Source organism: Hyalella azteca, unplaced genomic scaffold (genome assembly GCF_000764305.2).
Source record: "Hyalella azteca isolate HAZT.00-mixed unplaced genomic scaffold, Hazt_2.0.2 contig11075, whole genome shotgun sequence".
NCBI lineage: Eukaryota > Metazoa > Arthropoda > Malacostraca > Amphipoda > Hyalellidae > Hyalella > Hyalella azteca.
This window is the reverse complement of record NW_025941087.1, coordinates 74993-147081: the sequence shown is the minus strand read 5'-3', so window position 1 is coordinate 147081 and position 72089 is coordinate 74993. Positions and strand designations below refer to the sequence as shown.

The window sequence follows — 72089 nt, the reverse complement described above, 5'->3', positions numbered from 1 at the left end:
TGGTCTGAAACTGGATCTTGCGTACGTGGTGCTTTGACATTACCCACAATGAATTTGTGCGAATGAATTTCAGTTTGCCTTTGTCACTTGTTTGAAAATGGCCACTGAATAAAAAAATCAATATATAAATAGGTTTAAGTGGAGCAGAATTTTTAACATTTTAAAATCCATCCTAACCTACACCGTGCAATTTCGACAAACCTTTCCGTTTTCCAGGAGCGGATTTCTCCATTTAACTCCATAAAAATGCACACTGCGTCACGTAATTTATATGAGATTTCCTCCAACAAAATACTTAAGAACGAGTAATCTGAACCACGGGCGCTCGTCAGGGCATCGGCAGACTTCAGGCACGCTACATCTCGCCAATGTCGGGCACCGCATTTCCAGCCTTTATTCGAAGAGATCGCTACGATCGCTCGCTGCAGGACGAAAAATCCAGCGAAAGTCGCCGCGTCAAGGAAGATCTTATCAGCCGAAGCTACGACGTCTTAACTCGAGGCGCTTCCAGGCCGGCAACTACTAAGATAGCCTCCCGTGCTCCGGACAATTTGTACCATCTGACACTTGAAACAATAAGTAGCGTCCATTGCGCCTTATTGCCCCATGCTGCAGAGCACTTTCCGAGCCCTGCATTGTTATCACGTACAAGTTATGATATGGGAATTTTAATCAGATTGAAAGTTTACAGATCGCCGGTCAGCGTATATAGCGCAGGGCAAGATTACGCCATAAGTAGCAGCTCTGGGAAACAATGTACATCGTTTTCTCGCGCTTATCTAGTTTCGGTTCAAGATGACAGTGGATGAGAGAGATTTACCACCAAAATAATTGTATTACAACTTCTATTATGAACATTGCAGTTTGTTTTGATACAATAATGTTAATAATAAGTGTGAAAGGAAATCGATAAATTATGGAATAGAAAAATAATTGGAAAAAATTATTGGTTCAGCATTCATACGTGGTCGTTAAATGGCCAATATGCGTCATCTCACATCTAGCCTACGTAAATTAAAATTAATCTCACTAAAAAAATTCGAAACACAAACATTAGTTCTAACATATTTCTACGCTAGTACTAATTTCTAACAAATAGCAAGCATTCTTAACTTAAGTTTTGCAATTTAAGGCAAATTAAGTAAGCAAATCGCTGAGAAATTTTATTAGTTCCAATGATTAAGGCTTTGATTCGAGTAAATTCGAGGTGTACGTGGAAATTTTAATAAGACAATAATTTGCATTCAATTCGTTTACTGCAAGTCATTTACTACATGCCAATGATTATTTTTACAGGAAGAGTGCATTAATTCACGACTACAACAAATTATACTGGAAAACTTTATAAAATTTGAAGAGGGTGTATTTCCGGAAAATCAGTACACTGTGTGCAGTTAGTTATCACTTAACAAGTGTTAACTGACATAAAAATCGCCTAAAAATTGTAAAATAAGGACAAATCAGCCTAACTTGATTTAGATGGCTTATTAAACATTATATTTGAATAAACAAATAGCTTACTGAAATTTTGAAAACACGGGTCAATCATTTCCATGTTAAGGACTTGTGACGAAATCTTATACAGATTTCGTCATTACCTTCCGAATATTACCACGAAAAAAATTCTTGTCAATCGAAGCTCATCAAAAAACAGGACCAATCGAACACATCAAAATCTTCAAACAATGAGCTTGCAAGCATAACATGTCTACACAGGCAAGGTAACACTTGGCGGTATTCCCTGATACCAACACGGCTCAGGTATCTGACCCCAACACCTCCTCGATTACCTAATCCACAGCAGATCATTTAAAAGCCACCAAAAGCCATCACGGGGCCGCCAGCGTCATGCAAGGCAATATTCATCATAATAAATGAGCCATTTGGGGGCGAGGGGAAAAGATGGCTATGGCAGCAATGGCCCGATGGATTGCTGATGGATGATCCTCAAACGCCTGCAGACGAGGTGCTCGTGATGCTCACCAGCGTACGCATGACTACGTTAATTTAGACCTAACATGAATAAAACTTGTAAGCAATTTAAAGCGGCAAATTTAACAATCTTTTAGATTTATATATTAGAAAGGGATATAAATTTACCCTGAAGATCAGGTATAGAAACCTATTACAGGAGGGAGAAACTGATCTCATGATCACAAGTGAAATTACCATCAATAAGTCCATATAGTCGCTGTCACGAACGAGTAATTAAAAAAATTATGGATATTGAGGTTATTTTGCGTCAGGAATATATGAAAATATAATGAACGATCAATCAAGCGTTCGTCGGATCTTGTAATATTGAATTATAGTAAATAATATTGTAAAAATGATCAATGAATCAATAATGAATAATATTACATCGTAAGAATATTTTTGAAACAATAAATTTACTAGAGTTGATTAAAGAAAAGAAATCAGCACAGGAAACCAGCATTTGTGCTTTGTCCATCTACAAGTCACTGTTCACTGGGACGAAATCATTGGCGTTGATCTCGATTATTAATTGCTCAAGTTATTTGATCGAGCGGACGTTAGTATGGCAGAAATATTTTTGATAGATTCTGTGAGATTGACTTCAAGTGGGATTCCTTATCGTTAATAAATTATTTGGTTTTGGTTCCGATGTCGTCATTCGGACGACGATCAAGAAACTGTATGGAGCTGAAATTTCAACTCGCTGAGGAATTAGCCATCGATTGAGGAATAATTTCGAGGCTGAAAGAAAGACTTGTGTTTAAATTCCAAAAATGGATGAACACCAAAACTACTTCTTTGTCAAACAATTCTTCAAACTTGCTAATTTTGAATTTACGTGCAGTTTGCGTGATTTCGAGAATGAACCAGAAGTGAAAGTTTCCGCCTTCATATGAGCGCCTCGGGATGTATGGGTGACTACGTTCACAACTTTCCAAAGGCTTCTGTGCCAACTTTTCAGAGGGAACTACTAACGGGTTCAGGGAAAAATTCCCATTCCCACAAAATTGTGATGACGAACAAACTTAAGGTTTAAAAAGTAACAAACTGACAAACTATTTACAGAAATACGTGACGATTTCGTTTCTCCTACTGTTGGGTACGGATATGTTCATTTGAGATTAGGACTTCAATTCGAGAACCAAGGTCCAGCAAAATTTCTTTGCGTGTACACAAAATCGGTAATGAGAACAGCGGCAGTTCTCATTACCGATCAATCCAGAACAGAGGCAGTTCTGGAGCAAAATTTTGCATTCCCACAAGGGCTTTCATTACCGAAGTTGAGCTCCCATCTTCTTGCCCAGAGTACCTGCGGTAATTGCAACGTGTTTCTAAAGCATATCCGTCCTGGTTGTGACGTATCCTGACATTTTGATGGCAAAGCATTGTCAGCTTGTCAAGATTATAGACGTTGATTGCAAAACATTTCTAACTTTTTAGGACTGTTGGTGTTGATTGCAAAACATTAAGCAAATGAACTGGTCGTTTAATTCAGACCAAACGAACACGCGCAGCCCTTGCCAGAATTTAATGCAGTAAAAATCTAGGAAAATTACATCGTTAAATGTACGTAGGTATGATTTGCATACGTTTTTATAGCTGCAGGCATGGAGAAAGGGGTCCGAGAAGAAGCAATTATTTAATGCACACTTATTGTAGAATGTATATAATACATAATGGGGCTAATATGGTACAATTGCAACTACTTATACCAGGAATAAAAAGTTGATGCGCATCTAATCTAATCATATGTTAAAATAACTTCAGCACTTAACTGATGCGAATGATATATTATCATAGTTAAAATATAACCGTTCCTTTCCCAGTTCATGACAACCACGGTTACGCGAGTATCTATGTGAACATAAATTATGTACTTTAGCATCTCAAAAAAGCTTAAGTATAATTTATAATTCACCAAGATAAAAACATCAGCCATTACTTAATTCTCTGCTTATGTTTCTATTCTGTTGAGCACGCCATCCACATACAAAGGGGGAGTCACGACGCAGACTGCAGGCCAGATTAGATAAGCAGCTTCGGACTAAGACAAATACGGCCAAAAGCCAACATGGCGACTCACAATTATTTTTCGTATGAAATTTTTTAAGAAAACCTTTTTGCATTGACGACTTAGTCAGCATGTAAAATTCAAGTTTTTGCAGCAACATTAGGCATTATTTATTGCAAACATTTAATACATCAGCAGGTGCCGTTTCTGAAGAACTATATGAATGCCAATTAGATGATATTTGAAAAATTGACTGTAGTACGTCATTTCAATTATTTAACATTGAATGTTTAAAAATTTCACCAGCTCAAGATACTTAGTAGCAGCTATATAAATATTTCCAACATTCCAACTCGTGTCTCAAGACGAAGGTCATAAGAACAATTCGCTGTAACCGGTCAACCTTCACAACCTCAACCGACCTCACAACTCACTTCGCTAGAACTCGCGCAATTAAAGCCGTTTTTCCCGTTGGTACGGAGGGACAAAAAAAAAATTAAAAACTTAAAATACTCCAATTTTGCTTAGACGAAAAACTGGCCAATATTGGCACGGACGCGAGCGAGATTGCCGCCGAGTCAACAGAAGAAACAGGAGAGCCTGCTATCCGGCGTTGCTGTCCGGAGCTTTGAACGAAGAGAGACTGTCAGTAGTCTCAGTAAATTTCTGTCATTAAAATTAGAGAATCAACATTGGGGATTTAATGCGGACGCTCTGCTCACTAGACACAAAGGGGTTGGAAAATAGAAGACGCTGATTTAGCACCACCAAGATCATGCGCCGTCCATCATGGGTTGGGCTTACAAGGCTTTAGCTTGAGGAAGGAGTTGATCGAGCTAGGACGGTTTGAGTTACAGCTACTCCAGCACTGCATTTAATGTCATTAGATGTTTTTATTACACGCCATTTACCCTGCGTCTTCATTTGACTATTATTAATCGAGTTTACAGTGCCGTCATTATCCCTGGAAGTCATCAACAAGCTGAACTGTAACCTTCAGAAAGAAACGATAACAAGTTGTCACATCGCAATGCGAATGGCAGGACTGGCAGGAAACTTTGGCCAGTACGATGTAAAAAATGGGTATACCTTAGCGTGATACCTGTAAGCTCCCAGCATGTAAAAACGACATAAATCATGAGTCAACATTAGCGTGCTACGTGTGAAGTCCCAGCATGTAATAACGACGTAAAGCACGAGTCAACATTAGCGTGATACGTGTGAGGTCCCAGCATGTAACAACGGTGTGAAGCACGAGTTAATAAACGTACGAGGTTCCGACATGAACTAAAAACAAGAATATCTAACTCGCCGCCTAGGCAGCTTCGTATCACTTTATATATCGCCCAGCGGCCAACAGCCGCCAGCTCGCGGCTTCATTACTAAGGGAAATTCCTAAGGGAATGCAGTTCATTGCAAGCCTGTGATGGAGAGTATAACATTCGTTATTCATAGCGTCACAACGTTTTAGAGCATCGTAAGTGAGAGCGAAGAGAATTATTCTAAACTATCTTGTGTCAAAAACAAGGATAAGCACAATCTTCTTTCTAATAGTCATTATTATTGCGACCATGATATACATAGTAATCTTCAATTCCAGGGATAAATTTGCGATAAACTGAAAATGTTTGTACAACAAATTATTTGACTCACGGCAAAAACTGTACAAATTATAACTTAGCCTGGCGCTGTCTAAATTAATCCTAAATACAAACAAAGCTTGAGCGAACTCCCGCTTAAGACTACATCAGAATTGCGAAAAGAATTTCCTTACATTTACTCATCTCATAAATAATTCATGAGACTAACGGAACAAACGTATTTTCTGCACGGAGCTATTAAGCCCAAAAACATCAGGCAAGCGCAAGTTCCTGGTCAATAGAAAAAAATTCTCCTGCAAACATGGCGAGGAGTTCTGCCTCCGCAAACGCGCTCCTTCGACGCGAGTGTTGACACAAAACCCTGGCCATTTTTCCTGTTGCCTGAAGCCCAGCGTCGAGCTGCTGGTCCGCAAGCGGTGCACTCTACGTGATATGCGTTCCCCGATATGTCAAGGGATTGATAATATAATTTAACAATTGGCCTCCGACGAGAAATTTCTCATGGATATAAACATTAACATCAATTTTTGTACAATCGGAAGACACTTCGCCTAATTTCGATTGTACAAATATTGAAATCACTTTATTGCTTAAACCGCAAGTTTATTGAAAATTTGAATGGTAATAAAACAGCCAGAATGTTCACCATTTCTTAAGAATGAAAACAATTCGGAATCCAGCTCCGTCGTCAGTAAAGTTCAAAACCTATTAAACAATCCGGATCAAGCAGAAAACTAAAATTCACATTGAAGATAAAAACCAAAGTGGACAGAAGTAAAAACAAATACACATGAGGTGACAGGCCTATCTATTTATCTATTTACAATTTCAAGAGAATAGGAGCTGAAGGCTGCATTTAAATTAGGTTTCTGTTTAAAAATAAACAGTGATTCCAAATTCGTAGGTAATAATAATAAAAATAATATAATCCCACAAAGTTTTGAAATGTTTATGTAAAATCTACGTACGGTTTCTCTGCACGACAGCTCTTATAGATCGCCGTCGGAGTAGCCGCTATTCTGTCCATTCGCGACGACTACCTTACAGTTTACATTCTGATAATCATCTTTGCACGAGTTCTACGATCTTTCCAGAGGTTAAAAGCGGAACAACTGCCGCGAGACAAGAACGCAATGCCAGCGATGGGTTGTCGGGTTTGCATAAAAGCGGAACAACTGCCGCGAGACAAGAACGCAATGCCAGCGATGGGTTGTCGGGTTTGCAGCCTTGAATATGGAAGCAGAGGCGACCACGGAGGTGCGCTGCTATGACCCGTCAGGTACGCGAGCTATGGACAAGCTCGGCAGTCGCGCGCGGACATCTACGAAGACATTGCTTGGCTGGTGCCGACAAGGCGCGAGAAGCGTTACATACCGCAGACTACTTGGCAGAAAAATAACTGCGAAAACGTAAGAATTTCCAGGGCTGTAATTTTTCTACAAAAAAGTATGCATTTTTGGGATATTCAGGCATGGGTTGAAGAATTTTGCGTAATAACAACTTGTACTGAAACTTCAACAGTTATTGTAGACTTTAGAGAGCATGCAAATGCGAGACATAAAATATCTATAATAGCAGTCGTAAATTAATCGCATCGGCAATAGGAAATAGTCGAGGTTACGACGCTAGAATTCTTATAAATCTCTCAAATCAGGAGCTGCTCTGCTAGGCTTGATACAAAAAACAGTAAACAAAATGGAACTTTTATTTCAGAGATGACTGGTCCAAATCTTGAGAAAGCAGACGTATTCACAAAAATTTAGGATTGAACAAAGTCACGAAAAATGACGCTTGGCAGCGGTTTCAATACAGTTTATCGCCGTTATGCCGACGAATAAACCCGGCCCAACATAACTGTAGAAGCAAGAAATATCTCGTAAATTTTACAATTCTTCATTCCAGTAGTCGTATTCCAATATCGCAAGTTTCAAATACATTCATATAAGCAAAGCATTACACGGTTTACACACCATGATAAACGGAAGGCTCTTTCTATCGCAAACAGTGCCGCTGAAAGTCCTCGTAAAAAAGATCGAAGGTTGGTTCTCACCGGATATGCAGTTATTCTATCGAATAGAAGGAATAAATAGCCGTTAGATAGTTGGTAAATAAATCATAAGTTCTATGAACATAAATGTAAAACGCAATAGGTCACTATAACAGCCTCGGACACACCTTAAAATCTTTAGCCACCAAGCGGTTAAGCTGTAACTTTAAGAGGCTTGTGAGGCGATGTAAAGGGAAATAATGAAAGTAGAAGAAAGAGAGGGCAGACTCCAAAATAAACAAGTAATTTAAGCTTAGGAAAGCACCAAGCTTCCCCAATAAGTTAGGAACAAATATTATACTTATCAGAGTAGAAAGTCGAAGCTCAAAGCTAAGGTGGTCGAACCACAAGAACAGGCCAAGCCCAAATTTAGCACTGGAGTCCACCCTTTCCTAATCAAAGAAAGCGCGAACATGCATAATCAACGTAAATAAATAAAACGAAAAACAAAGAGTGATCACTCAAAATAATAAATAGCAATTAGGAAGGAATGGCTTTATACACTCATAACGGAGCCACATTAATGTGATGTTTTCACCACCAAGTCTTACAGCCAACTCTGCTATTTACACACCCATGCCTAACGATAGGCATGGAGAAAAAGAACAAATTTAGATCCTAAGGAATGTGGAAATTTCTAACAGCTCAACAAAACTCATAATGGATAAACATGTTATCAAGAGGACTTAATGGCAATTAGAACTTAAGCCTACGACCATATATCAAAGTAAATACAATGAAAACGGTGGTTCCCATCTCCGAAGAGATCGTCAGCTCGAAGAAGGATCGCTAAAACATATTGCTTGTGAATGATAATTGCTTTTCAAGGAAAATAAGAGATAATTGTTCATCGAAGTCTGTCCCTTCTCGCCTCTTGATCATCATGGATTGGTAACATATCAGGAATGCCGTATCACAACTCACTGCAGTGAGTCACGCCCAACCAACCCCTTGGTGAATAAATTATAATAAGAGGCATTAGCCTCTTAGGTTAAGACCTACGCAAAAGAACATCGAGCCAAGGACTCGTTCCAATTGTCATTTCGCGGCTTATTTGATCTCCTCAAATCCGGTCCAAGGAAATAAAGAGCGACAACCGAGATTTGCGACGCCATTGAACCATAGGAATCTTTGATCAGCGACTCGAGGGCAAATGCAAAAGCACAGCAATCCATACGGAGGCTCGNAATAATGCCTCACTACATGATACCCTAGCCAACATTAATAATGCCTCACTACATGATACCCTTGCAAACATTAATAATGACGTTAAAAATAGGTACGATACATAAATTAAATAACGATATGTGTATGTGCCAAGATAATCAATATTTGAGATCATAAAGACAAATTAAACTAACCCAGTAATAGTGAACAGGCATAACCATCTAGGTATCTTTTATGCAAGTTTGATTGAAGACCAGAGCATGCTTTTTATTAGCAATCTTCTTACTTGTTTTTTCAAACGAGTCGAACAAAATTTCTTGCTGGCGCCGGTAGACCAAAAAGCAGGTAACTAAATGATATTTTAAAGTAATGCAATGTTTCGAATATACAATATTCATTATCAAGCAGGTGAAGGGTTTTAAAACATCCCAAATTTAACTGTCAACCATCCATAATAATTTCAAGAGCACAACGGATAACGGAGAAAAATTCAGATTTACTACAAAAATATTAAAATTAAAAACCTTGTCATGACTAATACTCCCTGTTAAAAATGTGGACTGCTTCATGAAACTAATGTTTACAAATTTTCATGTAATATAGAAGGTTTCAGACTTCTTCAAAACATAAACTACATTGGTCTTACTGGCACGACTCAGAATGAGACCATCACCCGAGCGACATTAATTAATTTATTAATTGGAGGCCTGCACCAGCATAGTTATGCGGTGCCCTGACCCATCGAGACTGGCGATAGCTGAGGCCCTCATTATCAAGAACGAGTCTCCAGCTATCAACCTCCAGGCTACAGGATTCCTTCGGACGCTGAAATTTTTGTAAGAGTGATTTCAAGTTTAGATATCAAATTGAATCCACAATACCCTTGATTTCTCCTACTGTCACTTCCAATGGTTCAATTTCAAGTGTTGCAAAACCTACACCAGCTTGATAATGAATATTGTATATTCGAAGCGTCGCATTCCATTAAAATGTCAATTGGTAACCTGCTTTTTGATCTCCCGGCGCCCGCAAGAAATTTTGTTCGCCTCATTAAAAAGAGGGGAATATTGTAAGTAAAAAGCATGCTCTGGTCTTCAATCAAACTTGCATGAAAGAAAGGCAGCGGTCGAATTACACAATCTAGGCATCTTTGTCCAAATCGTTTGGGGGTAAATATAGAAAAATAACATGCCACCTGTACGTTATCCCAATTTTCTGCCTGCTGGCCCTAAACAAACGAGGATGACGAACAAAGTAAAAAGTGCAAGGAGCTCAAAAATATATTTCACCAGCTGAGAAGTGAAAGTAACGCGAACCATACCAGAGTAGAGGATAATTCGTGACATCGTATCATATGATCACAGTATAACAGACATCAGGTTTGAAACTTAGAAAGGTGAACAGAATTCATTACGGTTTAACTTAACATCAAAAATATACAGCGTTATTGTATTCTATTCAATGAATGAATAATGAAAAAGTAGAGATTGGAGCCCAGCTACTAACAAATGATCCGTACGTCCCAGCCGAGATGCGTTTCTGTACTTTTTATCTTATGTAACACCCGGAGAAGTGCGCGACTTAAAACTAAGAGTGTGGCAAAAAGTTGGCCAGCTACAACATGACTACATCTTTGTCAAGCAACTTCCAGGGTTGTACATATGTAAAAATTATTGTTTATACGAACGGGAGCCAAACTTTAAGATGCTTCCAGCTAAGAAGTACCCAGAGTTTGTTCAGGGACACCAACCCAAAGCCATGCAAAAGGCACCACCTTCGACGGCTACTATAAGCGCCCACCAGCAGCGACACTGAGCAATGAACTGCGTTTCTCTAGCCTCGGACCCGCGGGTAACTCTTTTCGTCTCTGAATTAACCATTCCTTACTCTAGCGCACTCATAAAATCAATTATACTGTATAATCCTTCCTTATTCCAGAATTCATCTCGTTATTTTGCAGTGCTCATGTAAGATTTACACGAAGACGACCTCTCATTCGAAATTAATTAGCGCACAAAATTTAATTCAAGTTCACTCAAAATAATGTCAAATCTACGGATATTGCACCCAAGATGATATTGCAGCCAGTCAAACTTGTGGCCGGTGGACACAAGTTAATGTAGCCCTGCAGCCAACGCTCAACCTGAACATGCACAGATACACTTAGCCTCAGAGCTAAGAATTCGCATACAAATTCCGTTGATTGTTCTAGTATTCTATAGAGCTTTTAAAAGTTATTATGGAGCTCGTTTCCTAAACATTTTCAATGAAGATATGGTGTATTTACGTGGAGTTTTCTATGCTTTTATATTTTTGATAATACTAAAAATAAAATACGATGACAATAAGATAGACAGAAGACAAAAGTTAAAACTGCATGATAAGCGATGGCAGCGGACAATACCCTAGTAATAATAAAAGTTTCCTACTCAAAAATTTGCGTTAAAATCTGTAATGGAAATTAATGAATGAATTTGATTTGGGAAATTTAAATTAATTTTTCTTGGGAGATAGCAATGATTACTAAACTCCCGAAAGAATATTGAATAGAAGAGAGCTGTTTCAACGAAAGTTTGATTAAAATTCTAAATTAGACACGCGTGATGCAAATGTAAATGAGAATAAGGTAAAATGAAATTTAATGGAGATTTTAAGAGAAAGAATTAATAACATTGAGAAAGCATTGGTCCATATACATAGCCTTGCCTGATTTCAGTCAAGCAAGCAGAATTGAAAATGAACGTTAGAAAATGTATTTGCAAATAGAATAGAGACTACAGAAGACCGATGTATATATAATGAAAATACAGAAAACAGATATATATGTGAACATTTTGCACAAGGGAATAGACAAAGAGATTACAGAGGCAGAATAACTGCAAATAGAGGCTCGGGAAGCCCGCCTAGTGCTGATTTGCCGGCCGTAAACCTGCGGCGGCCTAAAATGTCGCTTAGGCTCGCGGCAGCGGAGCTTTAAACCCGAGAAACTACGGCAAGATTAGACGAATGCTCCTTGCAAAAAGTCCCAGCAATTTCCGATATATCAGGCACGCAAAAAACCGGAACTTTGAACAAATCAAAACGCAGCTCTCTAAACTAACTTTAGCTAGATATTGATGGCAACCTCGGTCAAAAAAAATTTGTCCATAAATGATTCCAGTTAATGCAGAATATAGACGTTAATTAAAACAAAACTCTTTATCTAAACACAAACGTCCTCTATATACGCCAAACCCTGAAGCGAGCTGAGAATAAATATAAATCTGGCCAAGAATCAAAATGTGACCGTTGAATGAAAAGCTCACGGGTGACAATGACTTTTCTTCAGAGCAGGTTTTGGGCTGCCAGATGTCGAGCATTTCATTTCCGTCGCAGGAATAAAATCCATAAAAAACATTTCCGGTCGCCATCTCCCTAAAAAAGAAGTAGAATAAAAGACCAAGCGCATACAACGCTCTTATATAAAATAAATGACATGTTTCTGAGTAATTCAACTTAACTGAACTTCTTCATGTTTTGATAACCAATTAGCACTTCGTATTTATACTTCATATTTCAGGCCAGAGCTCTTAATAGAAAAAAAAAATCAACTCCTACATGGTAAATCCAAGCCTTAGTCCAGGTTGTTTTCGGAAATTTTTGTGGGAGCGAGAGAGGGCCGGGAAGTTTATCCGCGACAGCTCCAGCAATGCCGACAAGTAAGCGCCTTCGTCCAACTTCAAAGTCGAGCAAAAGCTTCACAGCAAAAAACCCTGAAAATCTAAGTTATTTTGCACTGTAGCAAAGGATTTTCATTTCACTTTAAAAAATTCGACATCTTCGTCTATTCCCAACACTAAACGCTGCAATTTAAATAAAAACCTGATCTGTTCAGTATTCAGCCGAGGCTCTTCGTTTCATTTGCAAAAAACCACCACAATTGACCTGATCTACGGGACAAGGGGCTTGTCAGCGCAGGACACAAGCAGCAATTTAATTAACTAAAAAGCACATCCATGAAGGGTTAAATAACAGTTACAATTGTGTTCTGCTGAGAGACATTTCTGTTAATGTTGACCGCTAAAAAAGTAAGTTTCTCTGCTGCAGATAAAAATATTGATAACTAAATCACATATTTTAGGTTTCTTCTCATTTCGAGATTTTAAGGAGCGTTTTGTTGAAGAAATGATTCATAAAGAATCGTCTCTAAAGTATGTGTATTAAAAAAACTGAACGGCATATTTAACCCATAAAATAAATATCATCAATAGGCTTCGAATTTAACATTGCACCTTAATATAATTCCCTACTTGAGTCAAACGAGTTGCTACATTACAACAGAAATTACCATGGCAGAGATTTAATTCGAAATATTGAAGAACGCATGTTTACCTAAAGTTTTTTGTAAAGCAAAAATACATGTTGTCTCTAAAACTTTAGGAACTTTTGCGTTCGTAAACAATATGAACACGCAACGAATAAAATGTTATCAAACTATGCAGGATGTGTGGAATTTCCTTTTGAGCTTATATGCGTTGCAACGAACGATTTTCCATACAGAAAAGCTTTCGCAGTTCAAAAGCTTCTTTTTCAAATATTATTCCGACTTTTATAAGTAATATTGCAATCAATGATGCAAGTAGACGAAAAAATCTGCCCGGGAGAGGATATTTCGTGTGGTTATTATCGTCATTATTAATATTACATTTCTTTGCTAAAAATATAAAATATTTATACAAAAAATAATATTAATAATACAGTGGGGGGAAATAAATATTCGTACACTTGAAAAATCGTATTTTAATGTATGTAAGTACACAAACTTCACAGGAAAAGTGATTTAAATTATGTATAGAGACGCATAGTATTCAAAAATACTATCAAAAGAAATTAAATCTCAATGCAACAAAAAACAATGCAACTTGTTCACTTTTCGGGTGAAAAAAGTATTCGTATAACCAAGTATTAAATTAAAATAATGCGGATTTATTGTTTTGTACGAATACTTTTTTCCCCCGAAAAGTGAACATGTTGCATTGTTTTTTGTTGCATTGAGATTTAATTTCTTTTGATAGTATTTTTGAATACTATGCGTCTCTATACATAATTTAAATCACTTTTCCTGTTAAGTTTGTGTACTTACATACATTAAAATACGATTTTTCAAGTGTACGAATATTTATTTCCCCCCACTGTATATAATATACCGGTATGTTAAAATATAATATTTCGTAACTGATGTAATCAAAACTCTTAAGTACACGTAATGGCCCAAGTACAAGTGCCAGTCGATTTGTCATCTGTGATTTTTGGGTTTAACTTGAAAAGTCTTCGGTGATTGGCTGGCGTATAAATGAATTAATCAGTGATTGGCTGACGTAAATATGAACCAATCAGTGATTGGCTGACGTAAATATTAACTAATCAGTGATTGGCTGACGTAGAAATGAACTAATCAATGATTGGCTGACATAAATATTAAGTAAACAGTGATTGGCTGACGTAGATATGAACTGATCAGTGGTTGGTTGACGTAGATATAAACTAATAACTGTGTTTTTTTATAGTACGGCCTTTGACAATTTGTTGATGAGAATAAATGAGGTCGTCAATTACTTGGTAGCTAAAGATGATACAAAAGTACGTACTATTTGAGAGCTTATCAAAATGAAGTGCTTCTCCAAAATGAAATTAAACACAAGATAATAACAGTCCAGCTTGCTTAATTTTCTCAATCAAATAAGATTCAATATTTCAGCATGTCAGCAAAAAAAGCATCTGCTGTGCATGCACGTCTAATGTAGTTTTCAAGTAAATTCGAAACAATGATTAGCGTCAATTTCAACTAAACCCTTTTTTTTGTGGAGGTAAAATGCTCACAGCTAACACCAAACACGGCAAAAGCTTTTTTTCAGTTGAACAAAATAAATGCATCAGACGCGAAATTATTCAAGAATTTCCTATCAAACTGAAACTGGACGGGATATTGAGATCAACAGGGATAATCGCGATGATATTTCATTGCACAAATTTGAAATCAGTTTTGATTTCAACTAAGTTGTCTTGTCACAAGCATTGGCCAGCTAATCGTGACCGATAAGGTTAGGTTCTTAAAATGCTCATACGGCACAGGTCATTAACTTCAGTTCTTCGCTAAACTCTTGTTTTATAGCTGACAGTTATCGGTGATTTGGATGAAGATAATTGGACCTTCTATTGGTTAAAGTAATCAGCTACGACGTTAGTGAGTAGATTGAAGATTACCACTGTAGTAAAATTGTGCCATGATGCAAATTTTCCGATAAAAACTTTAGAAAATGAGCAAACTTTGAGTTTCGTCGTACGCCAGTAGGGAAAAAATCAATTAGAGACGATGAAATTTCAGAAAAAAAGCTCAGGTCGATCAAAAGAACATTAATTTAATGAAAACCGTTCAGACTTCTGCGATTTTCGGCTAACGACATAAAAAGCTGAATTCGAGCTGGCATAGCTTATCTCGATCATAAAACTACTGAACTAAACTAGATCATAAAACTCCAGAGAAAACCAGGACCATGTGAACTTATGGGCTTTATCTGAATCATCATTAGGTTCCTTCAGAGCTGATATGAATCTTGAAGATTAAAGGACAGTCTCCGTCACGAGTTATTTTCAGGACAGTTTTCAGACAATGTAAACATCAATTTTTGCAGTCATGCAAACATCAGGGCAGTCCTAAATTCAAAAACGATCAAGATGGATTTTCTGGATTTACAAGTTCGATTGGAGACCATAAAAATTTTTTAACAGTTTTTTCTTCACTGTTTCCGTGAGGCGAACTAAGTTCTTCGTAAGCATTGATACATAAAAAATATAACTCGATCAGTACTCACTGCAGTGAGTGACAGAGAGCGCATTTTCATTTCGACGAAAACTTGAGGTCACGGAAGACGGACGGACGGACAGACAGACGGACGGACGGACATGGCGAGCACAATAGTGCATTTTTTCCATAAATGAGAAAATGCGCTAAAAGCAGGATTCCTAAAAATAATCCAACTGATTAACGGCACTTTGAATGTAACAAAATTCATTTTCTATTTTAAAAAGCTTTGAATTTGTGGGATTTTGTTCGACATCAGTACACGCTGTAGGTAAATTTGATGATTAGTTTCAAAAACTTGAACTCGAAAAATACTCCGAAAATAATTTCCAAGTCAAATAAATGTTAGGCTTAATACAAAAAAAGTAAACTAATAAACTTTTATTTTGAAGTAAATCCCAAGTCCAGGGTGAAGATTTGGATGGAGACCAAGGACAGAATAATTCGCTTGGCGGTGTAGTAAATTATGGTTAGTCGTATACGAACGACTGAACCCAGACCTACATAACTTTCAATTGATAAAGCAGGAAATTTACACACTATTCAAGAAGGCAATCCGAATAAACAAATTAGGTGCCGGTTGGAATTACGAATAATAGACCGAAGGGCCTACAGGAGTCGCTGTTATTCAATCGAAACGAAACTAATCAGTTTAATAGGAATGAAACAATGAGTTAAATCATATCGCAACCTTAAAAATTTGCTTCAATTTATCAGTGTAGTGACAGATTACTGCCTGGTACCTATACATTGAAATCTTTTGACACCAAGCGATAATGCAGTAATTTCAAGCGGCAATTTAGAAGCCATTAAAGGCGAAACGGAGTATAGAGGGAATGAAGGGCTGACTTCAATATAAAGCAGTAATTTCATTTAGAAAGCACCAGGCCTTTTAATAGGGTTTGGAACATCTATTGTAGTAATAAGCAAAATCTCTATAGAACCAAGGTGGTCAAGCCACGGGTAAAGCAAATCCCAATAAGTTAAACTAGAATAGGCCTCCTAAGTAAAGAAAGCTCGACCTTGCAGTTTAAACGAGAATAAATCTAACTAAAAACAATGAGTGATCGATCACTCAACAAAAAATATAATTCAGTACTCATTGCAGTGAGTGACAGAGAGCGCATTTTCTCGTCGACGAAAACGTGAAGTCACGGACAGACGGACGGACAGACGGACGGACAGACGAACGGACATGACGAGCACAACAGAGCCTTTTTTCCATAAGTGAGAAAATGCGCTAAATATAGGAATTACGGAGTTATGGTTTCACACACTACTGCCAGAGCAACAGTAACATGGAAGCTTACACCCACTAGTCTTACTTACAAACCCATACCTATCAATAGGTGGAAAGAACTTAAAATTTAGAGCCTAAGTAATTGGGAAATTTTCAACATAAATCTGACAGTCATCCAGCACCAAATAACGATGCTGGTACATTCTTCCAGCACCGCATGACGATGCTGGTGCATTCTTCCAGCACCACATGACGATGCTGGTAAAATGGATTTCAGATTCGTAATCTACACCCCAAAAAACATATAATTCAAAAAAAAACACCCTTTTTTTTGATGTAGTTAATCTGCAATAATACCCCTCCTAACCCGGAAAATTCTAAAATTATTCACGGTGTTATAAATTCCTGAAGCAACGACAGTCCCTAATATCATTTGGTAGAGAAGTCAATTCCGTGTGGATGAAGTCGTCGGCGGCGAGAACATGTTTGCCCGTACGGAGTTAATTAACTGGCCAGTTTGGCCTCCCTATAACGAACATGTCAGCATGAGTAAATTTTTGTTAGATAAATCATTAAAATATAATTAATCGGTCTGACGAAACAACATTTAATATTTACTGCTATTTACTTATAGCATTCGTTAAGATTAATGGCAACAATCCGAAAATCTAATAAGAAGGACTGGAAATTGAGAAATTTCCAAACATAAGGAAAATTACGAATCATTCCCCAACCCGATTAAACTCGAAGTCCATGCAGTGAATAATATCATTTCACAGTCCAGAAACAGTAGCATTGCGAAATCTTGGATCAAATTTTCCCGAATGGGCAACTATAGTACTACCATACTTTTTAACCCACAAGGCGTAAAAGAGCATTTATATAATAAATTATATAAACTATTTTCTGCGTCAATGCCGTATGTAAATAATTTGAACGTACGTTACAGAAGGCGTGGCAGCTTCATTCATCACGGGAACGATCAGTGATCGATGCACAGGCATCCGACCAACGAGCACACATGTCAAAGCTCAAATGGACGAATTTGAAGGCAACCGAATAGACCTTTTTTACTTCACGTCCAAAAGTGAATCATACGCCCGAAATATACGCAGGCACAGGCTGCGCTTGGGTCACAGTAATAAATATAATGCAATCATAGAAGAGATAGATCTGTTCATTGCGGTGGTAAGAAGGCTATCAGACAAAATGTTACCCGACAAATGATCGCTTAGTAACGAATGTGCGGTGCAACAAGAAGCAAGTTACGTACTAGCAAAATTTATTTTCTTGTAACGACTCGACTTGTGGAATCCATGGTAACTTTACGATTCCCATAATAAAAAATTGCTGTACCCTCTAAAATTCATGCGCGTCGAAATATTTAAAAGTTATAAGATTGACTTACATTTGCTTCCAGATGAGAAGTTCAACTTCGGCACTCTATTTCTGATCAAATTTGGAATACCATCAGCTCTGACGGGGCACAAAACTGGCCGAGTGATTCACCGAAAAAACATTTCCAGGAAACTTTAGTCAGGTCGTAGTTTACGGAGCACGGCACCGCCAGCGTTACTGACCACCACACGCTACGAAGTCTCAACTGTTACTGCAGGCCGTACGCCAAGGCCACTACTAGCCACTAGGCCCATAATTCGTAAACGCTATAGGTGCTTGTACACGGGTATAGTACTTGCGGCTAGTAGATCAGAAAATTGCCAAATGTCTGCCGCTTGATGTCTATTCCACAAGGAAGCTTAGACACCAAGCGGCAGAAATTTGGCAATTTTCTTATCTACTAGCCGCTAGTACTATCCCCGTGTACAAGCACCTTATTGCAGACTGTCGCTGGCTGTTTACCGGAGCTGAACACGAGTGGATGATCCGGAATTCTTACTGAAATGCGGCAAAAAAAATTAAGTATATGTTAGAAGGAAGTGCAACGATAAAGCACTGAATTTTGTATAATTATAAGCTCGGTAGTTATCTGCAATGCCATTAAAAAGCAGCATTTTAAATAATCATTTCCTAATAAAACCATTTCATTAAGAGGTCAATTAATGGCTTCACCTCATGAACCCAAATACGGGTCTTTTATAAAATACCGAACAATTTTGCATTTGAATACCTAACCTCCCAACGGTATGTTTAGCTCGTAACAATTTTTCGATTTTGCGTACGTTCGCAAGTTGTACGGATAAACGGAGATACGACCGGCATTTCTCAGGCCGATTTTTAAACTTGCATTGACCAAGAGCTGTATACTTAAAGCCGTATAACTCGCAAACGAAGGCAAAATGTAAAAAATTATCACGAGCTAAACTTCACCGTTGGGAGTCTAGGTATTCATATGCGAAGTTTCGTTCAAATCAGTTCCCCAAGTATTTTAGAAGAAATTTCTTCTTCACTGCGAATTTAAGCACGTATTGCTGTTTATATAACGAATGAGGGAAAATGGGGAAAAACCCGCAAACGATGGCAAAATCTAAAGAATTGTCACTGGCTAAACTTCACCGTTGGGAGGTGAGGTTTGTATAATCAAAATTTCGTTCAAATCTGTACAATAGTTTATATGAAATGTCTTGTTCACTGCAAATTTTGGCACGTGTCATCATTTAACTCACGTAAGAAGGTGAAATTCAAGAAATTTTCACAAGCTAAACATCACCGTTAGGTCCTAATGAATACGTGTACAAAGTTTCATAGAGTAGAAATGACGGCACTGGACGAAATAGAGGCCCATGGCCTTTTGCCGATTCTAGTAATTTTCGTGACTTGATACCACAAGAGATCCGGCCTTCTGAACACGATCTTTCCATGAGTGACGAATTGATTGGGGAGCGCAGCCGTGCACCACCAATTTTGTGCACCAATAAGCCCTGAATCGAACGCCTTGGGTCTCTCCGGACATCCACCAATCAGCCGTGAACCACTCGGCTTTCTGCTTCTCCGGCCTTGCATAAACCTGCCGTGCACCACCAGGCCGCGGATCGAATATGACTTCCGGGCATCGTTAAATTACGTAATTTTACGTTTAATTACGAAATGATATAGCTGCTGGACTTGCATGGCTCGTAAGTTGCTTGGTATTTCAAGACTGAACATATGCTCCTGCATAGCATCGTCTAGTCTGTTTTTGAAGGTATTCATACTCGGAGCGTCAACGATGCTATCAGGGAGGCTGTTCCACATGTCGGTGACTCGAAGAGAGACGAGATCTTTTCGCATGTATGTGTTACAACGCAGTTTTTTAGTTTATAGCCGTAGCCCCTGGTGTTGGTTATTGTTTCAAATTCCAGTAATCCTTCTGGGACCTTGTATGAACCGTGGGTATACTTCAATGAGGTCAACTTGCCCAAAGTGTAGTACTGGTGTTTAAGTGAAAATATCGGAAAGACATTGGTTATTGCTTAATAATATGGTCAGCATAGGGTTGACTCGTTAAATCTCATCATGCGTCACTGGCACTTTACAATCTGCCGCCCAATGCGCGATTAGCTGCCAGGAATTGTCATGGTGTCAATTTGAGGTGTAAGTGAACTGGACTGAAAAGTACTGTCTAGTCGTTGTCCTCGGATTTGGCAGTATTCGGTTGACGTTTCCTCTGGAAAATCATCTAACTTGTGCTTCCCTCTATCCAACTTCACGCTTTCTTATCAAAGTTAGAGTGCACCAAGTTTTTACAAATTTTTAGAAAGCTGCACACCCCCTAGCACGACTACGAACTGAAAACTGACTGAAGACAGTAACGTCTGGGTTGTGGACAGGTTTCAGGGTGTCTTTCAGAAATGTGTTCAGTGCCTTCTTCAACATAGGATAATTATATTTCCAGATACCTCATATTTTTTAAATGTTGAAGCTTAAAACTCAATCGGCAACGTTCCTTAAACATCCAAAATACACTCAGCGCTATTTGCCGCGTCATCTTTCACACAAGACAGCAAATGCCGCATGCGTCAAAAAACACGCAACGGTATTTACCGCACATTAATCATTCACAAGAGGCGGCTTCTTACGCTTTAATTTATCAGCATTGCAGTGCTGTTCTTCAAAAGTGGCGCTCAGTATTTGTAGCCTCAATTTAAATGGCTGCTCTATGTAAAGAAAAGAAGGCTCTCCTGTTGTACTTACTGCATACAAGACAGCAAAAGAGGAAAAGAAGGCGGTACTGGGTTTACAATTTAGTACATTTATGTCCCCAAGCAGCAGAATTTGCCACATTCTTTGAAAAATTAAGAGAAGATAAAACCAAATTCTTTAACTATTTCCGAATGACAGCAGAAAGTTTCCACGAATAGTTGTCTGTACCAGACTAGGATGTGCGGTAAAAACCGCTGCGTCAAAAGACGGCAGTGAAAGATTACATTGAATACCCTTGCAATAAGCTAAACTGTTGGGCAAATGCCGCAGCAGTTTTGGAAGAACACACGCAGGCAGCATGCGTCAAATTTGACGCTGCGTTAAAAGCCGTCGTGTGTCAATAGCAGTGATGTTTAAATATGTCCGCTGAGGTTCAACGTGAAATACTGCTGTGTGTTTTTTGACGCGTGCGGCATTTCACGTCCTGTGTGAAAGGGGCTCAAGTGTGTCCGAGGCTGCCATAGGCGTAACCGACTCATGCGTGAAGTGAATGGTGGGAATGGTGTAGCTACACAGTAGGTTAAATCGGTGCGGCCCAAGGCATGTCAGATGATAATGAAATACTGTGTTTGGTGTGGTGTGGGACAATGATCTGTGCACTTATTGGGAATATTAGTGTGAATGAGATGGTGAGAATAATTTAATAATTTGGAGATAATTTATTTAATTAAATTTTAGAAGAACAAGCGTTGTAAACCTTAGTGGATATTCTAAATACAGAACTGAAATCAATGTCACTCGCTTGCTTGAATCGCAAATTAACTCGAAATTTGGAAGCGATAATAAAAAAATCCACGACAGGTCATCATATCTTTATAGAAAACGTTTCGGAGTCCAGCTCCTTTGCCAGTTTCGATCGCGCTTCATCTAGATTCTACTAGAAAGTTCTAGAAAAATTTAATTCTTCCAGAAGGTTCCAGAGAATTCTTGAAAAAAATCTAGAAGATTCCAGAAAAATCTAATTCTTCTAGAGATTCTAGAAGATTGGTGAATGGTGGTACTTGAGCCCACTCAGCACACGCGAATCCTCTAGCAGGTTCTAGAAAAATCTAGATGGTTCTAGAAAATTCAATAAGATTCTAGAATCTTTGAACGAATTCGACCTTCGTCCGCAATCATGTCAAGAGAATTATAAGTCGTGTTCATGAAATACTTCCCAAATGTCAATCTTCACGTTTGTTGATGAACAATTTCAAACTCTACTTTAAGAAATGGGTGTGAATAAAATCGTCCTAGAGATTATTGTCGAATAATCAATTCACTTCGCAAATGCGCAGTGGAAAAAATAATATCGTTGGTTTTGTTAGTTCAACTGATTCCAGAATGAGTTTTCTGTTATAACTTTCGTGATTCGAGACGAAGTTTAACCTGAGCTGTCCGATTACTATAGCAATATAACTTTGATCTCTATCAAAATTCGAAAAATATGATAAATTTACACGGGCGGGAGTCACTAATGTCCTCCAGCATGTGGGATTCGATTATAAAATTCAATTTAAACTAGAGAAAGGCAAATGAAAAAAGCCAGTTTTATTGGTAGCAAATATAATATTTGATATAAACATTGTACGTGTTGAGCGAACATTTTCAGTATTCTTCTCCACTCACTTCAATGAATGGAACCTGAAATAAATAATTTTTATTATGAATTTCAATACAATAAAGCAAAATTTCAAAGTGAGAGTATTCTTTGTCTTTTTTACAATGCCGCGTTCATCACTGCGTATGGCATTTTCGCACGGTTAAAATTTAATTCTAATATCGAGCAGATACTGTAGATAAGAATTAAAATCTCTCCATTACTGCACGTTTCAAGAGAAATTATTGAGAATTTTTTGCAGTATTTGTCCAGGTTTCCCTAGCAAATCATCCCGGTATCCGAATAGAACGAACCTGCTCTAGAGTTCGGACCTCCACCATCAAACCCGAAGGTTGTGCTGCTGGGGTTGAAGTGCAGGGGCGGTGGAGGGAGAAGTATGTCTGGGTCTCCCATGTCGGTGGTTCCGCCAGTTGGGAGAGGTAGATTAACGAGGTCCATACCTGTCGTAAAGTAAAATGATCAAGTTAAAAACCTATATGCGGGATAACAATAAAAGTTCGATGAAAGCAACTTATGGTGTAATAAGACTAGCTAGTTCGTTAATTGGCCCAATTACTTTCGCTTCAGGTCGAATTATCTCGCGCTGAATGGCACGATGTGCATCGCGAGCTAAAAATCAAAATCGGCACATACGTTCGGTGTTGAACGGGCAATATTAGCAACTTGTTTAGTGTTGCCAGGATACTTGTGTGCGTCGGGACCAACTCGGCGGAGATGAGGTCCGGGGCACTGGGCCATCCAGACGAGTTCGAGTGTGCAATGGTGAGGATGCTCGACATGGTTCACCACAATTGGGGTATTTAGCCGGACAGTGGCACGGCAACTCATGTGCATCATCTTCTGGCAATTAGCGGTGGTTGCTCGACACCACGTTTTGGCTCTACGTTGAATCACTGGCACTTATGGTAGCGGAGTGGGCGAGAAATTAACCATCATGGAGCATCGGTACCTCAGTTCGAAGCTTGCATGTAGCACATATAATGGGAAATCCACCAGTGACCTAGGCATTATCTTCTTCATTGGTAGATTAATTTGGTAATAAAGTGACTGAGATGCTCTTCTAGTTTTTCGACTGTGAATTTGGGCTCATTTCGTTAGTAGATCTATTCCTTTGTTTTGTTCAGTGCTTCGTGTGGCTCGACGGTGACGAAAGAAGCTGCCAATGAATTTAGTCCTTATTGATTGACTTTTAGTTTTATTTTGCACTTTCAACGAGAGTGCTCCATCGTGAATCTAGTGCTCATTATTCGACTCATTCCCCTGTGCATGATCAAGTTGCCGGCTAGATAGAATTACGTCACTGGCTTTAAAATTTTCACCCTTCGACGACGAGATGCGAAAAAAGTGAGAATAATCTTCTGGAATCGACCGCGTTTGCCTCCATGTGTATTGATGTTTATATTTCTTGTTTTGCTTGGTTCTGTGTGACCCAGAGGTTCCAAGGCACCGGTTAAAGGGCTCTAGTATCGACATCTAGTGTCGACATCGACATTGCTAGTCGGCGAAATCGTGAGAGAAGACCCAGGCGTCAGCGGAATATCAACAAAAGTTAGGGTTCTCTGAGTGGCGAATGCTTGGCTTTAGATGCCTCTTTCGGAGTAGGTCTCCAGGCTGGCTCAAGCTGGAAGAGGAACCCTTTGGTGATCTGTATACTACTACGGCATCTCTGCTGTTAGGCAAGCGAACACCAATCAATAGGAGTAAATATCCCTCCCGCCGACATACCGGAGCCACGGCGGCCCATCAATGTTACCTCAACCGTCGTCGCATTTAGAAAGCCTTCATACCACGGCAATGACAGGGTTATACGAAGAATAAACGGAATTGCATACAACTGTAAATTTAAGTGATTGAATTGACAAAAACTCACCAACAACGGATATGCGAGGCGAGCAGTTACCAATGACTGATACCGACGTATCTTTTTGCACAGTTTGCTCTTCTGAACACAATTCCTCTTTGATTCGCAGATGACAGGAGGAAGAAGAAATCAAAGAGCAAGACCCTGGCGATAGTTCCTCGAGTTCGGACTGAGACGCCAGACCGTCTTTGGTCGAAGCTGGCGACGCGCGTCTTTTGTTGGCGTTCGCTCGGCGGTCCCGCGCGTCGTCCTCACTGCAACAACGCGCAGATTTCCTTCGCCGTTTCTTCTTCAGAACGAGGCATAAAAGACAGCTTACGATAACTGAAATTGAATTAAATACGTCGTTAGACATCAAATTTATTTACGGCTGCTAATGAAAATTTGTTATACTCCGGAAATTGTGAAGTTGACATGTTCTAAAATCGACGTAACATTGGGACAATATTCCTTATACTAATGTAACTTTTTAAAACAATCGTTTGCCAAGATGTTGAAGGTCCTATAAAAATGTCAAAACTGTGTGGAAATTTCGAAACTATAGATTAAATTTGGAATAGCAAAAAACATAAAGAAAACTAGACATAAATCAGTAAATGTGAAAATAAAAATAACGGGACCGAACAGCATTACTGAACAACAGTGTAGCTGCTGAGGCGACAGCTGAAGCCACCAGAATGCTAAGCGAGTACGGAGCCTCCAGCGCCCCGGCGGCGCCCCACTCGCAGTGCTCTCCGCGGTGCGCCGGTCCGCAGACGCAGCGGTACCCTGACCGCGGCAAATTATCAGAGTAAACGGATGCGCACAGTTGAGCTTCATATTCATTGGACAAAGGATTTATAATCTGATTGAAAGTACACAGCACAAAATAATGAAATTTTGTCCGTACATTCTCATTGCTTGGAAACATGAGGGTACTTTGCACTGAAGTTTTATTAATAGGCCTCGACTTATAAATAATTATATTAACATATCGAATAACAACGCTATTATTCATGACCGATGTAATGAGTTTAATTATAATGTAAATGTTTTTATCACAAGTGAAAAACTTCGAATGTTGGATAAATTGATCACTGGAAGACCCATACACAAAGCACTATAAACATTCCACTGAATTCGGATCTGTAATCATAAAATTCATATTTAATCACACTGAAAGTGACAAAATTATGTCCCATACGAAATTACGATCTGTCACAGCCGAATTTTGAAGCATTCCAGGAAATTACACTTTATTTCACTAATATCAGTAGCATTTGAATGTTTCAAATTGAAAGATTGAGCGCTTCATTTTAATCGAATTTAGTTCAATGAATGAACTCAAAGTTCTGATGGACCCAAGCTTAGTGGTTTAGGCAGATAAGAGTCAAAACTCAAAACAAATGAATGGTATGAACAAATAGCGGGATGCGGACATACAAGACAAGAGTGAAAGGACTGAATTATGCAAGTAATAAACTCACCAGGATGAGTGTTTACACACACGCCCAGATTGAGGCAAGGGTCGTAGCGGCATTCGTCGACGTCTAAACACGCGGTGCCGTCACGCGAGAGTTCCTCGCCAGCGGCGCACCTGCAACGCCATTGCGTACAATTTCAGATACAAATTAAAGTTGCTGATAGAGAAAATGTGAGATTATCGATCCGATTGCTCGTACGTTGCTAGAGAAGATATTTGATGAACGGCATTATGATTCTTGTTCAGGTGAGTAAGTAATTGGCTATAGAAAATGCAAACTTCATGAGAAGGGAGTGTAAATGATGGGGAAATATAGAACATAATCTGAAGCTTGTAATTCAATCGAGAAGAGAATAATTCCCCCATAGTTGATTGATTATTGCGCTAGTGGCAAGATAATTGGGTATATAAAGGAAAGGGACGAAAATGAGAGGGATGAAGGGAATGCAAATGAAATAGTAGAAACACAATCTGAAAATTATATTTTGATCGTCACGAGAGTAGCCTAATGATCTGTAAGACCTGTGGCTTCGAGTGAACAAGTTACGGAGCAACACCAATCAACCACCAATAAATTTTTTATTAATGAAGATTCAAATCCGCTACAAACCCGCAGGTGTTGAGGCCCCAGCTGTGGCCGCAGGTCAGAGGAGGAGGACAGCTGGTGTTGGTGCACACAGACGGCGACGTGCATCCCGAGATGACGTTTGCAAAAGACGTTACTGAGCCAGCTGAATTACTCGTGTTCTTGTTGCTGTTGTTGCTGCTGTGGTTATTATTGACAATTTCTGGCAAGGGCAGTAAATGTCCAAAGACGCGAACGGCAGACAAACAGCCTGGCAGAAAAAGTATATTCAATTTAAAAGATATTCAAAAGGGGAACTTTCAGGAGCGTATGTGGTACCATAGGAGCTTTTCTTATAAACGTGTGCGTATAATAAGTTTTTCATTTTCAAAATGAAACCAATCAGGGTTAATTACAATTCCAAGTAAACTAAAAAGCAAACTAGATAATGCAAAATTGAATTTTAGTGAAACCCTATTTCTACTTACAGTATATCTCATCAATGCTCAATTTCACTAATGATAGAATGCATTCATGAATGCATGCAACCAATCTCTTTTTACAGATTGAACACAAACATTTCCACTCATTACACCATTATTAAAATCCTTCCACAAGCTGCCGCCATCCAGCTTGACTCTATTCCTCCTCTTGCGGTGAGACCAAGATCTTTTCTTGCGGCAAAATCTGAAATATTCGAAGCCAGGGAGCCGAGGTTCGTCCGATCTCCAGGAGACAAGCGGCCGGACGTTGGAGTGATGGGTTAGTGATAGAGACTCGCGTTGCTTGTGAGTAGACGCTTCAGTTTTATTTTCAACGAAATATGCTGAAGATATACGTGAATTTTTAGCAGCATCTGGATAACTCTGCGTAAGTTCTACAGTTTCTTTAGAACTTGAGGCGTCCTCCGCAGATCTGAAGGCCACATCCACAGATCTGAAGGCATCATCCGCAGATGTTGGCCTCACATCCTCACTCTCAGTCAGACCTCCCAGCCACGCGCCGTCGTGTCTGCTGACGCTGAAAGGTAAACTCTGCAGCTCTGGCAGCAGAGCGCTGGCGTACGAGTCTTGCTCCGCCTCATCTATGGCCACCTCCAGCAACTCTGCGTGCCTGCAACGATAACTCTTATTTCTATAATATTAGCATAAAATATCAGTTGCTTGAATTGATAAAAGAGCTTTATCGATGACATTTTGCTTATGTACCTCAGTAGTTTATTTATTATTCATTCCCGTAAGATAGTTAGACCATAATACAAGTTTTACTAATGCAAACCGCAGATTCCATTTTACAAATATACTTTTTACTACCAGCATACTAATGATTTATTTAGAAGTATCCTCCTACCTCTGCGCCACGATATGATGCCATTCTCCGTCGTCGAATTTTTTAGCAACGCAGAGCGAAGTGTACACGCAACCGTCCAAGCCAACGACAAGACAAACACTGCCGGCCTGGAGCTCCACACTCAGCCAGTCGGTGCGGTGACGTGACCGCAGAAGCACAAGTGTTCCATCGCTCGTCCGCGTCCGGAACCTAAATAAAATTTATGATTGTGAGTCATGAATCTTTGACAAATGTTTCACTGAATAATGAATGAAAGTTACCTCCATTCGTTATTGTTCACAGACTGGAAACAATGTTCAATTGCATCAAAACATGGATTATTAAGGCGTACCTACTTCTCATAATGTTCTGTACATAAATTCGAAGTTCATGGAGTGGTGAAATGAAATTGAACTAAAGTTATAGCCTATAGGGGAAAACTGTCTTCAAACCTAAGCTCAATTTGCGCCCAATACTCGGGCGGGGTGAAGGAGAGAGCGACGTTGACATGACTTTTGCTGAGGAAGAACAGCGCCGGAGACTCGGCCAGACAGCCGGCACCCGCCCGCCCCGGGGCGCACTCGCACTGCTCCGCGCCCGGCGACCCCTGGCATCTGCGGTATGGTGACGGATCGAATCATCAGTAACTGTTGTATCATCAAACTTTATGCATAATATTGGCTGATTATAGAACTAATCGACTTTAACATTCAGATTGATGAACATGCTGTAAAATACATATATCACTGATAAATATATGGTATACGAGACATCACATAAAACGAATACTGGGTAATTATATGCAAAAACTTTCAAGACCATGATATTTATTTCCGCGGTGAAATTTTCGGGCTGTCAAATAGCTAAGTATTAAATGCAAGTCGTAAAACTGGAGAAATATACAGTTTTTTATAATCTTCCTCTGCATTTCAAGATCAAATAAACAAGCTTCACTTGGTTGAGGGGACACGAAGCGTACCGAGCGTGCCGAGGACACGCGTTCGAGGGCCGGAAGCAGGAGAGGGCGCCACAGCCAGCCACGCTCGCGGTCATGGCGCCTGGCGACCCGAGGTCCTGGAATTCTTTGTTGACGCGCACGTGCGACAAGCAGCCGTGAAAATCATTCTCAGTGTTAAGAGATTTCCTCTCGTGTGAAGATTTGGGGTCCTCATAACGTCCCCCAAGCTGGAGAGGGGCTCCCCAACCAATAGGGCCTTCGTTGTAGGTAAGGGGAAGAGAGCCCCGGCATTGGGTGGACTCGAGAGGAAGGCTGGATGTTGTTTGGCGGGTCGAGGAGAAGGGATCTGAACCTGTGTCCAGGCAGTGATCCAGCATCACGGTCACCGTCTGCAACGTCAGTTGAAACAGAAATTCTACGGAAATAATGAATACTGGAATTCTTGAGAAAGTCGACAAAGATGAACAGGAAATTATACAACGGTGACCAACTATGCAGAACATTACGACACTTGAGAAACTCTATGGCCAATTTGACGAATATTTCATTTACTCTTAGATGTCAGATAAGAGTTATTTAAATGCCACGAACAGCAGCTAATATTAATTATTCAATATGGGCCATCTACAGTAGAAATTTCAGTGCTTCTCATAAAATTCAAGTACAATCGCGATGTTAGTGTAGTCATATGTTTATATTCAAAATTGATCAAATTATGCATGTACCTCATTAATCCAAAAAATGTTGAGTCGATGCCAAACATTGTCAGAGATATTTTTCTGCAGAGTCAAACTTTTCGAAGCTTTTGGTCCGCTGCTTCGGATGGTGAGCTTGGGTCTTCCATCATCGAGAAACAGGTTAAAGTGTCGAGAATTCTGATCGACTCGTGACTGGGAGCTGAGAATGTTGCCAGTTTTGTGCCGAGTCAGCACGAAGACGGTGATGTGCAGTTGTGAACAAGTGGGGAGGGAGGGTAGCACCATGAATGAGGGTACAGAAGAATATTCGGATACAGAAGCGGGACTGTATGGCCTGAAATGTCGGGTGAGAAGTTTACAGTGTGGGCCCACTGTGTGGCCCGGACACGCGCACCTGCCCGAAATGATGGCATTCTGAGGGAAAATTTGGCTTATTTTTAAATAATTCCGTTAGATTCGAATATTATGAAATTCTTTTAAATTTCACAGATATAAATGTGATAAAAGGAGCCAAGATAATTTGTAAATTATGGTCAATTTGAAAGTGACCACCAACGGTGAGTTATAGGAAATCAAGAACTGGGCAGCCTTCTTCTCGGCAGGCAGGCAAATGAGGCACCGGTCAGCCGCTCATGACACGGCGGCGCAACGCCTCACCTGGGCCCAGACGCGGCGTGAGGCAGGCACTTGCCGCCGTTGCGGCAGGCGCCCCGGCTGCATGTCGGCTGTCGCCCGGCGGTGACCGCGTGCGCCGAAGTCAGGCTAGCCAGCAGCCCGCGCTCCTCTTCGGCGCCGTCCTGCACTGGACACCTGAACAGCGCGTGGTGCTTGAGAGGAAGTGAGCATTATCGTGGGTTTATATATATACAGCTTAGATGATGCTCATTCTTGTAAAGTTTCTGTACGTTATATAATTATTAGTGAATTTCTTAGCTGATCTTTCTGTTTTTCGTAAAATTACGTGTTTTGAATATTAGGTAGAACGACCAATAAAGGAACTATTCATTGATTTAAAAATAGGACAGGATTCCTGATGATATTAAAAGTTCAAATGATTTCGGTCTGGTTTGAAGAACTAGGAGACCTTTGACGTTGTTAGAATTGTTCCTAATCTGCTGTGTGAATTATGCAATAGCTTTTTTTCCAAATAGGTTGATCTTAATATACTGGTCTTAGTTTAGTACGAGTATTTAACTATTAGCTCCAAAATTGTTTGATAGTCCCAATTAACGAAGAGTAAGTTTCGTTTTTGACGGGCACAAACGTAAGTAATCATAACGACGTATGTTTTTCTAACAAAACAGGGCGAGGAAAATGTCACGACATTGCAATAAACGCGATAAAATAACGCAATTTCGACACTAAAAAACATAATTTCCATTTTTTTGGGGTACAAATGCCAAGGTGTATTCTTCCACCTGCACGAAGATTCTATACGCAGGGAAGGCCCGGCGTGGCTGCGAGCGCCGGCATCCGCGAGGTGCCAGCGCTGGTCCAGCGCCGCGCGGTCGCGGCAGCAACAGCGGCACGCAACTCGTCGAGACGCGCAGTCGCCCAGCGCCGAAACGCCCGCGCCCAACACAGCCGCACCGACTTCGGCCTCGATCTGCCGTGCCACTGCGCTCGACACGAAGTAATTGTAATAGTGAAGCGGGGGTAATGAGCTACATTAATATTTCAGGGTATTTGTTAGTGGGTCCAACGCTACGTGGATGACTGAAACAAGGCAAGGAGTAATTCAGGCTGGAAGATATACTCGTATTATTAAATCGAAGAGAATTTCAAAACTTTATAAAAATTCATATGGACTTCAAGTGAATACGACTAGCAGACTTAAGCTCAATGAATATCGATACAATTAGAGAAAGTTTGGTGTATGGCTACTGATTACGTCGCTGTTACTTCCGAAGAAAACATCTTCATGTTAACATCTTCATTTTTAGTCGCTGGGAGAAGTGCAGCTGCTGGCAAAACTGGACCGCTCAGCGTTTTAAGTGCGGCCAAAACAATAACATAACAATAATAACAAAGTCTCGCTACAATAGAACTATTCAATTATGTTCTGTGAACTAGGTGATCACAAATGCTGATAAAACGTTCCATCAAAACCTGGTTGACTTTACTCACCAGGGTAGAAGCTAACCCTGTACCCAGCATCAGCCGTGAGATGAGGGTCGAGATGAAAGGGCGGGCCATGACCCTGAGACCAGTCGTCAGGGTCGTCTAGGGTTAAGGTGAAGGGAACCTTTGACCCTGCAGGCAACCCCAGCCCTCCACCATCGCTGCCCCCTGCCATGGGGGGGAGCTGTACTCTGGACCCCCCCAGAAGGAAGGGAGGGTTGTCGTTCACGTCTTCGACGTTCACCTGAGGCACCGGAACTCCGCGCGTTTAAATGTGGGACATGAATTTAAGTTATAATTCGAGGTTTATATGAAATAATTTTACATGCGAGTAGGGATAAATGATATGAATTAAAATAGGATTGAAAAAGAGAAATTAAGTTAGGAATCAGTCAGGATTCTAGGTATAATTTGAATTAATTTGAGGTGCGGATAGGTGTGAATTTCAAGTTGATGAGCATTACAGTAGAATAGAGGTTTAGAGTTGACTCTAATTTTATGTGAACTGGATGTGATAAATCTTTAGTTCGGCTATTTATTAAACCTGTTAAACCTGTCTCTTTGATCTGCAAAAAGGACCTTGAATTTCTAAATAAAATGTATTGACAAACTTCACCCATAAAATACAATGAACCTCCAATTAGAATTGCCAAGGATCTTCAACATAGGATTTAACGTGAACATTTAACTAGAAGGAATCGTGATCCTTCAATTAGAAGAAGCCGCCTCCCTTGAGTACTAAGTACATTGATTACAACGTATCAACACGCGTTACCGTGACCAGCAAACCATCGCTACCGTGACCAGCGAACTATCGTTACCGTGACCAGCGAACCATCGTTACCTTGACTAGCGAACCATCGTTACCTTGACTAGCGAACCATCGTTACCGTGACCACCGAACCATCGTTACCGTGACCAGCGAACCATCGTTACCGTGACCAGCGAACCATCGTTGCCGTGACCAGCGAACCATCGTTACCGTGACCACCGAACCATCGTTACCGTGACCAGCGAACCATCGTTACCGTGACCAGCGAACTATCGTTACCGTGACCAGGGAACCATCGTTACCGTGACTAGCGAACCATCGTTACCGTGCCAGCGAACCATCGTTACCATGACCAGCGAGCCCTCGTTACCGTGACCAACGAACCATCGTTACCGTGATCAGCGAGCCCTCCCCAGTCAAAAATCAAAGTGATATCGCCGGCGTGTTTAGGTAGATTAAGGTAGAGACGCTCGGTTGGGGCGCCCGTGTAACATCTCCGCATCATCGGCGTCCATTTTTTTATGCGCGACGGTTCGCTCTTAAACGGCACGCGGCCGCGGCGCGTTTCATAGAATGACCGCGCGCGGCAGCGCCTCTATCATAGTCGCAACGTGCATGAAACTCCGGCGCAACTTACATGACCGCCTCCAACTATTTATTAAAAAAAACCTCGGCGGTATATCGCCAGGATTATTGCCTCTGCACTACCATACTGGATATGCATACACATTCATGTGAACGTGCATGCATTTCCAGCATGACAGTACAAGCAAAGAATCTCGGGATATACAGCCGAGGACATATTAAAATGATCAAATACTAATTTCCATAAAACATAAACAAAAGTAAGGTTTTGAATACAATGAAACGATTGGCAGCTGAAAAAATGTATTGAAAAAAACATTTAAAGGTCACAGTATCGAAGTGATAACCGCTATGCCAACGTTTTATTTGAACTAGACTCTCAGGTCTCATTTTAATGAGAGACTAATCAACACTTGGCGAGAATTGACCATCTAGTAACAAGTTGTCAGGAGTGTGAAACTGTGAACGTGTCAAATGGTGACAGGAGCGGTGTTGAAGATGACTGCACATTGCGACAAGTAGGGGAACTGGATGCCAAAGAGGAACATTCAAACATGAGTGGTAGCGTGCAGTTAATTATGCATGTGCGAAACATTCTAACAGACTAACACATTCAGCCGTACCAATTGGTCTATCGAACTGATTTGCAAGAGTCTATAAAATTATTTCTACAGTGGTTGTGAATAATAGATCAAATGCTATCGTCGAAACTTTAGTAGGAACTTGTGACCTTCCTAGTTCCTAACATTGCCATATTCAATGGAAAGTTCGGAAATTTATGTTCTAATAATATGCAATTCTTCGAAAATCACCAAATTCACATTACGTCGATTTCACTCTGGTACCAAACCCAACGATACAACGAAAAACAAGCATATAATTACAATGAACCAGTAACTTGATTACTTACGGAGTTGAACTTGAGACTATAGGATTTCAATCCGTGTTTGTATGCGTTTCTCTTGCGACGACATGGTGACCGCTTGACTGGTGAAGACTAAGCCTAACCATGCAGTTGAACTTAAGTGATCTAGCATTTCCACACATGGATCCAACTTTCTCGATGAGATAGAAATTAAAACCTGAAGTATATGGACACGAGCAGCTAAAATAACATGATCATGTCAGCATATACCTCGAGTTAAAAATTTCCATTATTGCCAGTTCCGGAATCTTCTAAACGAAGTAGAATGCCGGCATTATGGCGACTCTAGGTTCCCGTAATGCTGGTGGAGCGTTTCTCAATGAACTCCACTTGCAGAACCATTGTACAGAAAAACGAATACATTTCTAGTAAAGTTCAGCTTTTAAAATATAATTTTCAAGTCGAATAGTTCACTTTTCCCACTACTATTACAAGATTGAAATGAGCAACGTTCGCCGTTGCGTGTAATCTGCACCAGTACAACTAGCGAACTAACGCCGGTGACTGTCCCGCCCGCGGGCAGCAGCGGAGCGGCAAGGCAAACGCGAACGAACGTGTCACGTCGTGTAAACAACTCAACTCACTGCCTCAAGCTGCATCACGTTAAACAGGAATAATATTTAAACATTTGAAGAGGCTAGCAACAAATTTTGCCCTGTGAACATGATAAAGTAACTATGAGGAAGAAGAACCGTAAAGCATTGACCAGGTTTTGTCATCGAGGTTATTTAAACTAATGACTATACTTCTTTTAATTCGTTCAAAAAGTAGTGAGATGACTGAGCAGAGTTATATACGCTATGTATGACACTCATGCCCAGTAACCGCCATTGAATAAAACGATTTTAATTCACTGAAGTAATTATTTGAACCGCAACACGATATGATACAATTGTGAAACTCACCTGAAAATATTACAATTTTTTAGACCTTATTTGAATAACCGAAGGTACATTGTTTAATGCCTGTGATCAAGCAATGCACTGTAATCACAATATCAAGCAGTTTCATCCCAACTCATAGCGACCTGAACATTTAATCAAATGCTTATAGGCCCTGAATGCATAACCGAAAGTTCATCTGTTGCTTTTTCTGCCAATTAACAGCTTACGTATTAGTTATGTGTGTTATATGACATGAATTAGAAATTTATCTCTTGTAGCTGCAAGCATTACTTTTCTACTGCCACGTACTTATCAAGTATTTTTCTGCTTTCGCACCCCTTAATCATATTTCCATGGCTTCAAGCACCCTGAGGTTTTTGAAGATAGCCAAATAAATCCAGATATTTTTGTCCTATAATTAATGTAGTTATTATCTTACAACACGTAAGCTTAAAAAATTGGTACAATCAATTCTCATTTCGTTCCATCATATGCCTTGACAAACGTACGCATGTACGTACATACATCAACGCAGAACGAGCATTTAGTCGAACTGTAAGTATTAAAATCATTTAAATTGATTACGAACTGAGCTCACATTCTTTTTGTCAGATAAAAGTATTCCATTTAACAAGAAAGTGACAGTGTTCTGAGATGTTTAAAAATGCAATGGCTCTGTGTAAACATCGGTATACGATATCATCAACGATCTTTTGTTCAACAGGAGTGGATGTCAAAGTTTAAGTTTAGGTTCGAACACCAACTTACGCACGTACGTTTTCGATTGAGGAATCGATTATATACAGTGGGGGGAAATAAATATTCGTACACTTGAAAAATCGTATTTTAATGTATGTAAGTACACAAACTTATTATATATAGCAGCCGAAACATGGTCGTAAGTAGCAGGCGGCCCCTGGTTTGTAAACAACCTTAAAGTCTCGCGCAAATTACCGCCGATGGTCGCTAAGCGGCCCGTCCATCGCCTCCCGCCGACGAGCGCAATGTCGCCGAGATTTGGGAGAAGCGGCCAATCTGCCGTTGCGCGCTCATAATCGCCCTCCACGCCGATACACAACCGCGCCACGGCCTTAACTTTTAACTGGGTCGTTACCGTGACCAACGAACCATCGTTACCGTGACCAGCGAAACATCGTTACCGTGACCAGCGAACCATCGTTACCGCGACCACCAAACCATCGTTACCGTTACTAGCGAGCCCTCGTCACCGTCACCAGCGAATCATAGTGTACGATGTTAATGGCTTATGTACGCCGTCCTTTTCTATGCACGTTTTAGGCGTATCTAATTAGTTATTAACAACCTGAGGCAGGTTCTGGTGCCTTAAGTTAAGTACGAGGACGTCTGGTCTGGTACGAGTTAAGTACAGATTAGATACTTATACTTAGTGAGAATAAATCGGCTAACAGTTTAGGATAATCACATTATAAGTTGGAGCTTTAACACTGATGTCTTCGGCATCCTGTTGAAATATGGATAAGTCTAGAGCGTATCTTCTGCTCTGACATTAATTTAGGGTTACTGTCGTATTGGATACGGACAGGAGTAAGGGCTTACACACGACGTTCTCGGCCCAAGACTGAGGTTTCCCGGTCTGGGCAGAGCTCATATAGCTTCGCTAATTGACGTCACCAAGGGCGTGACTTGATAAACAGGAAAGGCTAATACAATGAAATGCTTATGAACAGATCGCATGTGAAGGAGATTATCTTTAGACAAGGAAGACATCAATCAGGAAACATCCAGGGACGAATGGTATCCACATTGTCACCTGACAATAGTTACCGTGACCAGCGAGTCCTCGTTACCGTGACCAACGAACCATCGTTACCGTGACCACCGAACCATCGTTACTGTGACCAGCGAACCATCGTTACCGTGAACAGCGAACCATCGTTACCGTGACCAGTGAACCATCGTTACCGTGACCACCGAACCATCGTTACCGTGACCAGCGAATCGTCGTTACCGTGAGGGTGGCGGTGGCCGTGAGTGGAGGGCTGCCGCTGTCCCAGGCAAGCACACTGAGCAGGTGTAGGGGGCGGCTCTCCCTGTCCAGTCCCCTGTTCAGGGTGACGCTCCCTCCGTCGCTCACCCTAAACACGCCCCCTGGGTCGCTCTCCGCGGATATGCCGTACGTCACCAGCCCGCTCGCCCCCTGACCAAACTAGCACGTCAATTTATATCAAAATTAGAAGAGGAGTTTACTAAGCTACAGCACGGCAGCTTAGTGAAGGGACAAACCTGGCATAATTGACAACAGATTGAAATGAATTACTGAATGGACAGAAGTATAGCCTCATGATAAACAGCAGGATATCTCCATAACAAAGGATGGTAGTTGATGATGATGTTAGCGCTACTGACGGTGTCGAGGTCAGACGCGCTGAAGGAGGCGACGAAGGAGAGCAACGGCAGGTCCTCAGGCAGCGCCACGCTCTGCTCAACTGACGCGGTGCTGAACGCTGGACGGTTGTCGTTCAGGTCCTGGACGGTGACCGTGACAGAGCATTCCGACACGCGGGGGTGCGAGCTCCACGGCATGTCGCCCTACAGTCACGGGGGCCAGAGAGAGAGAGTCACGGGTGTCAGCCTGGGCGGAGACCATGACGGAGCATTCCGACACGCGGGGGTGCGAGCATCACGGCATGTCGCCCTACAGTCACGGGTGCCAGAGAGATAGAGAGTCACGGGTGTCAGCCTGGACGGCGACCGTGACAGAGCATTCCGACACGCGGGGGTGCGAGCTCCACGGCAGGTCGCCCTACAGTCACGGGTGCCAGAGAGAGCGAGAGTCACGGGTGTCAGCCTGGACGGTGACCGTGACAGAGCATTCCGACACGCGGGGGTGCGAGCACCACGGCATGTCGCCCTACAGTCACGGGTGCCAGAGGGTCACGGGTGCCAGAGAGAGAGAGAGAGAGTTACGGGTGCCAGAGAGAGAAATAGAAACACGGGTGCCAGAGAGGAAGCAAGTCACGGGTGTCAGAGAGAGTCACGCCCTTGAGTCACGGGTGCCAGAGAGCCAGAGAGTCACGGTTGATAAAGCGAAAGAGAGTCATAGTTACGAACCTCCAACAGCTTAACCTTTGTATCTCAACGCTCATAAATTTCCATTATCAGATCTTTATATATGAATAGCATTAGAGACAATCATTAACATATCCGTAGAGACGTGTAACAGACGAGGGAACCGCCAGTTGACGGATCTCATGCAAATGAATACATTTCGAAATTCTAAATCTTGTACAATCCACGTAAACACTAAGTAACCAGCGCTATTTTGAACTGAAATAGCCAACGTGATATAACGATATAAACGGAATTTAGACAAATAATTTATACATCTTCACGCTTGTTTTGTCGTCATACTATGTTCAAAAAATATTTCGAATTGCGATAAATCTTTCAATTACTCTTGGTCAAACATAAATCTAGTAACGGAGTTTCTGAAGAGAGTGCATGGCGTGTGAAGGAAAATTCCCAACTCCGACAAGGTGCGATCCGTCTGATGGTCCGATGTTGAACACCACATGGAAGCCCCAATAGGAAAACGATATCGACAATGGCCGAAACAAGTGAAGTCAAAAGTCTACGGAGGCTTTGAGATTGTTTTCAAATGTGTGTCTGATCCCTGAGAAAACCTCTCGATATTCCTAGAATCACAAAAAAATGCCCCAATTTTGAATAAAATATTTGACTTAAAATAAGTTTAGGGATCTGTTTCTAATCTAATCACATTGACTCAATTAAGGGTTTAGAGGTTTTACAAGGGCATCCGTTTCCAGGTGATGAATGCATGACACTTCTTATATAATCAGTAAATTCTTAGCATCAAAATCATTAGGTTAAATGGTCACTCACTATAGCTCAATGATTTATGAAAATCTCAACTATTACATGATCCAAATAGGACGAATCATTTAGTGTAGGCAGAAACAATTTTACAAATATCAAATTCCTTTATCGAGTTTAATTTATCATCGTAGTAAAGTATTTATTTGCAACAATACCTAAAAAAATCAAGGTAAAATCTAATTGACTGATCAATGAAATATACTTTCCGATGATGAAGAAGGCTTTTATAATTCATAATTAAGAAAAGGAAGAATTCATCTGATAGTCACATAATTATTCAAAACAATAATTAATTATTTTGCACAAAAGAATTTACACAAGCTTGTATCACGCACGTACCAAATTTATGCATGTAATGCGCCTAATTAACGCAACGAGGGACCAACAGACACATGACGACGCACCTGATCGGTGACCTGCACTCTAAAGTTGAGTCCCGCTCTGTGCTGTGGGTTCTCAAAATCCAGCGGCACTCTAGAGAACAGGTCAGCACCAGCTGTGCTTGCTGCCACTTCCACCAGCTGCCAGCCGTGACCGCTCCCTGGTACCACCTGTCGCGTGAGTGATGTATTTTAACATCTGCACGACTATGAGTTCTAACTACAGGACAGTCATTGATCATGTGAGTAGGGGTGAAGGAAAGTGTTAACAAGAGACTGTACTTTCATCAATACGAATCAAGAACCTCAACTAAAAAAATCAATAGCTGAAATCATAGATTACCATGCTGTTAAGCATGCTAATTATCAACTACTACGAACTTATGCCTTTATGGTTTAAGTGACGTATAAATTTCTTGCTTTATCGCTGAAAAATTAATGTCCCAATATGCCAAGATTTTTCCGAACATACAATAAATGAGGCACTTAATTTGATGATATGCAAAAAATGAAAATAATTCAAGGGCGAGTCAGATACTTGTCGTACATTGGTACCTTACTACAATACTTCCTTCACTGCCCTAATGCTTTTAAATAAATATGTCTCTATGAACTAAAAGGGCTCACCGTGCTGACTATGAAAGGAACCATCAATTACCCGGTATGCGAACACGTTGCTTGTATCAGGATCCGTCACCACGAGAGTCGAGATGAAATTTTCAGAGGCGTTGCTGCGAGATTTGGACGATGGAAGGCCGCGGGAGGGAAATTCTCTGTTGGAAGACAACACTGCGCTGGATGATAGTGCTTCCTTGGGCAACGTGACTTCGATAGACGAAGGAACTCCGTCGGTCGAAGAAACGTCTTGTGAAGACGATACACCAATGGATGACGATGCTCCATGGGACGAAGAACGCTGGAAAGATGGTTGACGATGTTCGGGGACCAAGACATCGACGTGCGATCGCACGAAGGAAGGAGGAACGTCGTTGACGTCGTCGATGTTTACGGTAACGGTGCAAGTACCTGAACAAACAGCAACGTAATGATTTTCTATTCCTTAGCGATGTTCTACGATAATTAAATCACATTGTATGCTAACTTAGTGTTTTAGGGGATAATCAAATGTATAGTTAAAGTTAATCTTTAATAAAATTAATGTGATTTAATTGTAGTCAGTTAAAAACTACTGGGAATCCTAACATGTTTTATTTGGGATCATGTGTAGGAAAGAAATGTCAAAAATGGACACTTGTACTCCCATCTGCAGACTTTTTTAGAATAAACTGGAAGTTTAGGCTTTACGGGGCAACACGATTTTATGGTCGCAAGTGAAATTTTAACTGGCGTTTCGTTAGTGCGAGGCGCTATGTTAAAGAGAGCTTTGCTCTTCGCCCAAGACACTGCGTGAAAAACAAGTCTTTGTCAGAGCAAATGTCAACAAAACCCAAGTTGCTGCGGTCATAAAGGAACTAAATTCACACGCACCGCTCGCAATATAGTAAAAAACGCTTCAGAGAAAAGCTACTGTTATTTAGCGCACCATCGTTATTCTGAAGACGATGAGCGAGGCATGGGAGGCCTGTTGCTGCCAGCTAGTACGCTGGATATTTCTAGGAAAAATTATCATTAATATAAAATATAAATGCACAATTTGAATTGAATTAAATTAAAAAATCTTCTAAGTAGAGTCGGTCACCATCAAGCGAATCATGCGCATAATTACAGATAATGATCCGAAAAATATCTCAACTTATCAACCAACAAACTTGCGAAAAAAGCCAGAACATAGGAAAGTTTCCATTGTTAAGCATACAATTAGGAAAATTTACGTCCTTTGTTAAGAAATAATCAAATGCTCAAAATGAGCTGATTAAACGGATCAACGATTAGAATACGGATGGAGGTAGTGGTATCAAAATTAATGAAGTAAGGAGTTGAACTCTTCAATCGGAAAGAAGTAATGGGCGGAACCCTTCACTCGGAAAGAAGTAATGGGTTGAACTCTTCACTCGGAAAGAAGTAATGGGTTGAACTCTTCACTCGGAAAGGAGTAATGGGCTGAACCTTTCACTCGGAAAGAAGTAATGAGTTCTTCACTCGGAAAGAAGTAATGGGTTGAACTCTTCACTCGGAAAGAAGTAATGAGTTGAACCCTTCACTCGGAAAGAAGTAATGGGTTGAACTCCGCACTCGGAAAGAAGTAATGGGTTGAACCCTTCATTCGGAAAGAAGTAATGGGTTGAACTCTTCACTCGGGAAGCCGACTGATTTAAAGGCAGAATTTTTCCTCGAGAAAAGCTGCATCACAATCTCGCACAAATTCCTTACAAATTATTAAGCTGGCCGGTCAGCAGCGACGACGGACAGGCGACAACAGCAATGCCAGGAAAAAATTAATTGCATTTTTGGACATGGTGGACATTTTTGGCGTACTTGAGCAAAACGAATGAAGGAATTTATATGAATTTATTTCTTGCATCTGGCTGTAAACAACAAAATTTTATTTGTTCTACTTCTTAACTGGGAAAACATCCCAAATATCAGAAGAAACTTAGGATTAATTTTAACAGATTACTAATAATCTCATCGAACCATCATAAGGAAGTGAAGCAGTGCAGGGAAACAGGGAAATAACCTATGAATGACGCTTGGAGAAATGGTAGCGTGAAAAAAACTATATTAATGTCAACATTGGTTCGGTATTAATGAATTTTCCTTCTATAGTAAAAACAGAAAATTATGTGACCGGTAATATACTTTTGTCCCTTTATTGTTCATATTTATTATATGAACGGTAATAAACGTTTGTCAATATTGGTTCGGCAATAATAAAATTTCCTTCTATAGTAAATAGAGAAAATAATATGAACAGTGTTACATTTGCGTCCGATATATTATTGACTGCGATGAATTCAGAGAGTGAGCCATCATGTGGTATTTAGAATAAGTAATTAATACCTCCTCAATGTTTCTCAATTAAGAAAAAAAAAATATTGCGTATTCATTTCGAGACACCAACAGCAATTCATGTAAAAATATGTATATATATTATCACCCGTAAAATCTCTTCATCTGGTGAAGGCACCACAGCTCATTGGATGTATTTAGCATACAAATGCTGATCTTCTTCTCTTTTCTTTCTTCCAGCAAAAAATGGAAGCCCAGCAGCTCGTGTCAGTCCAGCAGACATCTTCCCGCCCGGTGCCAAGACGAGCGTCAAAACATTGTGGGATTGCGCGCTTCAAACCCGCGGGAATACCGCATATATAAGAAATATTGTGATGAAATGACGCAAAAAAAAAAAGATCAGAAAAACAGAAAATCCAAAATAGATACACGTGACAAATTATCACAGCATTACCAATGAGAAATACAATGGACGCAGCATTGATTCGTACAGTGGATCTTGAGAATAATATAAGCATCAGACATTATTGAATATTTCGGCAAATACAAAATCAAAGATAAACCGATTTTTTTCCAGATAAGTATGGAGCACAAGTTAAGAACTGAATTTAAACTGGCTAATGAAGAAAAGTTTGAGAAATCACTCAAAAAATCCAGGGAATATGAAGGATTAAATAGTTTAGAGATTTTTCAGAGATGACGACTGTTCCTAATTTCAATTTTTTAATGTTAAAAAATTATCCATGATTCTCGGGAAGAAAATTCGTAAAATTTCCAGCGCATTTAACAGAGCTGCTATGATCGTGATTCTAGCCTTGGGTGCTCACAAGAATAGCTTGCTAATAATCCGGTTATCCTACAGAAAGATATTACAAGACTCGATATAAACTTCGGTGAGCAGCGCGGGGAAAGTTCATAAGAGTTGAGCAAGCGGCTTTTGAGGAGCGGACGCGCGGAGTTACTTCTTCTGGATTATTTTAAACGGCGCCTGAAGCTAACCGTCAAAATAAGAAACTTTCAGAGTCACGACTAAAAAACAGGCAGATTTTGCAGCAGAATGTCGAGTTTAAATTTAATTTTAAAATATAAAACTTTAGTTGCTTGGGCATAGAACTTCTGGATGTAAAAAATATAATAAAAAGGCACTTCAAACAATTCCATTATGAAAAATCATTAATAGAACCTAGCAAAGAAGCTATCTCGCATCGTAAGTCCCAGTATATTCCTCAAAGACAAGGTCGGAGGCGTCGATCATCATTATTATTAAGTAACGTTTTTCATTAAATAGAAAAATATTCATCGCTCACTTGAAGCGGGAGGCTTCAGATGGCCAGTGGCAGGAAGCTGAATGTGAAGAACAAGGTTGGCATCTAAGATGGAGCGGAGGATATGAAAGGCTACAGGGACACAGACAAGAGGTCTAAGTGTCTATAAAGTTTGTTACATATCGCATTAAAAGAATAACATTTGTGGAGAATGAACCTTGAAGACCTCCTCCGTCAGTAGCAGCAAGCACAAGCCCGTAAGATGACGTGTGCTCCCTGTCTAGACAGCAGACGGCCGTACGCAGAGCCCCCGTCTGCCTGTCAACTGTGAACATAGGCAGGCGGGAGCGTTCATCAATGACGTTCTTCAGCAGCGAATACGACAGGCGGGCGTTGTCGCCTTCATGCGGGTCGTCTGCGTCGTGCGCAGTCACTACCGCCACGGTCGTTCCTTGAGAAAAAAACTAAATTACCCCATGAAGAATTTCAGACAATTGATAAGCTGAAAAAACATGAAAGATAAATTTATCAATCGCATGTATGTTTAGATTTAGGGTAATGGAAAACCTGATCAGGCGTCAGAATTCGAAGACACGAAAAAAGTAAGATGCTGCCGCCGTTCAGCGTATACCTCATGAATCGCAGGACGCTTGGTAATCGCAGGTGTAAGACGAGAGTTGGTCTAACGGGCCTGACACAGCGTAGGATGTCTCCTTATCTTTCACATACTTTTTGTGTCTTGTCTGGGCTAGCTCGGTGGTCGCGTCTATTATATATTGACACGACCGACAGATTATAATTTTGGGATACGCCAATTACGAAAATACGTTAATTGACCAAAGTTGCAGGTCAAACTTTGTAAAAGAATCATGCAGTATCGATTTCCAGAGTAGTGAAACTTGGGAAACTTCCAACATCAACGAAAATTAACTTGATATCAATATAATTCCTTAATCATCAAGAGCGAGGGTATAGATCTCGAATACAAAGTCTCTCTTTAAACCTGGCATCTCGATTACAAAGTCACTTTTTAATCCTGATATCTCGAATACAAAGTCTCTCTTTAATCCTGGTGTCTCGAACATAAAGTCTCTCTTTAATACTGGTATCTCGAATACAAAGTCTCTCTTTAATCCGGGTATCTCGAATACAAAATATATTTTTAATCCTGGTCGATTACAAAGTCTCTTTACAACCCTATGGTGTTCAAACACATAACGTAAAACTTTGTCAAGTCATCCCGCTAAGTAAAAGATTGAACGCGCTAGGTTGCCACGACAATGAATTCATGAACTTCTTCCTCTCGCCCTCAGCGTGCTTTTGTGACCGCCTTCGACTAACTATTATTTGAGAGCTGTTCTTATTGCGACTCTAGAACGGCGATTTCGTCATATCGTTTCTATATGCGAACTAGATAACGGTAAATATTATTAAAAATATTAAATTAAATACATTCACAACTAATTCAACTGGAAATTTGTTGTGTATAATTTTCGCCACTTTTAAATCTTTTCTTCGAATGTGAGACACTGAATTTAACATTAATCAGATTGCTTACCTCTGAAGATAAGTTGAATGAAATAATATTCACTAAGTAAACAATGATACAGGCATCTAAATTGTCCAAAATCTGAATATGAAATATTTCAACAGATTTTATGTGAATATTTAGATCGTTATCACTAAGAAAACAATTTCACGCTTGAGATGTGAAGTTTAGTCTGAAAGTCGTGTTGCTACTTTTCAAATATCGTTGTGCTAATATTATTCCACATGCGCACTGCAAAACTGTGCCAACAGGAGCTTGCGTAAGAAGTTTGGTGGTCCTGGCAAGTATAGAAGCTGTCCCTGAACTCAGACACATCGACCAAAGAAATCTCCTAGAGTTTCAGGACAGTTTGCAGCAAGCCGAGAGAATATTTCCAATGTTGCGGTTTCTTGTTTCCTTGTAAGTTTTTTAACTTAATTGTAAAATGTAAACTTTCGGGAAACGAATACTGAATTTTTCTGTAATTATATCAGACTCATTAAACCTGCAATATTTTCAAAAACTTGAGCGACCTAAGTTGTTTAATTATCTTCCAGTTACATCCACGGTTTAATTGAGAATAGAAAACTTTGAAATTTTACTGTAAAGTGCCAAAAGAGCATAAAATAAGTAAATTGCGACATGCGATATCGAAGCCACTGCCGTTAAAAAGCCGCGAACTTTTCCTAACATCGATAAAAGTCGCATAAACTTGTCGAGCGTGAAACTTGGCTTGTTCACGATAACGGAGCGGAGCTTCCAACTTTATGACGAGGAAAATCCGTCTTTTAGAATCAAATAACACGGAAAAACGATAATATTTTCAATTAAAATTTCAAAATCAGGCGCGTGCCGAAATATTATAAGGGATTATTTGCCGTGATACGGATCTGATTGTTCGGGGCGTAGAAGTTCGAATACTTTTTAACATATTAAGACAAGCAGGTTTGTCGTGCATCACCTTGAAATTATAAAATCAATTTTTTTCATTAAAAAGCAAAATATTTTTCATTCAGGTTTAAGTTTTTGATATTGAAAAGTTTCATCAATAAAAAACGAATGACAACCTCGTGATTATTAATTAAAAAAGTTATCACCTGACATCGAGTTTTCCAAGACGTGTGCGTCGATGACGTCATGCGGGAAGACGGGTGCGTTGTCGTTGACGTCTTTGAGGTTGACGAGTACGTCAGTGGAGGCCGTGTACTGCCCGTCCGTGGCCGTGACCGTCAGACGCCAGCGCGCCAAGCCCGTTGGTGCGTCACGGTCCAACGGCTGACGAGAAAAATTAACAAAATTTTCGTACGTTAATTATACTCGACCAATGTAAAAGCAGGTTCACCCGTGGGTTCTTATCCTTGATCTATACTATCAGGTCTAAAAGCAATTAAACTTTCTCCCTAAACGCGACGTTTTATAGAATCTCCACAAACTTTCGTATACTCCATATCAAACATTTTCTTACATTAGGCGGTGTAACTCAGTGACTTGCACTAGCCCGTGTGCTGCAAGAGCGCACGTAATTTCAACACCACAGACACCCAACACTCCCGGCCACTTCGTGTACCTGATCTACTGCATTACGAGCAATTATGCCGGGTACGCTGTACTTTTGTTTGAAGCCTCCCTCGGTATCAAGGATACTATCTTCATATTGTATCTTCTCCTCTGAGGATCAGACATCATCGTAATTTACATAATCAAGTGTCACCTGATGAGGGGCATCAAGCGTTATTTTTATTGTGAAGTGATTTTGTTGTAAAGGCTCCAACGCTTGAATTATTGACTGTGAGAAGTTTGTAAATTTGAAGTCTCAATTAGAGTGACGCGCTCTAATTAGTAAGCTTAGTTCACAGCAGCCAGTGAATTTAGGACACCAGGATTAGGAGTGAATTTAGGAGTGAGTAGGGATTAGGAATAAAATTTCGCGTCAAGACGCCCGGGTTTATCAGCTTCTACTGAGTTAATGAAGAATGAACATGACAACAAATGAAGCTGTAGTTAGACTCGAGACTAAATTAACAAACAGTAATAATTAACAACACAAATTTTACACTAACAATGAAAACTCGTTGCAGTGCAAATTAAAGCGGCGGTATTTCGAGTGGAACGCCAGATCCCCGACACATTTCATCAATTGGCTTTTCTTCAATCGATAAAATTGCGCAACAAAACCGTCGGCTGAAATCCATCTTAAATCTGTGCGCAAAAATCCGCCAGAATGTAGAGGGCGCCGGGATAATTACAGTCCCGCCTGAATTTCCCCGCAAAACACAAGAAGTTGGGAATTAAACAGTCTGCGTATGTTATTTACGAGGCCATCGCTCTGCTGCCTGTCTAGAGGCCCAAGATGAGCGGCTTTTGTCTATAACTCCTCGCATATTTTGAGCTTTCCTCAATTAATTGAGGCACAATTTCAATATCAAAGTAATTATGGAGAATGAAAAATGATCATTTTCACGAAAACTATTGATAATGAATGTCTAACGTAGCAAAATATGGTAGAATCGTTTCGGTGTTTAAAATTGTCAGTAAAAATTTTATCTTGTCAATCAGTCCGTCTTTCAATTGCGAAAAATTTGCTTAACTCGCGTAATTTGATTCTTGTTATGCAAGCGAGGGACTCCAGTGTTAGCAGTTAGCACAAAGAACATAGGATATATTTTTGCCCTGCATGTAAGCAAATGAAATTTTTACCAGATTTAGAGATAAAACAATCTCGATACCATAGCTCCAGGTTATATCATTAGGCGAATTTCGTCTCATTTTATGCCCACTTTCTTGTGTACTTTATTTTAAAACTTAGGATGTGATTATTCTACACAAATTTATGACAATTCATTATTAGGTTCACTTGAAAGGAAACAAGGATGTGTAACTCAACAGCTTTTTTAGTCGTGGCTGCAAGGCTTTTCAAAATTCAATTGTTTTAACTTAATTGGACTTTTTCCTTTGCAATTTCAATTTTTAGCACCTCTAAAATTAACGTATATAAAAAATAAAACAAAGAGTCAATAAAAAATAGAAAAGAATCATTCGTGCACTTTTTCAGATATTTTCGTATGACTAAGGAAAACGCACAGATATAAGAACACCGAAGGAAATCCTTTAATTTTTGCGACAAACACTTTAATGAATTCGGACAAAAAGATAGTAGGAGCAAAGCTCGATGAAGAATCAAAGAAGCATGCAAAATTGTTCGCTGATAATTTGGCGAAATTTCCACCTGCACTTCTTGCACACCAGACAGCGGCATACTGGTATCATGTTTACACCGCTATATATGAGCTGAAATTTTCTGGTCACAGAATTGTCACGGAACGCTTTGCAGGCTGGATAAGGTTGCCATCGATGCTCCGGTTGTAAATCTTGTTTAGGCTGTAAAAAATTTAGCACCAGAAAATCGACCATTGCAATCTCCACTGGCACACGTGCGCGCTCTATGGAGAAAGGTTTGAAATTCCAGCGCACTTTTCTTCGTTAAAGGAACACGGTCGGCCTAAACAAAGAAAGATCCTATACATAATCTTGTCTAGTTCAGCATAATCAAAATTTAAAAATACAATTAGTCCTCTTTTTGCGTATCGTTTGAATCGTAACTTCAAAAACCCCCAGTAAAGTTTTCAGCCTCAATACTCTTGGCTAGCAGCTAGCACCGAGCAGGCGAATTCCTGCATTCGCTAAGCATATAAATCAGCGGGTAACGTAAGATTTACTTAGCAATATTTCTACAGTGTTCAGGTCAAAATAATATAAATAAATTATTTGACTACTGGTTCGACTGGCAACGAACACTTATATATATCTTATACGAGAAACGACTCAAAATAACGTATATATTCACTGAAAAAAGATGCAGGTTCAGTAAACTCTTCAATTGAACGAGATTAACTCACTTTAATACTTAGGAACATAGTGTGATTTGCAATAATATATACATTTATTTAGATTCTAAATATATCTTGGTAAAAAACTATCATGAGAGCCTCAAAAAATGCACTACATGTGCCCTTCTCGTTTGACAGCTCTGATAGAAAACATCTATAATAAGTTCAATTTAAACAACAATGATGTATTTGACAGTTGAGCACTTGATACCAACTAATTCACAGAAATCGTGAAATAATTCGCGTCTTCAACACAAAGCCATTGTATCAAAAATGTCTAACAATAAAAATATGAGATCGGACACGCAATCCCGCTTTAAGTCTTTCACATCAGTAGATTTACAATTGTCTAGAGAAACCTTGTAGCAATCGGCTTTTCCAACACCTGCGACTTTGTGTTGACAATGTCAAAGGATAATCTTTCCAGTTCATACACGCAATACCAAGTTAAGTTTTTTCACGTCTAACTTAATATTTCCAGATGCAGGTCAATTAACAAATTCTCTGTAACGACATGAAAGCCTTTAGGGTCACGGAAGAAGTACGCATATCTCAATGCATTCCTTTACTGTAGTAAATATACGTTTATAAAGCTGCCAGAACAACTGAAGTGCGAACAATAATTCTCGTGAAATATTACTCAGCGTCACGATGGGCAAGAAATGAATAAAGCTTCAGTGGCTGGTGGCAAGAGTGGCAGGCTTCGTGCCCGAGTTATTCATCTCGAGACGCACAGCTGGCCTCGGGTGGCAGGTGGCATTCATCAAGTGGTGGAGCTTATCGTTATTCAGGTATTGTGAACGGCCTTTGAGTTGGCCTGAATCCCTGCCTTTCTTTGAGTATACTGAACGGTATGTGACTTGGCTTAACTAATAATTTATTTCCTTCAAACTATATATATTCATTCATGCAAAAACATAGAAACGGCAAACCGAAAATAAAATCGTGAATATTTTAGCATAAATTAATTTTTACTGGTGATGACAATTGGAAGGAAATACCAAATAAAAATAAACATGCAGCTTTGAAGACATCACTCCCTTCGTACAACAGAACATAAAAGTTAAACTATGTTTCGGAGAATTTTTCACGATTGAAGAATGAAACGCACTTTTACTAATTAAAATAACAATCAGAAATGAACAATTAAACATCTCTGGCTTAATAAAAAAAAACTTTCACGATGCTTAAAACCAGATTTGGGGATCAGAATTTATAAATCATGAAAAAAATATTTCAAAATATTATGATAGGATACAAGTGTATAAATTCAAAATTCAAGATGAAAATTGAATAAGTGAACCAATAATTAACGAGGAGCACGAAAATTGAACGAACTGCAGGGTTGTGATAATGTTATTTTTCAACGGTGATGGTGACAAAATGATAAATAAGAAAAAATTCAAATATAGCTGAGATACGTTGAGAAATTTAGGATAAATTCATCTGCCGAATGATCAAGAAAAAAGCGCAATATATAGTTCAATTATAATAGAAATAGAAGCATTAACCGGCAATGAATTCCTGGGCAGAAAATTCAAGGAGGCGCTTAATTGGGGTTAGAGGGAGCTGTTGCCGGCCATGCGCTGCCATGATCTTGGTCGTAAATAGGCGGCTTTACGACGTGTCTGAGAGCCGAATTACGACTCGCTTCTCTGTGATTGGGTCCTGAAGTGAGGGTAGGCATGAGCGACAAGCCAGTGACAATCGTGGGATGACATAATTGAGTCGTAAATTCAGAACTACGACTTGACACACTTTTGTGATGAACACCGCATGACGTCATCATTACGTCGTAAACTCAAAATATGCCACTCGACATGAGCACAAAAGACACCGAAATTATCGATTATGTGTCAGGCGTGACAAGCAGACAGCCTGAAGATAGGAATGTCGGTAACTTTAGAAGTGGCAGCGAAGTTGACTTCCCAACATGGAGAATAAATTGACAAAATTTACAAAGAACAGTGGGCAAGAATTTCGGGTGTATTCCTGGCTCAAAACTCGTATGAAGAAAATTAGAAGATTAATAAAAAATGATTTTTGGACAAGAATGAAAAAAATAAAGAAATCTCGTCACCGTGCATGTAACATAGACATTTGATGGATCAAAAGCTGGCTCATTCCTCGGCTTTCCATTGAGCCAAGCCACGCACGGAACGCAGTATTCCAGCATATAAATTCAGCTCGTCAACATGCAATGGCGATGCAATGGAGGGAACGCATCTCGAAGGCTTATATAGAAATAGAGAGTTCAGTATCAGATAGGTAAAGTACAAGGCTTACCGAGCGAAGCGGTTTGAGTTTTGACGGTTCAACGCCGTCAATGCGGGACTAAATCTCCTTCGTGTCTCACGACCATTCCACAGTTAGTGTAATAGTCAGAGTTGATTCCTTATGGAATAGGTGAATCGACATCAAGAATGCCAGATGGAAATTGGCGAATCGTTGCCGATTCTCAGGATCAGCGGCAAAGTCCGCCAGTGACATCGCTAAATCATCCTCCTCGGGAGAAAATGGAATTTTGGACCTTTATTGGAATTTTGGACCATCAGTCAGGGCGCAAACGGAACTGCCTGGTCACCGATCGCGAAAATACCACATGATAAAAATGTATATGTTTGGAATGGAAGAAAGAACTGGGAATATTTCGGAGGATTCAAAACAAGTTAGTGAACAAATAAGAATATTATTGTCTTTACTCTGAGGCAGGTGATCTCCAGAGCTGGAGTGACAATTTTAAGTAAAATCACGTAAAAGCGATATAACAAGACCAAGTAAAATCCTCAAAAATATTTTTTTTTCGCTATTAAGCAAGCACCGTGACCTCTTGACCTCGAGCAAGTACCGTGACCTCTTGACCTCGAGCAAGCACCGTGACCTCTTGACCTTGAGCAAGCACCGTGACCTCTTGACCTTGAGCAAGCACCGTGACCTCTTGACCGCGAGCAAGCACCGTGACCTCTTCGACCTCGAGCAAGCACTCGCTACATTTTTTGGTAATTTATCGGTTTAGCGTTATCGAAGCTAACTTTTCAGTTAGCGGATTAGCGGTTATCGAAGCTAACTTTTAGGTTAGCTGTGCCCACCACTGCCCATATGTAAGTCTTAATCTTGACCATCAGGGTGCAACAAAATAAACATTTAAATCCATAGTGGCAAACGGTGCCTTGAAATGTTCTGCACCGTTAAATATTGGGTAGAAATAGTCCTGGAAATACCGCTGCAATAATTATTCATCGATTAGCATCGACTCGGCATCGATTAGCAATTTCATTTCTGGACATTTTGTCGGTAATACATAGGCACCACTGTGGCCTCTTCGGAACAACATCAAATGTCTTCATATATAAGAGCGATACGCCAGTAAAAATTCCTGCATGAATTAATGAAGCTTCATCAAGCGTACTCAAAATGCTCAGATGATATCCTGAGAGCAGAAAATGACAGAAAAATTATTCATGCACAACCGATGACTTTATAATGGCCATGACTACAGCAAGCATGAAGCTCGTGCAATTTGTTCTGCCAAAATAAAGAGACGATCCCACCAGGTAAGCTGAATATCTTTCAGCACAAGCCAAGGGAGAGGAAGGTGGGAGCTGAAGGAGAACTCCTGGATGATCGTAAAGCACTTGAGCAAACTTGGCAGGACGCTCAGCTCCTTTGAAGCAAAGGTCGCCAGGTATAAAGAGCACCTAATTAACACCACCTCGAGTGCCAATGAAAGGACGAGCTCCTCAAGAAGACATTTTTGAGTGGGCAAAATACATGTATAGTTAATTTAAAAATCGGCAAGGAGTGAATACGTTCCCACGTTCCTGTGTAGAAATTAAATATCATAAGCAGATTCTTATAAAATTATTATTGTATTATAAAGATTCCTGAGGTCATATATAAACAAGTTCATAATTAGAACAATATCATCATATTGCTGATGGTCAACTCGCCATCCGTGAGAATTTTAAAACTCACGACCAATTATCCAATTTCATTCAACAATCATGGGTGGGAACACCCATATTAGGGGAGGATTTTTTAATATAGGGGATATATATCCCTTATAGGGGATATATAGGGGATATAAAGATGATATAATATAGGGGATTTAATAATGATGCAGGTAGCGATGCAGGTCGCGAATTCCGACGATGGAATGAAGATGAATGGTGAACAGTGATTAAAAAGTGGTTCTGCTAGGATACTCAGGACTTCTCGATGATACAACGGATTACACATTAATGACTACATCTGAATAATGGCCCAAACCTCCAAATAATACGTAATAATAACACGGAAGTTTGGTCGCGTGCTGATGAAGAGCTTATGAGTAATTTTGACTCAGCCCAGCCTTCCATTTTTAAAGACTCTTTTCCTGCGCTGCGTAACGAAATAAAATATTCAAGGAACTCAAAAAATTAATAAATACAGTCAGGCGTATATACGACAATTTTCAATGAAAAAAGCGGTTCGCTTTACTTAAAACTTCTAACTAAAGTTGGGAGGAGCTAAACAGGACGGCGAAAAATCAAGCCTGAATACTTACTAGTGGAGCATTTGATCAAATAGATGTTGGGAATTTTTTCGAATCAATGTATAATGTGAGAAAATGACTGCGTATTTAATGAGAAGCCAAAGAGAAGAAGGTAAAAACAATTATATGCGAGAAATATTCTATAATTTTAAATTAAATAGCCGCAAGAGAACCGCTACAACTGAAAAAGAAGCAAGTGAATTGTTTCGAATATAAATGAAGTAAGGTGCATGAGAACCATTTCAAACCGAGGAAAATGATGTAGAAGTATGAGATTCATAGCGGAAAAATATCATATGTAACAAGATGAAAAAAAGGCGAATGAATGGTAATCCAGCGAACTACCTACGCAACATTTACGTAAAAATTCATTTAAGCAAAATTCCCATTATTCATTATTCCAGCGAAGTAAAAATTCCACGTGAATACTACCCCGAACCTAACCTCAAGATCATCAGTCAATCTAATCTTTAATTATATTGTGAATTCTTGAGTGCATGGAATTTTTAGATAATTTAATCCCCGTATACATTTTTTATCAATTGATTTCCGGTCACAAAAGGCGGCATGAAATTGAAATTTCACAAACATTGTTACAGCTGCCATAAGCGATCGCGCATTCAGTGCCTTGGTGTAAACACGACCGTTCCCATTGGAAGGCAGACCAGAATTGAGCTCTGGATTCTCCAGGCTAACATTAAAGGGATTCCTAAAGCAAAGAACTTCCTCTTCGGACGCCATAAAGGATTGAGATGAGATGGAAAAGTTTCCTTTCCCGTGAAATGCTGAAATAAAATGGTGACTAGTAAAATTTAGAGAAGGCGTTAAAAGACAAAAATGTAACAGTCTTGGAAGCTCCCGAGGTTTTCTCCACTGTTTTGATGCCTGGTGAAAATCTGTGATGTGAGCCAGTTTTTCGGTGTAGGGGGAAATTTTGATAAAAAGACGATGCATAAAGACTTCCTGGATTGAGCTATTCTAAATTTCTATCCAAACTGACGGTATCAACACGAAAACTTCGGAGGAACAAGAAATTATTTCCTAAAGATTACTATATTTCGGTTAGTGATCAAGAAGAAATTTGAAGCCTAAAATCAAAATAATATCGTAGGATACTCATAAAAAATTATTTTGGGGAAAAATTTCGTCGGCTCTTCTGTATTAGAAACAATATCTATACATTTTAAATTTCAAATGAATATTACAACAGCTGTAAGGATGAGTGAAACTCATTCAGCGTTTCTCAAAGTTTTCCCTGCAACAAAATTTCGAGTGGAATTGATAGCGCGCGTAATTAGACACCCTAACAATTATTTTTTAACTAATATGAAACAATTGATTTGAATAGTCCCTTATTATAGCTGACTAACTGCATATTAACGGAACAGCGATAAAGCCACTACTATTGGTTGCCAATTCCGCGTCACTTCACATTTCGTGGAGCCACAAATTAATATGGCAACCGCGCGCAATTCAGGCGTCCATAGGACGTCCAAAAAAGCAATCAATTGCTTCTCTAATAACGTTGGCGGCGCAACATACGTTGACACCGTCCATTACAAGGTGGGGGGATAGGCCTTTCAGGTGGGACCATAGAATAATATGAATAATATCGACAACCAAACGAATGTGGTGCAGCAAGAGAATTCAAATCCTCGACAAAATTAAATAAGGTTCGTTTTAACACCAACTGTTTGTTTAAACATGAACTGGATAAATTTTAATTGGACTTGTGGACATTATGAAAACTGTCACTCAAGTAAGTCAAAATCCATACTGAAGAAAAGTATTGAACAGCGACGGAAGGGTTTACCAGTTTGCCGTTCTGCTCACCTTAAGCACGTAGATGGTGCCGGACTCGGGATCAACGGAGAAGGCAGCCCGGCGACGCGTCCAGTGTTTGCTCTTGGAGACCGAGGGCGGGGCGATGGCGGGGGGCGGCGCCCCTGGAGACCGAAGCGCCGGACCCGCGAGACCGAGGACAATGTCACTGACGAGCGACGAAGAGACCGGGAGAAGTCGTGACGACGACTTTGCTATGGGAGTCAAGTGTGGCTTGTTGGGTTTGCTCAGAGAAGATGATCTTGATTGGGGGAAAATGTTGACGTCTCGTAGCTTTGTTGTTATGATTATCTTCGGTAGGATTAGGAATTGAATTCTGGGGGTGAAGTTCCTCAGGATTTGGGACCCCGTCCCCACTGAGAGAGTAGCGCAGCACTCCCCAGTTGCCCCCATCATGATCCCGCGCGACCACCTGAAAAAAAATTGCTGGTATAAATATCAGCATCTTTTTAAATAATATCGAACGAAAAGTGCTTATGTTTCGGCAAAGCAACCATATAAATTCCTAACAATTCAGTGCCTACTAGATCTACAATAAAGTACTTGATTCAGTACAAATTCTACCCAAATATCTTGATAGGCCCAAGCCTACCAAATTTCAGTAGGCATATTTGTTATGAATGCGAGGCAACGAAACCTGGCGTCAGGAAGGCGCGCTCTTTATCAGAACTCAGATCGGGAATCCAAGTAGCATTGGAACTACCATAAAAGCCCAAATACGAGCATTGGAATCGAATAAGGAATATCGGGAATTCTATCATTGCCACCAATTGTAAATAACAGTTGAATCATCACCGGCGTATCACCGGCCATGCATGGCCACAGATAAACCGCTGATGTTACTTACAGAGTTTAGGCTTGCAAGGAACGCATATGAAGAACATGCATGCCGCAGCGAGCACAGCTTTTACTGCAGGCTCATATCAGAGCTCAAATGACAAGTCTATAACGTTATAAAATTTCTACGATAATGTTACTTACAAACTACTAAACTACAAGACAAGTTTAATACTCCTACAAGATCGTTTCAGCCTCCTGCAGTGAAAAGCGATTTCGATACTCCTACGAGAATGTTACAGTTTACTACGTTAAAAACAGTGATACCTCGACTTAAGAACGCCTATATTTGCGAACTTTTACAGATACGAACAGGAGGTACGAGATTTTTTTGCCTCCGCGTACGAACATGTCTCAGCTTACTAACCCATTTTCATTTTGGCCTAATATAGTCCAGTTTCTATATTGTTCACAGCATCCGTTATCTACTCATATGATTCGGCCACTTCCTCAGAGCATGTGATCGCTGCAACATCTCCGGTATTTTACGTCCGTGGTCATATTTCTTTTCGGTGCTATATATACTTTATTTAATTGTGTTAGTACGAAGATTATTGAGTCGAAAATTGAAATTCAGCTTCAATTTCTATCCTTATAGTTTTTATTTATTGATTCTTTTTAACTCTTACTAATAGTTATGGTTTTGTGTGTGTTCTAAGTTACTAAATTTATGGTGTGATAGTTCGAAAATGGATTTGGCAGCATGCATTTTCTGCTCATACATTAATTCTTTTATGAAATATTCTTTCCACATATGAACTTTTCCTTATACGAACCCTGTCCTATCCCGGAACGAATTTAGTGTGTAGAGGTGTCATTGTCTTAGGTTATCTTTCAACTGCATCAAATCAAACTAGATCATATAGTAGGTGGATTCTAAATAATGAGAAGTGAAACCGTTTCTGTTTTCGGTGCAGGAAATATTAATTTGGCTTCTCAGTTTAATAGAATGTTTTTCGTTGCAATATTCTGAATTAACACGTTTAAGGGAACTGCTCGACGGTCAAAATAATGTTAAAATCAATCTTGAAAAATAACAACCAAATAGTCACTCATGACATTCGTTCCCCAATTGAATGTCATTTCGCATGAATCCGTAATATTTTATCTATATACTCTAATTACCACCTGATTTTGCAGAGCCCAAACAACAAGAATTGGTTTTAGTTCTGCTATTTTATTGATATTCATGCGTAAGTTGGGTATTTTACGCTCAGAAACGTTCGCAAACTTACGGACGGTTTTTCAGGCTCATCGCCGACAGCTACAGAAATTACTACCAAATGCACAACGCATTGTATGCTCGCGCTTGGTGTTATATAATATAATGAACTTGTCACATAATTAGCTTCGAGTCCTCAGAAATATTTCTTTAAAGCTATCATAATATTTCGGCGACCATCAGTGAAACATTCATGTATTCCATCGTGAAAAAACATCAAGCACGAAACTGACAATGCGCTACAATCGCCAACACTTTGGTCCACATCATATGGGTTTCGCATCATTTTTAACGCCCTCTCCCTCTGCCACGCTAAAATATATGCATGAAATACGTACTAAATTAGGGATATCGGATAGATATTTTCTTAACAAACACAAAATCATATTAATAATCTTTTAAATGCCGAAATTCCGTGTCAATCCAGTATACAAATGTGAACAGATCACCTACAAATCGGCGTTATCTCTTAATAAAAAATATTTGGAGTCCGCAAAGTACGAAAAAGTAGTAGATCGAACTGGATTTGGGATTTATGTGAGGGAAATGAAATCAGGGAACTGGACTGAAGTTTTCAGCTACAGGCTCATTATCGGCAGAACGATACACATCTTTGCTACAAACACATCTCTTACAAGCTAATCCAAGACCTCCTACATGGATCGAATTTCAATGCTAAAATATTGGAAGAAATGCTTTGATGATGGACTTTGATTAGTTGGCGTTGAAGATTGAGATGCATGGCTTTGGAGTACGTCGACTAATTAAATTATTCCTACACAGAAGGTGGATTAAAACAAATTAATCACCACTGATAAAAATAATTTTGACAGTGAAAAGAGCCAATAGAGGAAATTATTCAGAAACAGAAGAATTAGAAAATAAATGTAATTTATTTTAGGAACGAAAAACAAAAGAGTTCAATGATTATCCCAGGATCAAATTTACCATTAGCTATTAACCTAATTCGTAGATAATTTAACTTTTGAAACAATTCCCCAAAGTTAACTTTCGAACAACGAGGTAAACATATTATTTTTTAACTTCCTTCTCCAACCGAGAGACAAGCGAGGAACGACGCGACACTGTCAACTGCGCGGGTGTTTACACTGCATATAAAATTAATTGCCTCGTATTATGTTCCCGCGAGCTTTCTGAAACCATGAGTCCTTACAGCTTCCATCCATGAACAATGATCCAATAGTACGCCCATGTCTTAGATGGCAGTATCAAGCAAAAATTGCGATGAATGCTCTGACATTCCAGGCTTTTATGCAATGGGATTTTGTTGAATGAAGTCATCTTGTGAGTGGAAAATGTGTGTGCATCATATATTCGAGAGCACAAATGAATGTCACTAAGATTAGCAATGAAAAAATAAATGTAAGCCGTTTAAGAAATTTGGTTAATGAATTGAACTCAAACTCTAACAGCAAGTTAAATACATGCAATAGAGATTGGTGGAGCTCGTCCATGAGCAACTCAAAAAAAAGAAGCGGATTTTTTCTGCAAAGGTCTCGGGCCGAGTGCAAAAAATGTGAGTAAAGATAAAACAACAGATTAAAATCGACCAATAAATAGCAATCGGCAAACTAATCAAGATAATAGATTGACCGAAGCATTAAGCTAAAGAAAAGAGCCCAACACGGCAGCGTTTCGAGTGCAGCCAAAAAAATATGAAGGGGAATCCCAGGTGCAATGAAGTCGGATTCCGGATGCAATGAAGACGGATTCCAAGCGCGTTCATGGATTCCGCGTTAATTTTATCATTGATAAAACAATGACCGCCAAACATAGGGAAAAATTCAAAGGTGATGACACAAAAACGCTTAAGTATAAATAATTAGAGCACAATGTTATTTTGCGAATTTTTGTGCCAGAATATTTGGAAACATACTGCTATGTTGAACAGTCCAGAGCTAAGTGAAAAGGCGTGTTCATAAAGAAATGGTATATTAATTCAAATGTTTATTGTTTAGTAAGCAAAAATGCTTCATACTTCACGCTTTCTGATCATTCTAAACATGCGATATCACTATGGTTGCAATTTTTTTAAATCCAACACTGACATAGGTGAAACGTCCTCCTTTTTTTTTTTTTTTGGTAATACAATTTCGCGCCTATGCAATTTTATTTCAATTGTATTTATTAGTTGCATAATAGACGCTCTTCGTACTTTTGTCCACCTGTTCTTTGGGCCTTATGAGAATATAAGTTATCGGAATGATGGAATTTGAACACAAAACCTGATGCATATAACCTACGAGAACAGCAAGTGTCTCAACACTAATATCATATATAAATAATGTGCATATATCAGCACGACGCACCTGTATGACCGGCTTGGGCAGGTGTCTGTCGTCTTCCTCAGTAATCTGCGTCTGATAAACGTCGTTGGCAAAACGCGGCGGAAACTCGTTGACGTCTTCGACGGTGACGTACAACGTCGCTTCTGCGCTGCCCTGAGACGTACGCGCCTCCAGCGGCACCGTCAGCTGTGACGTCAATAATAAGAAGATGCGTTATTGGTGACAGTAATGCGGTCACATTCAAGTATTGGTGTGCGGGAATGATGTTGAATCATCATGAATCAGTGAAAAGAGATGAATGTTACAGTAATGCATAGTTTGTGGCAAAAATAAACTTCCTAAGTAGAGATGAAATAATTGCAAGACTAAAATTATGAACAATAATTTCAGTAATTAAGTCAAATCAACACGACGAAGCGTCTATAAATCGAGATAGGCACAATAGATCGACAATAGAATGAATCGACATGCATAATCAACAGATATCAATGGACATAATTAGGTAAGATTATAATCTAGACATTAGCAAGGGATATTAAGCGCGGGCTGTCAGCGTTCAGTAGCAGGGCAATACCCAGCAGGATTTATCCTGCGATTAAATCGTACGACGCAGCAAGACTCGCGTCATATGGCGCCGCGCAGGCAGGAGTGATTAGCGCCATACGATGACACGGCGCAGGCATGATTAGCGCCATACGATGACACGGCGCAGACATGATTAGCGCCATACGATGACACGGCGCAGGCATGATTAGCGCCATACGATGACACGGCGCAGGCATGATTAGCGCTATACGATGACACGGCGCAGACATGATTAGCGCCATACGATGACACAACGCAGACATGATTACATTCATGAGAGGCGATCTGCGTCTCAGAGGACCTGTGAGGATGGGTAAGATCTCTGGCGCCTTGAGCGATTTGTGAAGGACTAGATTAAGATCCTGCAATACTTTGAGAGGGGATCTGCATCTCATAGGAGCTGTCAGGACGAGTAAGATCGCTGTCACTTTCAGTAATTTGAGAAGGATAGATTGAGAAGATCCTGTCTCGATCCTGTCTCGACTTGATTGAGAAGCTAGTGTCTCGAATACATCTAAAATTAAATTAATGAAGGCGGAAGATAGAAGAAGAAGGTAATTAGAACGTATGATTGTAGGGAAATAATTAATTTTGGAGATATGGAAGGATGTTGGATTGGAGTACAGTTACGGGCTTTAATCGCCTGCATCAATCATGTTACCTTTCACAGAAGTTTGCGCTGTAATAGTTCTTTCAGAGGAAGGAACAATCTACTCTTCAGTTTCCGGAACCAAATACTTTTTTCAACAAGAATTCTCAAAGTTTGGGCGAAATGGGTCCATTTGTACCAGCAAATGGGCGGTTTGCTCGCGGCTTTAAAAATTTTGGTTTCCTCCATTCCGAAAAAAAAACGATCACTTAGGAAGTTAGGGCCAAAAAAAACTCAAGAAGTAGACGAGCAAGAAAGTGCTGACTGACGGTGCCATTATCAACGAGTGTTTCCGCATTTACATGGCAGAAAAACTCGTCGTGAGGGCAATTGGCTCCAGATTAATTGCACCGACAATGGGTCGTGGAGTTGAGGCTAATCTAGACTGGACGTCTCCAACGGATCACGTACAGGAAAAAGCTCGGAGACTCGAAGGCCGAAGTTTCGAAGCCTGATAAATATTGCATCAAAACCACATTTTGGTTACGAGTTCAGCTTGAAATATTTAATGAATATTGTAGCAAGGATCCGATCAAGAATAGCTCTCAATGACAGTGACGTTAAGAGTGTCGAAAGAATAAATAAAAATTGTAATATCATTATTGTTTATTGATCATGGCGGATTTAATGATCTCGTATGGTAATACGGAACAGCCGATATGTTTTTCACCTATCACTGCATAACAGTTCGAGATTGTGTATGGAAGGAATTGATACTTTATCCATCGATACATTAAATATCGGCTATGCTATCGCCACCGAAATGTTTGGTAACACGAGTTGCTTTTAAAGGATACAAAGGATCAAGTGTACCGAGTCCTGCAGTTTCTGGCGCATACAGCACTGGAAGAACTTCCCATTCCTCTGTTCACGCTTATTCACCCAATAGCAGCTTTACTTTCGAATTCCGTTAATTAGAAGCCTCGTTGGCTGGATAACCGAGCTGTTTCCATTAGGTTGAGAATATTTGTGCAGATTTGCGATCAAAATAAAAAAAACACTAATGCCAGTGCTACAAAACATGGCATCGGAACAGCGCGATCTGTAATGCAGGCTGTCTTACATTTTTTATGGCATCACTATATATAAGCGCATCCAATAAAGGACTAGTTTGATTAGCTCTGGATGACGTTGGCTTCATATTAATGGTATTTATGGACGTAGAATGCGCGATGCATAATTAATCACGACTCAAAACCGAGGTCCAAAAAGCCATTGGGGTTTACGGTGATGGTTTAAAAATACCTTAATGATTATTTTTCACGTATCACACATCTGGAATGTAAATCAAATTATAATTCGATTCGTTAACAAGATTGACGTTTACGTTGGAAGGATTAGCTTGAAATCAGGAGGTAATCCACTAAAGTTAATAATGTTGATTGCTATCAAAAGGATTAATTTTGCGAATTAAATGATAATAAAAGAGATACTGCGTACGATAATCCAAGAATTTTCACATCAAAAAATATAATCTCGATTTAAGTAACCATCAAGCATTACCAAAGGAAAAATTACTGTAGTCTTTCTCAAATTTGAAAAAGAATTATAGATCTATAATTTTTCCATATCTCAACACGGTTTTTCCGTCGAAAATAACCCGTAAGGCACAAATCATGAACTTTGTGCTAATAATAACTTCTATTGCATTTTTAAAGCTAGTTCGATGCAGCAGAGGCGCGATATGGCGGACAGCGGACAGCCGAAAGATTTGCTGTTGCACAACCAAGGGTTGCCAGATGCCCTGAAAAACGGCCAAGTCCGCAAACAAAATAGGCCAAAAATGGCCTATAATTCAATACATACTAATATATTTGTAGGTCCCCTGCAGTGTACAAATTTCATTTTCCTTTCCTTCGCACTTTTCAAAACTTTATAAGGAAGTACCACCATTATGAATTGGTTACTGACCAGAGCATTCCTTCGTTGATTTCATAATACCCATGCAAGTTGCCCTCACACCGCACGTCAATACCACGGCACTAGTATAGTCAACGATAAACTTGCCATCATAATAATGCATGTTAACTGACAAGTGGCAAGCTACGATACGGATTTCGAGCAGCGGATCGACATTAAAAACCACCGTTCGTTCATCCAGACATGAATTTCATTCAACGTATGGATTGGCTATACATAGACCCGAGTTGATCAATTATTATGAATTAGTGCTTATTAAATAGCGCGTTAAGCGCGACTAACTGGTTGGAAACGAAGAAATGAGATGTAAAACATCTAAACCGACAAAGGCAGGTGGGGCGACTGAAGACGTCTTAGAAGCTATGCTATTTATGAACAAATTACGTTAAAACGAGAACTGAGAACTCATTATTTACTGCAATAAGTTTATTAGACAGACAGAACACAGTGAACTGTTCAAAAATAGCAACTGCAATACTGAAAAATAACATTATTACACTGATGAATTCAATGAATTCGGTAGTGCTTAAATTTCAGTATACATAGCACATGTATTATTTGGTCTCCAACTCACGTGTGCTGTAGTTTCTCTGTCGAGAGGCGACACTAGCGCCACGACGCCGGTGTGCGGCTGCACCGTGAACCAGTAGCGCTGCTTCCAGTCCAGTAGCGAATACCGCACTTCTGATTCTGCTCGTAGGAATAAGATAGCTTATTTACGAACACATGTTATGGTGAACTAGTAGCGCTGCTTCCAGTCCAGCAGCGNGTGAACCAGTAGCGCTGCTTCCGGTCAAGCAGCGAATACCGCACTTCTGATTCTGCTCGTAGGAATATGATGTCTTATTTACGAACACATGTTATGGTGAACTTAAAAATGAGACTAAATTGAGATAACAGAAGCGCTGCTTCCAGTCCAGCAGCGAATACCGCACTTCTGATTCTGCTCATATGTATACGTTATCTTATTTTTTTACGAACACGTGTTTTGATGAACTTGAAATTGAGACTAAATTGAGATTGTGTCAATGAGTCGATTCTGAGGAGGCAGGAACTTCTATCTAAAAATTTGAAGAATCAATTTTTATGCAGATAAATTATTTTTAGGTTACCACATTTATTAAAATAAATGAGAGGAAACGAGAACGTTTCATTACATTGCTACTTATAGGATTCGTATGAGGAAATATTCGCATGTGGAAACAAAATTCATTTTTAATATTTATTAACATAATTTGAATCAAATATGGCTCCGAATCGATTCGTAAGCGCCTAATCGGATCTGAATATTAGTTCGTAAGCTGAGAAATATTCTTTCAAAAAATCTAAAACCTTCTGTTCGTATCTGGAAAAGTTCACATGTATAGGCGTTCATAAGTCGAAGTATCACTGTATATCAATAAAGACAAAAATTCAGTATAGTAACAGAAATTCCTATAATTGATATCCGCATATAAAAATGATGAGAGAATTTAAGTGAGAATAAATGTTTAAGGTTTAAGACTAAAAAAAACCGTGATGAAGGCTACTGACCGTGATGAAGGCTACTGACCGTGATGAAGGCTACTGACCGTGATGAAGGCTACTGACCGTGATGAAGGCTNAACATGTAACATACGTGAAGTGGGTCACGCCCCACCAGGTGGGTCACTGCAACAGCACGCATAACATGTAACATACGTGAAGTGGGTCACGCCCCACCAGGTGGGTCACTGCAACAGCACGCATAACATGTAACATACGTGAAGTGGGTCACGCCCCACCAGGTGGGTCACTGCAACAGCACGCATAACATGTAACATACGTGAAGTGGGTCACGCCCCACCAGGTGGGTCACTGCAACAGCACGCATAACATGTAACATACGTGAAGTGGGTCACGCCCCACCAGGTGGGTCACTGCAACAGCACGCATAACATGTAACATACGTGAAGTGGGTCACGCCCCACCAGGTGGGTCACTGCAACAGCACGCATAACATGTAACATACGTGAAGTGGGTCACGCCCCACCAGGTGGGTCACTGCAACAACAAGTTATACAGAAACAACCACTCGCTTATCAGAAAATTCATGCAATCAATGTACAAGATAAAAAAAACTCTTGAAATTTGATCCCAATCCAAGTATTTCTGCCACAGCTATTGGCTAAGCAACTAATGAATTATTTGGTAATAGAAAAACTAAACGAGGTAAATAGGCATGAAATGTAATAAAAACACGTTATGTCGTGGCTCATCAGATGAACCAAAAAGAACAAGAGGTTTTAATTAACTAAAATTGTTATTGTCGATACTGATGCGAGTTGCTGCAGAGAACGAGCATCCATCAGAGGTTGTAGAAGTGACTATCACAAACACATCATAATATATGATCATATCACAACAAATTGATATAATACACATTACACGAGATCACCTCATTGCTAACACTTAAACAATTATTATAAGATATGAGCTAGTGCAGCGCCTGAGGTACTCTACAAGAGTGTCGGTGCAGCAAAGGGATATATTGTTTGAAGATTTTTTCAAATTCTTCTTGATACATCAAAACTCACAAAAGCAACTGAATATTCATGGGCTTAGATTTGTCTATAGAGATTTCGACAGAATATATGTCAGAAATGTCAAAACGAATCATTGATGCCAAGTCATTACAAATTTTTTTACTATTAGGGCTGCTCCTACTTAAAAATGTCCCGATCGAATGTTCATCGTTAAGGAGAAAGTGGCTTAAATGTTACTCCTAAATGTTACTAAAGTAGCCTAAATATTGCTAGAATTGAAGGGATAACACTTTCGATGACACTTTCACAACATGAGAGAAATGACGCTGCGGCCGCAGAAGCTGCAACTTATCTTCCGTAGAGTTTGTGGACCTCAAGCGACGGCGGTGAAAGCAGCACTCGCCCTGCATACAATGAGCCACAAAAAATCCCCAAAATTTGGTTCATATTTCCACCCACGCCAGAAGATTTATTTTTGTTCCTCTTGCAGTACATTAGGCAGCTAAGAATATTCTGGTCCTTGTTAAGTAACAACTCCACGCAACGGATGTCTTTATTTGAGGGAAAGAACGCGCGGTCGAGGGCGGTATACATGATACCGCGCTGGGACAACCGTTGCCATAATAATCTATTGCCATCTCGCTTTGATCAATACCCACATCAATCAATTATGCGCACAAAATTACCTACATTTAAGAATTAAAATTATTCAGAACTATTATCTACCACAGGGATGGTCGTAGGAAAATACGCTCTACAAACGCAACCCAAAAAATGATAAAAAATATAACTCAGTACTCACTTCAGTGAGTGACAGAGAGCGCATTTTCTCATCGACGAAAACGTGAAGTCACGGACGGACAGACAGACGGACGGACAGACGGACATGGCGAGCACAATAGTGCATTTTATCCATAAATGAGACAATGCGCTAAAAACGCTACAATAACCAAATATAAATATATCCAAATATAATCTTTGCGAATACGGCGTTGTGGATAGAATCCTCAAACTAGAGAACAGAGAATATTTATGGTGAAAAAGGAAGTCAATTTATCTATTTCCGCTAAGCCCAAACAAACAAAAGATTTAATTCCCCTGATCCGACTGACTTTTCAATGTGAATATGAGCGGATGCCATTATTGTGTGTTGGTATGAAATCCAATAGCGATGCGTTAAAGAAACCCAATTTGTACTTGAATGTTAGAACAATAATCTCTGGCACAAACTTGCTCAGAGTAGCACATAAAACAAATGCATATGTGCCTTGAAACAGATTCGCTAAATGAAATACTCAGTCAAAATTGCACCGATCGATATATAATCTAAAGTCTGTGCAGTGCAAGTGAGCCGCTAATGCTGGCCATTCGAAAGCAATCCTACGCCTAATAGGCTCTGTATTGCACTCGGTAAGCATTGCATGGTTTCAGGCACCTTGAACAATCACATAGGCTTCTGAACAGCGGTTGAGAACTTTTGAATTAACCTGAATGTGAGTGACATTGTTGAAGGCGAATCATGTTTTCCAATGATTATATTTGTGACCATGCAAGTGGTGTTGAAGTTATACTCAACGTTGTGGATGCAGTGAACTTCGATTTTTTTAGCCAAAAAGAGAAACGCAGATGAGCTGAATTGAATTTATATGCCTCGCTATTTCTGGGAGTGGTGTTGAATCGTCAAGACAAAACTCAAACAAAACTGACTGTAGGCAATGGAGGAGAATAAAGCCTATTAATTCAAAAGAGGAACCTCGAATTGGATTAACCACACCATTAAAATGCAAGATTGCTTTATTGATAACAGCTATTCCAATTTGCAACCGAAGTGAAAAATAGCTCAAGCACCATCAAAAACTCATTCTATTGAAATCGAGTCATATGAGATATGAACCGGGAATACTTCTGAAGGGCCATCATTCGCTAATGAAAAAAAAAACTTTTTAAAAACCACGTTTGGAAGTTAACTGAAGTACAACAAACAATATTCTCGGTTATTTGATGCATAAAGTCAGGATCCGTGTTGGTGATTGATCAGTGCAGCGAATTTGGCAAAGCAATTTAGCAACGGGATTGACCGAAAACGTAATTGCAGAAAAAGATTTATTGCATCAGTTGTCTGCCTGCATGGGGGATGCATCGATCACAGCATCGGTTCATTTCGCTGTTCTTTTAATTCCGATTTGATGAAGCAGCGGTGGCAATACATGAGAAGAGACACAGATTACACGGACACGAGTTCGGAGAACGACGCTTACAAAATTTTTTCGATTACCAAAAAACACATGCACAAAGTTTTCATCGTTAAATTTTAAATCTTGTAGGGAATTATTTAATCTTAAATGAATCACAGATTTCATTTAATTAGTATTATGCATTTTAATATTATGTATTATAACTAGGAAAAACGTATAGAACTTCGCTAAAAAGCGAAAGCATCATCTAAGTATCTAAAGGAGAGAGGCAGCTTTTTTGATCCTGAGATCGGTCACAGCAAAAATATTTTGGATAAAAATTTTCCTAATGAAATAGCGTTATGGGACCAATTGCAGCGAGCTGGCAACCATATTGCGCAGTAAAATACGACAATGAGCGATAACAACGGCCGCGTAACGATCCCACCCCCGCAATGGGCGTTCCATCAGTGATCGAAGTTGCGTCCTCCTGCGTATGGCGCCTTATAATTTCAGCCGAGGAGAACGTGACAAAACCTCCAGGCAAAAAACTTATCCCATAGAAAGGCTCCGTGCACCATATATGGCAGGTGTATTTATGTATTTATGTATGTTCGGGAAACAAAAAAACCTTACTTAATTTTTTCTTTGACGGAACTATCGGCGCAACAAAGAATTGTTAGGCACAGAATCTTTGTGTGGAAGAATATTTCCACACAGAAGGATATGAATAGGACCATATGCACTATATGTGGCAGATGTATTTATGTATGTCCGGGAAACAAAAGTTACTGAATATTTTCTTTGACGGAACTATCGGCGTGAATAAAGTAGGTAATATTGAACATAGGTAATATTGAACATGTATTATGCATAGATGTTAAGAATGCTAAGAATGCGGCGCCGTGTTGCGAGACCGTGGGAAAGGTTGTTTACATTGAAACGTTGGCGCTCAGCGTTGCGAGGGACATTCCATCCGAAGGAATGTGCGTCAGTTCGAGGGTTAGGCTTAAGTGTGCGCGACTCTAGCGTATATAAGGACCTCAGATTTCGCGCCAGTTGTTGTTGGTTCTCGTGCCAATTATCAAGTGCCACTCGGCAACCACCTGACAAAACGATAAGTAATGAATACCGGTATCTTGAACCTGAACCTGAACGTAACGTAAATTTGGTGGAGTAATCACTCCGATTCACCCAACTTTAAAAGATATGAGACGATAGGAAACGTCTCTCTCTCTATGTATAATATTCTTTAAAATCCCTATTTAATCAGGCGCAACAAGGAATTGTTAGGCACACAACCTTTGTGTGGAAGAATATTTCTACACGGAAAGATAAGAGTAGAAACGTGTAAGTTTCAGCGTCGGAGTTGGAACGTATGAATCTCTGGACGCATTCAAATTAACCGATAAATGTGCAAGTGAAACGATTGGTGTGAGCAGATGAATCGCTTTTGATTCGCTACTTTAGTGTCAAACTTGTCTCTGTGCAAGATTTTTATGCAAATTAATTTTCTTTCAGATGAACAGACGGGAAAGAAATTGACCCTCTTCCATTGCGTGAGAAAACGCTAGTTCTTTAAAACACAAGAAGCAAGAGGAACGTGTAGTATCAATATAATAACACATTTATAAATTAATTCATTTGAAAATCAGTTCATGAAGCAGCAATATATTGAAATACGTTAAAATTTGCCTACCGTTTTCAACGCTATTTGATGCAACTGACGTTGATAACTGATAATTTTTTGCGTCCGATAATAGTAATTAGTGAACAAAAGAATGACGAAAATAACGATGAATTGATAAAATCTGTCTGCAAAGGTTTCACGATAAAATTGTGCATAGTAGATATTGCTGAATAATAATAATATTAATAATTGAATGATAACCTAAGACGAAATTAGCAAATTTCTCTCGGTTTAGATATTTATTTGCAACATCTTCTAATAAAATAGGGATTCTCAAACATTGGCACGCGTACCAATTGTGGCAAGCGAGATCCTTCCAGGTGGAACAATTATAATTTGATATTATTTCAATTTTAAACATTTCTATTACCTAACACAAGAAAATCGGGCAACGATTTGCACCGTTAGCCACACCCTCCTCGTTTAAACTAAATAATTGTAAACAAAATGCTACTAATCCTGACGTGAAGTAATTATCATACTACTATATAATGCTACATATTAGCGGCTAATATCTACGTAAAGTATTCGTCAACGCGGTTACTTCGTGGTCCGAGGTGACTGTGCGGTATACGCTATTACGAAAATTCCTATCACAAATTTACACCTTGAAAACGATTAGACATTTTTCAATTTTACGTACACAAGTGGGAAATTTCCTAGTAAGTGGTCTGAAAAGTGCGGGGATAGAAACTGAGAGTAGTTTTGCCTGCTGTTTCATCCGCATCTGGAAATCGATCGTTAGCAGAAAATTGAGCTGCCAGGCTGGAGCAATAAGACAATTTATTCGACCACGATGCGGATAGATTTATCAAAGTGTCTGAATTGTTGCAAGATAAATTTTTAGTAGAGGATTCATCTTTTCTTCGACCACCAACCATTATCGTTTCTCGAGCAAACACCATAAGTTTTTGTTTAGTGTCAATTTAAAATCATCTCCGGGTCAGATAAGGCAGAAAATTATCACTAAAACACGTCGATAATTTCTCGTATGGTATGCGAGTTTGACACGAGCGCAAAAATAAAGCTTAGCAAGAATTCAAGGCATTTGGAATTTAAAGCTTTTGAGGTTGCACGAGGACAGCGCAGCGATATATTGCGTTTCAAGGGTCGAAGTCGAGATTTTAAACGTAAAGCTCAAGGCAAAATGCAAAATAGTACAGGTTATGGTTTAAATTCTGCATTCAGCTTAATGGGTACCACCCTGGTATCATGCATGAAAGGAAGTAAATTTGATATTGAAGACTTAACAAGTCACAGAAATGATGAAGCAGTTACTAATTAAGCGGAGTGACTTTCTCAGACCCTGGCTTTTGTTGCAAGAGATGAAGGTGAAGAACGTAAGGGTGACGGATGCATGCTCATTAAAAGGCCTAATAAAATTAGACAGGCACAAATAACAGACGCTTCATTCATGGTCTCTCAACAATCCTTACAAATGCAGGAGTCAATTGGCGCTCACGCAAAATATTCATTATTGTTCCCTTCAATGTTCAATTGGCGCTCCCGTTGAAAAAAAATATCTATCAAAATGAACTATCGGAGCCCGCAGGTCTATATTTTCATATCTCTGGTCTAAAATCGTACGTAAACATATTTTTACGTCATAAATTTGATTTTGCCGCGAACTAGATATGATGATTGACCTGTAGCCGGGTTATCTTACTGTATTTTGTCGCAAAATGAATCCTCGGAAGTCCAATATCGTTGAAGGTAAATCGTATCAATATTTTCGCCATATGGGGTAAAGATAATGAAGCTGGCTAATTTTGGGGTAAGGGATATGTGGCTTCCTAGTCATTTAACGAGTATTTGGTATTGGCATAAACTTTATCATTTGCTACTATAATTTGTACAGAATCGGATAAGTAAGCCCGAGTTCATAAATAGTCAATGTTTTACGTGTTAATTTTATTTATTTAATTCATTATATTGCTCATTCAATCAGATTTTTATTATTGATGCGTTGATGTGCATTATGAAATTGTGGTATAATTAAGTTATTTTACTTAATTATTAGTTATCCTGTTTCATCATTTTGAGGCAGTAATTTCATCTGCCCACGCTCCTCAAGTTCATGTGGATTTTTCTGCTGCATTAATTGTACGCGTTTACTTTCATAGTACAGGGTGACACAAAAAAAACAGAGCTCATAAAAAGTTGAATAATTTCCACAATACTCAAGTAATCCTGTTATTTGTTTCAGATTCATTAAGAAGACGGATTGATCTAAGAGTCTACCACGTGTGAGCTTCGAGATGCCTTGGACTACAGAGCAAAAGACATTTGCAGTTGAGACATATTTTCGGCTAAAGTCTTTCCGGGAAACGCAATTGCGATTCAAAGACCATTTCAATTGTCGTGAATTTCCTGTCAGCTCAGTGATCTGCGGATGGGTTCAAAAGTTCAGAACCCANTCATTTAGGCATGCCTTAATTTCAATTTTGAATTCAACCACTATTTCTAATTATATCAGCAATACACTTATCAAATGTTCAATGAACCATCATATTCATCATATCAAGTAATCACCAAACAATTAAATACATATGCGCCCCGCGTTTTTCGTTTTAGATGTAAAATATTTTATCTGAAATACAAAAGACCAAGAGAATGAAAGCAAACAGAGATCAGTAGCTGCCGAAAAATTATTTTCTACTTTTGAGTCCACATGAAAAACGTGGTCTTTAAAAATTTTTTTTATACATTTTATTTAAAAATTAATGTAATTATCAGTCAAATCTTCGGAAAATTCGTGCTTTAGGGCTAAAAATAACATTGACATTGCATTGACTCACTAAATTTGACTGCAGAAAGTGGAGTTACAAATTGTAATTATTAGCAATCACACAATATATAAACATCGGCTAAAATGATTATCTTAAAAATTACTCCATGACCTCAGAAATGTAATTATTTACAGCGAGCGTAGTTCAGAACCACCCATTGATCATTCGATCAATGATTTTAAACACTTTAAAATTTTGTTAGTTATACAGTAGACATTTGCTTTAGATTCAGTTATTATTAATGGCATTTTCATCCAAATGCAGCTAATTACTTCTCACTATATCACGAATATTCAGGTTATTATTATATTAACCCGTAAACTCTGCAGGCATTCGTATTCAAGTAAGTTTTACTAGTCTTCTTTGTGCTATGAGAATCAATTAAATATTCATTAAATAGT

General features: G+C 39.6%; 2 protein-coding genes and 1 long non-coding RNA gene across 3 annotated transcripts; all 3 read right to left on the bottom strand.

The window, feature by feature from the left end:
• Positions 1 to 22558: 22558 nt before the first annotated feature.
• On the bottom strand, positions 22559 to 32594 carry LOC108680858 (neural-cadherin-like). Its single transcript, XM_047882691.1, has 15 exons — positions 32532 to 32594; positions 31625 to 31862; positions 30916 to 31114; positions 30155 to 30307; positions 29525 to 29891; positions 28821 to 29188; positions 28294 to 28455; positions 27863 to 28051; positions 27108 to 27625; positions 26558 to 26783; positions 25952 to 26061; positions 25119 to 25253; positions 24495 to 24809; positions 22918 to 23064; positions 22559 to 22647 (listed from the first exon to the last, which is right to left on the bottom strand). Exons 1-15 carry the CDS (start codon positions 32592 to 32594, stop codon positions 22634 to 22636), a joined length of 3204 nt encoding a protein of 1067 aa, XP_047738647.1. The 3' UTR covers positions 22559 to 22633.
• Positions 32595 to 36747: 4153 nt separating this feature from the next.
• On the bottom strand, positions 36748 to 45985 carry LOC108680857 (putative neural-cadherin 2). The gene is made up of 6 exons (XM_018169771.2): positions 45844 to 45985; positions 43436 to 43669; positions 39702 to 40069; positions 39068 to 39214; positions 37173 to 37355; positions 36748 to 36963 (listed from the first exon to the last, which is right to left on the bottom strand). The coding sequence occupies exons 1-6, from the start codon at positions 45848 to 45850 to the stop codon at positions 36748 to 36750; spliced, it is 1155 nt and encodes a 384-aa protein (XP_018025260.2). The 5' UTR covers positions 45851 to 45985.
• Positions 45986 to 45994: 9 nt separating this feature from the next.
• On the bottom strand, positions 45995 to 63196 carry LOC125178581. The gene is made up of 4 exons (XR_007156953.1): positions 63106 to 63196; positions 59399 to 59563; positions 55001 to 55421; positions 45995 to 46021 (listed from the first exon to the last, which is right to left on the bottom strand). It is a non-coding gene; the product is annotated as an uncharacterized LOC125178581 (long non-coding RNA).
• Positions 63197 to 72089: the final 8893 nt, after the last annotated feature.

Coding starts and splice junctions, on each gene's coding strand:
- LOC108680857 (XM_018169771.2), bottom strand. Junction 37,356..39,067: donor GAGTGCAGGTCACCGATCAG/GTGCGTCGTCAT, acceptor CCGTGACTGTAG/GGCGACATGCCGTGGAGCTC. Junction 36,964..37,172: donor GCGCGTCTGACCTCGACACC/GTCAGTAGCGCT, acceptor TAGTTTGGTCAG/GGGGCGAGCGGGCTGGTGAC.
- LOC108680858 (XM_047882691.1), bottom strand. CDS start 32,594: ATGGTTCGCTGGTCACGGCAACGATGGTTCGCTGGTCACGGTAACGAT. Junction 27,626..27,862: donor CATCATATCGTGGCGCAGAG/GTAGGAGGATAC, acceptor TTATCGTTGCAG/GCACGCAGAGTTGCTGGAGG. Junction 26,062..26,557: donor TGGGGCCTCAACACCTGCGG/GTTTGTAGCGGA, acceptor ATGGCGTTGCAG/GTGCGCCGCTGGCGAGGAAC.